Source organism: Arachis hypogaea, chromosome 17, assembly GCF_003086295.3.
Source record: "Arachis hypogaea cultivar Tifrunner chromosome 17, arahy.Tifrunner.gnm2.J5K5, whole genome shotgun sequence".
Taxonomy (NCBI): Eukaryota; Viridiplantae; Streptophyta; class Magnoliopsida; order Fabales; family Fabaceae; genus Arachis; species Arachis hypogaea.
This window is the reverse complement of record NC_092052.1, coordinates 28,839,225-28,911,313: the sequence shown is the minus strand read 5'-3', so window position 1 is coordinate 28,911,313 and position 72,089 is coordinate 28,839,225. Positions and strand designations below refer to the sequence as shown.

The 72,089-nt window shown below is 35.3% G+C and overlaps 3 protein-coding genes across 5 annotated transcripts; 2 read left to right on the top strand and 1 right to left on the bottom strand.

Moving 5' to 3' along the window:
* Nucleotides 1-23,601: 23,601 nt before the first annotated feature.
* Nucleotides 23,602-25,293, top strand: LOC140181127 (ABC transporter A family member 8-like). The gene is made up of 4 exons (XM_072223841.1): nt 23,602-23,711; nt 23,882-24,016; nt 24,091-24,203; nt 24,953-25,293. The coding sequence occupies exons 1-4, from the start codon at nt 23,702-23,704 to the stop codon at nt 24,971-24,973; spliced, it is 279 nt and encodes a 92-aa protein (XP_072079942.1). The 5' UTR covers nt 23,602-23,701; the 3' UTR covers nt 24,974-25,293.
* A 16,831-nt stretch (nt 25,294-42,124) lies between these two features.
* On the bottom strand, nt 42,125-44,745 carry LOC112767023 (uncharacterized). Of its 2 annotated transcripts, XR_011875100.1 has the most exons (4): nt 44,338-44,744; nt 43,734-43,832; nt 42,205-42,751; nt 42,125-42,152 (listed from the first exon to the last, which is right to left on the bottom strand). XR_011875100.1 is itself a non-coding variant. In XM_025812907.2 (3 exons), the coding sequence occupies exons 1-3, from the start codon at nt 44,599-44,601 to the stop codon at nt 42,648-42,650; spliced, it is 537 nt and encodes a 178-aa protein (XP_025668692.1). In that variant the 5' UTR covers nt 44,602-44,745; the 3' UTR covers nt 42,400-42,647. The 2 variants fall into 2 exon arrangements, 1 of the variants encoding a protein (XP_025668692.1); XM_025812907.2 differs by lacking the exon at nt 42,125-42,152 and having other exon boundaries at nt 42,400-42,751; nt 43,734-43,902; nt 44,338-44,745.
* Nucleotides 44,746-57,759: 13,014 nt separating this feature from the next.
* LOC112765482 (probable NAD(P)H dehydrogenase (quinone) FQR1-like 3) lies at nt 57,760-60,191 on the top strand. Of its 2 annotated transcripts, none has more exons than XM_025811380.3 (5): nt 57,760-58,015; nt 58,771-58,867; nt 59,010-59,103; nt 59,225-59,490; nt 59,764-60,191. In XM_025811380.3, the coding sequence occupies exons 2-5, from the start codon at nt 58,842-58,844 to the stop codon at nt 59,987-59,989; spliced, it is 612 nt and encodes a 203-aa protein (XP_025667165.1). In that variant the 5' UTR covers nt 57,760-58,015; nt 58,771-58,841; the 3' UTR covers nt 59,990-60,191. The 2 variants fall into 2 exon arrangements, with proteins under 2 accessions (XP_025667165.1, XP_025667166.1); XM_025811381.3 differs by lacking the exon at nt 57,760-58,015 and adding an exon at nt 58,072-58,221.
* The last annotated feature ends 11,898 nt before the right edge of the window (nt 60,192-72,089 follow it).

Here is a 72,089-nt window from a genome sequence, read left to right as displayed (position 1 = left end):
ATTCATGGACAAACTTTATTTGTTATAATGTTTAATGGTTTAAATTTTTTTGAGTGGAGTGAACAAGTGAAGTTCCATTTAAGTCTTTCAAATCTTAATCACTTTTGAAAAAAAATTTATTGTCACTAATGACAATGATGATGAGAATCACAAGCATGTACTTAAAATATTGGAACGTTCTAATAGATTAAGCTTTATATTTATGCAAATAATTATTGCAAGTAATATTATGAATTTTCTTCTACAAATAAAAAATGCTAAAAAATATCTTGTGTTTATGAAATGTCTCTTTTAATATGTTGATACTACTTGTTAGTACACTAATGCCATAACTCACAACCATAAAATTTGGTAGGTCTAAAAGCATGCTAGAACGTACTATTATTTAGCCTCAAAACAATGTCAACGAGTGACTTAACTATTGGATGATGATGATTTGTCAAGAACGGTTACGTGGTAGTTATGCTCAATTAGAGAAGGAGAAAGGGAGGAACTAAGAAGAGAAAATGAAAAAAGTTAAGGTTGCAATAGATGGTGGTAGTGTGGAGGTAGAAAAGGATGGTGGCGGTAGCAAAAGTGGCAAGTAAGGAAATGAGGTAGATAATTGAGAAAAAATAGAGAATGAGAAGGTTATATGAGAGGTGTTAGTCTACTACTAGTTATAAGTTGTAACTTACATGAAAATTATATATGTATACCAAGTTGCAATAGTTCTATTGATAAAATAAGATTTATTTCGCGCATTGAGTAAAACTAAAATAAATTGAATTTTATATATGAGAAGTTTTTTATTAAAAAACCTTTAAATTAATATTTTATATATATATATATATATATATATATATATATATATATATATATATATATATATTCGTCAAGTTATTTGAAAAAATTATATGTAACTAGATTTATTTGTATATATATATTAACTAATTGCTTACTATTTCGAGTAGTTATTTTCATATAGTATAATTATTGTTATAATTATATTTTATTATTGTAAAATATGAGTAATTTTTAAAATATCTAATTTATAATTTACATAATAACATATAATATAAAATTCTATTTTTTAGATTTTATATTTTAAAAAAATGAGTAATTTTTTTTAACAATACAATCGAAATGTCTCTTTATAGATATATATATTTCAAAAATTTATTTTTCATACAATTAAAAGCAAACTCTTATTATTCATAGTTGAGCAAATTCTTTCAATTAATGCAGTTGCTATGAAAAAAATTAAAGCAATTAAAAAAAGATAAATAATACTCTTTTGAGTGAATTTTAAAAAAAAAAAATACCAATTTCATTTAAATTAATAATTGATCATTCTAATAAACATCTAATATAAAAATTTTTAAATTGACTATTAAGTATTAAAAGTTGAGTAAAAATTATTGTGGTATTAAATTCAATAATTTAATGAAACAAATAAATATTATTATCGTATTCTACCAAAAAAAATTCAAATTATAGTGGAAGTTCTGTTGATGGCAAAGTTTTATATTTAAAATTAAAAGATACAGTGGTAATTTTTATCCAAAGAATATATTAAGCCATTGTAGAGAACTCTCTTGTTTAAAATTTTTAGCATCATAATTGTGCTAAATTGTTGTTCTCTTGTTTGAGTCTTTTCTCTTATGTTTTTTTGACAATATTCAATTTAAATTTTTAAAATAGTTATAATTCTTAAAAAGGAATAAATCAGCACATTGAAATATGAAATAGTTATAATCTCTTGTGATTTTTTAAAATCTGTTTTAAATAAAAATTATACTTTGTGTATACTAAAAATTAGTTATTAAATTTATTATTTATATAAAATATGTATTAAATATAAAATATATGTTGAAAAAATATTAAACAACACATGTAAATGTATATATGAATATATAACAATTGATTTGGTGGTTCATTTTTTATGTATTTAACATTTTTGTTTGAATAATTATCTTTTAAATTAATTTTAATAAATATTATCAATGTTAATTTTTTTCATAACCTATCATCCTTAAATGATTTAAAAGAGTAAATGGTGAAGAAAAAAAGAATATTAGTATTACTATGTAGATAAACGAATACTATGCCACTTAAAAAAATTACTATGTGACAAAATAGAATAATATTAAATATGTAAATTACTTTGAAATTATTTTGATTTTTTCATATATTATAAATTAAAAATATTATTCGTAAACTAAAATCAGTCATCAATATATTTGTGTATAAATACATATGTAGTTTAATTTATTTTTAATATATATTTATATTTTAACATGTATTTTATACTAGTGATTGACTTTAATAATTTAGTAGCTGATTATAAATATAGATGGGATAAAATATTACTTCTATAATATTATTATACATATGTAGAAGATTAGACTAACAGAAATTACTATAAACAAGTGTATTGTATGGGATACTCTATTATACAGATTGAAATTGTATAGAGAGAATTAAATTCTTTTTATAGTTATTTTTTATTATTTTATTAATGTTTAAAATATAGATCTTAGTATTTTCAATTTCTCTTTCATCACATAAAAAAAATCTGTAAATTTATATCTTTACTGTATAATTCACCGTATTATATATGTAACTTTGCATAACTCATGACCTTAAGAAAGGAACAAGTGACGATAATTTCCGCTGGAAGATGTGCAGAAGGTTTAAATCATTGTACTAACCCTAAACCTATCGTATAGAGGAACATAGAGTAAAAAATTAATCCTAAATTCTGAGAAAATTTCTTGAGGAAGTGAGTTGATTTTAGATTAGAAGAATAAAAGATTAGGCTCGGCCATAAAATATCAAAATTAATGAAAGAAAAAAATATTCATTTTGGTCCTTGAAGTAACTCTCAACCTTAATTTAGTTGTTGAAGTTTTAATTGTCTCTAATTAGTCTCTACACTTTTTAATTGACTCTACGACGAAAATTATCGCAGACACTAACATGATTAAAATTTAAAAGGTTTAGAGACTAAATAAAGACAATTAAAACTTCAAAAGACTAAATTGAGACTCAAGTATAACTTTAGGACCAAATTGAGTATTTTCTCTTAAAGAAAAAAAAAAAAGCCATTAAATTCCCTACAAATATTCTTGCAATTTAGAAGTTCTAAGGTAAAAGAGCAACCACATGTGTAATTTGTTCACAATAACAAATCAACAAGACCAGAAACACTAGCATAAGCAAACTTAATCTAGTAGCAAATTTTAATTACTTTTTTAGAAGCTGCAATAATCTTGTCCAAAGGTACAACCTTTGAACTGGTTATGAGAAGAAGAAACAAACTCCATAAAATCTGGCAACTTCTGTCTCTTCACTTCTAAACAATTCGTCTTGTTAAGGCTTTGATTCCCATAGTCACATAATCCAAGTGTTGATGATGAAGAAGAACTAGTTGTTGCTGCTACATTGGAATAATAATCATCCTCTCTTGAAAGGAAAAGACTATCATCCAGTTGCATGATATTGTTCTTATTATTGTCATTGAGAACCTGTTCCATGAAGAGTAGCTCATTGAAAACAGAATCATTAGAAGGTTCTTCAGATAACACAATAGTATCACTATCAGCAGAAGAGTTTGTTTTGCTTCTTATGTAATCTTCAAGTATAGAAGATCAGTGTGTAGTATTTTGCTTCTTTTTATTCTTTCTCAAAGAATTTTTGTCTCGTTTTTGTGGCATTCCAATGATTCTTTATAGCATTTTCAGTTCTTCCAGGAATAAACTTTGCTATCTCAGCCCATCGGTTTCCAATTTTTGCATGTGTTTCTACTAATATTCTCTCTTCCTCTTCACTCCAATTAGTCTTCTGCTAAAATTAAAATAAGTTTCCAAGAAAAGTGACGGTTAAATGTTATTGCATGGAGTTTATATTAAAACTATATACTAATATATTAATGAAACCATGCATATAAATATGAAAAGTAGCTATTTAGAATAAACATGCAAGTTAATACACACTTTTTTCATATATACTCATGTTATTATAAAATGTACAACGACAAGTTACCCGTCATTTTATGTATGAAATGTGTGGCATTTGAATTAGTTTTAAATTATATAGAGCTAACATAACGTAGGACACATGGTAGAATATAATAACATTTTTTATCTATATATTTAAATTTATCTAATGAGATAAGATTTTATTATTATTATTATTTTAGCATAACATATTTTACATCTAATTAAAAAAAAAACAAAAAAAAGTTGTTAAGGTTTTTTTTTTTCCAAAGATAATAGGTTATATTTCATTAATTATTAAAAAATGAAATACAAAGATGTCCAAAAGTAGGACAACATAATAAAAGGTGGGGATTTTCCAAAAACACTACACTGAAGGTATTCATCCAACGGTGCGTGGTCGAAAAACGAAGAAAAATCTTAAAGAAGAAATAATGATAAATCAAATTGAATGCAACTAAGAGCTTGTCTCATGGAGATGACGACCTAAACTGGGAGTTCTTTGTATTTCACGGAGCAACTTGACAGAGCTTGCTAGAATGGCAGACGGCATAGAAGTAGAACCTTCAAAAATCAACTGGTTGCGAGCTTTCCAACAGTTCCAGCAAATGATAGCAAGCAATTGAGGATTACGGTCAGCATTCTTCAACGGGTTAAGTATCTCTGTTGATGCAGTCCACCATGTCCAAAAGTCGTTAGAACTCTGAGGGGGAAGACAGTCACGAAGATAACTCTGAGACCAAACGTCTTTAATTCTAGAGCAATCGATCAAACAATGAGTGACTGTTTCCGTTGCTTCATGACAGCAAGGGCATATTGGTGATATAGATGGGATGCGGTGATGAATCTGATCAAGCACTGGAAGTCGGCCATGGAGAGCTTTCCAGATAAATAGCTTAATTTTGTGAGGCAAGTTTAACTTCCATAGATCAATCCACGGCTTTTTCTGCTGCATATAATTAGGGCAAAGCTCCAGAGGCGGATGGTAAAATAAATAGCCAATTCTGTAACCTGAAGCTGTATCATATTGCTTGGATTTGTTCAAATCCCATTGCAATTTGTCCCTACTCTGCTGAATTTTAACTGACAAAATCCTGTTTGCAACGTCTTGGGGAAATAATTCTTGAATGAGATTCTGATTCCAATTTCTATCTTCAGTAATTAGATCTTTAACTCTTGGAACTAACTCAGAAATAGCCTGTCTATTTGGCATGTCAGAAATCATTAAAGGATACGGAGGAGGCAGCCAAGGATCCTCAAAGGTTCGGATATTCTCACCAGTACCCACAGCCTAATTAAGACCCTTTTCAACAATCTTTCGGCCTTCCAGTATGCTCCTCCATCCCCAAGAAGGTAAGACTCCAATTTCTGCCGTTATAGCATTACCATTGCTAAAGTATTTACCTCTTAAGATTTTGGATAATAAGGAAGTAGGCTGTGTTACAAGTCGCCAAAACTGTTTGCCTAAAAGTGCCAGATTTTGGATTATGAGATCTTTAAATCCAAGGCCTCCTTCTTTTCGTGGGCGAGTCATAGTGTCCCAACTAATCCAAGCCATCCTCCTTTCAGAACCTTTTTGTCCCCACCAGAACTGAGAAAGTAGAGAGTGAATTTCCGAAATTAAACCATCAGGCAACTTGAAGCAAGACAATGTATAAATAGGAATAGCTTCTCCCACTGCCTTAAGCAATACGTGTCTACCACCTGACAAAAGAAGATTGCGCTTCCACCCTTGGATTCTTTTCCGAACCTTTTCTTTGATCATACTAAAAGAAGTCTTTTTCGATTTAGAGACTGTAGAAGGCAAACCAAGGTATTTATCCTGAGCCCCAATATGATTAATATTCATAGAGTTAGCCAGTAGTGTACGAGTAGTGGACGGAGTGTTGTGGCTAAAGAATACAGCAGATTTATTAAGATTTACCCTCTGGCCACTGATGCTTTCATAAGAATTCAATAAATACAGGATATTTGAACATGCTTCAGGATTAGCCTTACAGAATAAAATGGAATCATCAGCAAACAGGAGGTGGTTGACCTTGGGACATCGCCTATGTATCTGAAGACCCTGAATTAGTCTGTTTTGTTCTGCCTTGTGTAGCAAGAAGGAGAGACCTTCTGCACAAAAAAGAAAAAGATAGGGGGATAGAAGATCTCCTTGTCGAATACCTCTATTTGGTTTGAAGAAACCATAAGGTTTTCCTTCCACAATAACAGAATAAGAAACATTTGTCACTAATTCTCGAATCCACATGATCCATCGGGAGTCAAAACCAAACTTCTCCAATATAAACCAAAGAAAGTGCCATTCCACCCTATCATATGCCTTACTCATATCTAATTTTAGCGCCATTTCATTTTCGAGACCCCTTTTTTTGTTCTTCAAGTAATGCATACACTCGTGAGCAATTAGGATATTATCAGAGATTAATCTGCCTTTAATAAAAGCACTCTGCGTAGGGCTAATTAGTCTATTCATCATACCCTGAAGCCTATGTACAAATACTTTGGAGATAATCTTGTAAAAGACTGAAGATAGGCTTATTGGTCTTACCTGAGTCATATCTTTAGCATCAGAAATCTTGGGAATAAGACAGATCTGAGTGTGGTTAAAACCCTTCAAGATTCTGCCCCCAGAAAAGAAGCTCTTAACTGCTCGAAACACATCGCCACTAAGTATGTTCCAGAAGCTTTGAAAAAATTTTGTTGTCATACCATCATCTCCTGGAGCACTTTGAGGATGAATGCTAAATGTTGCGCGTTTCACTTCCTCCATAGTCACTGGTCTTTGAAGCCTACGGTTCATGTGAGCTGTAACCTTAGGTTCAAAATCAGTAAACAGAGGTTCAGGGTTCTCATGACAAGTGGAGGAAAAGATGTCCTTGAAATAAGATTCAGCCACAGAAGCAATACCAGCATTTGAAGTAGCCACTTCACCATCACTTCCAGTTAGTTGTCAAATTCTATTCCTTCGGGTTCGATTTCTAAATTTCTGATGGAAGAAAGCTGTATTCTGATCACCAGATTTGAGCCATTTGACTCTAGACTTATCTTTTCAATAAGATTCCTCATTTTGCAATGCTTTTTCAAGTTTGTCCTCTATTTCTGAAATGATGTCGCCTCCATGAATTCCTGCTAAACGAAGTTCCTCTAATTCCGACTGTAGTAAATCAATCTCCACCTTCGAATTAGATCTGTGTTCTTGCTGCCATATGACAATCTTATGCCGACAACGCTTTATTTTTTGAGCTAAGATATACATGGCTGAACCATCAATCTGTTCATGCCAAACCTCTCTAACAATCTGCCTTATTTCATCATTGGAACACCATCTTTCTTGGAATTTGAATCGGCATTTAGATCTCTCAGTTCTCGGATTAGAGTCTAGGAGAAGGGGGCATGATCCGAGCCTGATTCTGACAGTCTAAGAACCGTTGCATTGGGATAGAGTTGCTGCCAATCAACTCCTACCAGGAATCGGTCCAGTCTTTCCTGTATCAACTCATCATCCCTCCGTCTATTTGACCAAGTGAATGGTCTTCCGACCATACCAATATCAATCAGGGAATGATCATCAATAAAACTATTAAAGGTTTCAATAGAAGAAGGAGATTTAGCACCCCCACCTTCTTTCTCCAATTGATTAGAAATGGCATTAAAATCCCCCATTAACACAACCTTACCATCGAACTGTTGGGTGACTGAAGTTAATTCATTAAATTGAGCCATTCTATGTTGATTATTTGAACTGAGATAAACACCTAGAATACCATAGGGATCATTAGAACCAGTTGTCAGAACTGATGCCGCAATGAAAAATCTACCATGCTGTAAAATCTGAACAGTGCAACCATCCCTCCATGCCATTGCCAAACCCCCTGATAATCCATCCGGATCTACAATAAACCATTCCTTGAAACCACAAGATCTTAGTTTTTCTTCAACTTGTCGAGATTGATTTTTTGTTTCACAGATAAAACCAACCTCGGGGGAGTAGGATTTGCAAATCCCTTTAAGATTGTGGATTGTCAGGGGTCTCCCCAAGCCCCGACAGTTCCACGAGAGCAGTTTCATATTTCTTTGGGTGCCACTTAAAGGCTGGCACCCTCTACCGTCATAGCAATTATATGAGGGTTATGAGTCTCTGATTTGTTGCTCATGGTGTAGAGAAAAGCAGAATTGGTATTCAATGATTCCAAAGAGACATAAGATATATGGAATGAGTGAATTAGAAAACGGAATGAATTAAAAGAGGAATGAATTGGGAGAGAAAACGAAAATTAAGGAGCTAAGTGGAAAAGAAATTAAGAAAAGAAAGTATAAGAAGATGAAAAAGAGTTTGACGAAGAAAAGACAAAGAAAGGTGTAACCATGGAGGCGGCGCAGTGAAACCCTAGCAGAGCGTCGGGCGCTAGATGAGGAGTACGTACTCCCACGATAGTTTCCAATTGGATCAAATTTGTTAAAAAAGTTGTTAAGGTTGTTCAAAAATATTATAGACCTTTAATTATCTAATAAAAAAAATTTCTATTTTACTTTTTTTTATTTGTAACTAATTATTATTTTATGTTTTCATATTTAAAAAAAAGTTAAAAAAATTAAAAAATTAATTATAACATAAGTCAATTTAAATTAATTTTTTTATTTTTAATTTTAAAATTTAAAAAATTAAAATAATGAAAGATTTTTTTATAACAGATTTATTTTTTAATTAATTAATTTTAATTATTTACATTTCTAATTGATTTTCTAGTGGAACCGAACAAAATTCTTTAGTAGACGGTAGCTCACCGGCCTTCGCTCAACATCCTATCTTTTACCTATTTAATACTCTATTGTTGCGTATATGTCCTTCTTTCAAACCCTAAACAAAAACATTCATATATATTCAAAGAACAAATTAAATAAATGAACGAGCACTTTCTAACATATTCAAACTAAAGAAATTAAAATAACTGATAATCCTTTCTTTGGCATCATCTTCCTCGACTCTTCCATAAAAGACCTTATTCCCATATCATAATTACTCTCTTCCGAATTCCACGAATTTTTAAAAATCTTAATTTCTGAATTGAAATATTTAAAAACATTTTACTATTGATCCCGACATCCAAAGCAACACCACAATCAATCATTTCTCTCCATAAGCAAATAGTCATGTTCATACCCTAACCCAACGCTAAGGCCCAGGTCTAGACGAAAGGCCCAATCCAAAGGATTGAGCCTCACCCTACACCGACCTTCATCCTACGAAGTCGGTTCTTACCATGGCTTGCTCTAAAGAAGTCGGGAACGACGATTAGCTGGCAGATAAACGCTCATTCAAATGGGTAACTGCCCCTAAAATCTCTCAACCCACTTCCAGGAGCCATATCTCAACTTCCCTAAGATAAAGGGATGATTATCCACCTTAAAAGGTGGAACTACTTCAGCGGTGGTTATTGGTTCACCACTATAAATACACTGACACCCCTCAGGTATCTCTAAGTCCCAATACTCCCTAGACCTGCTCACACCCTTGCTGACTTAGGCATCGGAGTGTCTTTGCAGGTACTACCCCCATTCGTTCATACTCACAAGTCGGACGGAGGCCCCCAAGGCGCAAACCCGCTCGAAGGCTTCCTTCCTCAGACGATTCGGCTAACCGAGCGAGTCCAGCCCAATAATCTCCGGTTACCCAACGTAACATTGGCGCCGTTGTCGGGGACCCAATAGATCAACCAGTGATGACGGACGGATCACCAGAAGATGGCCACACGGCGTCTGATTCCGAACAGGAAAACCTGGATACCGGAAACAATGACGTGAACCCAACTCACCACCAGGAAGCTAGTGATCAACATCGGGAAGGCACCTCCGGGCTTAAAAATTCGAAGGTGAACTCCTCGGATGGACGTGAATCGGAAAAGGATGGACCACCCCATGCGACTGAATTAATGAGACTAGTCCATGGCCACCAAGGTCGCTTGGAACAGCTAGAACAGGAGCTGGAGCGACAAAGGGAGACGGAGCGAAATCTCAGGGAAGAGATAGAGGGACGAAAAGAGTTGGAAGAAAAACTCTTAAAGCTAGAATCCTCCCTCAGAAATCGGAACTCCCGTGGCGACCGAGAAGAGTCGCCCTTAGGAGGGGAAGATCCATTCAGTGAGGACATTATGAGGGCAAAAGTTCCAAGAAACTTCAAAAGCCCTGATATGAACCTCTATGACGGAACCACAGATCCGAAGCATCATTTAAGCAATTTCAAAAGTCGGATGTATCTGGCTGATGCTTCCGATGCGACTCGCTGCAAAGCTTTTCCGACCACCTTATCAAAAGCAGCTATGAAGTGGTTCGACAGCCTCCCACCAAGATCGGTCACCAGCTTTGAGGACCTCTCGAGAAAGATTTTGATGAGGTTCTCCATTCAGAAGGATAAAGTAAAACACACACCGAGCCTCCTGGGAATAAAGCAGGAGGTCGGAGAACCTTTGCGGGACTATATGGAAAGGTTCAATAAAGCGTGTTTGGAAATTCAAGACCTACCCACCGAGGCAGTCATCATGGGATTAGTAAACGGACTCAGAGAAGGTCCCTTCTCACAGTCCATATCAAAAAGGCACCCCACCTCCCTGAGCGATGTACAAGAAAGAGCAGAGAAGTACATCAACATGGAGGAGAATGCCAGACTACGAGAGCCGAGTTGGCGGTCCGGGCACGCCCACTCGACAAAAGAGAAAGAGAGAGAGCCCAAGAAGAAAGAAGAACTCAGTCTCGACAGACTGAGGAAATATCACTCTTATACTCCTCTAAAGGTTTCCATGGTGGATGTATACAGAGAAATCTGCAACACTGAAAGGCTGCCGCCTCCCAGGCCCATTAAAAATAAGGGAGGAAGCCGCAGCGATTACTGCGAGTACCATAAGATCTATGGTCATTCAACAAATGACTGCTACGACCTTAAAAATGTGATAGAAAAGCTGGCCAGAGAAGGTCGGCTTGATAGATATCTTATGAAAAGGTCGGACAACCATGGGAAGAGAAAGCGAGAGGATGGCGACAGAAGAGACCCACCGCCACAAACCTCTGAGAGACACATACATATGATCTCGGGAGGATTCACGGGTGGGGTACTCACCAAGTCCTCTCGCAAGAGACACCTCAAGCGAGTTTACCAGGTCGGGAGCGAATCGCCCGACCTTCCCACAATCTCATTCACAAAGGAGGATGGGCAAGGAGTAATTCCTGGACATGACGATCCAGTTGTGATAACCATGATCCTAGCCAATGCCCACCTCCACAAAACCCTAGTAGACCAAGGGAGTTCGGCAGATATCCTTTTTAAGCCCGCGTTCGACAAACTAGGGTTGGATGAAAAGGAGTTAAGAGCCTACTCCGACACCTTGTATGGGCTAGGCGACGCGCCAATAAGACCACTGGGATTTCTACCCCTCCACACGACCTTTGGGAAAGGGGAAAAATCCAAAACTCTGAGCATAGACTTCATAGTCATCGACGTGGGGTCAGCATATAATTCCTTGATCGGCAGAGCTACCCTGAATCGACTCGGAGCGGTGGTGTCCACCCCTCATCTGTGCATGAAATTTCTGACACTTGCGGGGATAGCAACGGTACGGGGAGATCAGAAATTGGCATGAAAATGCTACAATGAAAGCCTGAACCTAAGGGAAAAAGGCAAAGAAGTCCACACCATAGAGCTCGGCGGTGCAAGGGCCAAAGAAAAGCTACGACCGCAGCCAGGAGGAAAGACTGAGGAAATACAGGTCGGCAAAGAGGAAGGAAAAAATACCAACATAGGTGCCAACCTAGAGGAAGCCTTAAAACAAAGGTTGACCCAACTCTTAAGGGACAACTCTGACCTCTTTGCCTGGAAAGCCTCCGACATGCCAGGGATAGACCCCGAGCTTATGTCCCACAAGCTCTCGGTATATCCAGGATCTCGACCTGTACAACAAAGAAGGCACAAGCTCAACCCGAAGCGAGCCCTAGCGGTGGAGGAGCAGGTACAGGCACTCCTAGAAGCCGGCTTCATCAGAGAAGTTAAATATCCAACATGGCTAGCGAATGTAGTGCTAGTCAAGAAGCAAAACGGCAAGTGGAGAATGTGTGTCGACTACACCGACTTAAATAAGGCATGTCCCAAAGACCCTTATCCACTCCCAAGTATTGATACCCTAGTAGACTCTAGCTCGGGATATCAATACTTGTCATTCATGGATGCCTACTCGGGATATAACCAAATCCCGATGTATAAGTCGGATCAGGAGAAAACATCGTTCATCACGCCCAGAGCGAATTTCTGCTACGTGGTCATGCCATTTGGACTAAAAAATGCAGGGGCCACATATCAAAGACTGATGAACAAGGTCTTTGCTCCATACCTCGGGAATCTAATGGAAGTCTATGTAGACGACATGCTAATGAAAACCAAGGAGGAAGCCGACCTCCTCACGGACCTCTCGCAAGTCTTCAACACTATAAGGTTACACGGGATGAGGCTAAATCCCGTAAAATGTACCTTCGCAGTGGAGGCTGGAAAATTCCTAGCGTTTATGCTGACACAAAGAGGGATCGAGGCAAATCCCGATAAGTGTAAAGCTATACTGGAAATGAAAAGCCCGACTTGCTTAAGAGAGGTTCAACAACTGAACGGCCGACTTACAGCCCTCTCCAGGTTCTTGGCAGGATCAGCATTAAAATCCCTTCCACTGTTCTCTTTATTAAAAAAGGGATGCCAATTCGAATGGACTCCGGAATGCGAAGGAGCATTCCAGGAGTTCAAAAGATTCTTGAGCCAAACTCCAATCCTAACCCGACCTCTAGTTGGGGAAGACCTCGTCCTATATTTGTCCGTAGCAGACAAAGCTGTCGCATCAGCCCTGATAAGGGAGGACGAGGTCGGACAACATCCAGTTTACTTTATCAGCAAAGTTCTACAGGGCCCCGAGATAAGATACCACAAACTAGAGAAGTTTGCTTACTCCTTAATAATAGCCTCACGGAGGCTAAGACCTTACTTTCAAGCCCATACAATAAGAGTCCGAACCAACCAACCCATGAAGCAAATCCTCCAGAAGACGGATGTTGCAGGGAGAATGGTTCAATGGGAAATAGAGCTCTCCGAGTTCGACTTGAAGTATGAAACTCGGACAGCAATCAAAGCCCAATGCCTCACCGACTTCATAGCAGAGTACGCGGGAGACCAAGAGAAAAAGCCAACTACGTGGGAACTTTATGTAGATAGATCCTCAAATAAGACAGGAAGCGGTGCAGGCATAATCCTGGCCAATGAGGGGGGAACACAGATAGAGGTTTTCCTCAAATTTGAATTTCAAGCTTCTAACAATCAGGCAGAATATGAAGCCCTGATTGTAGGATTAAAGCTAGCAGAAGAGGTCGGCGCAACCAAAGTGCTGATATTCAGCGATTCCCAAGTGGTGACCTCCCAAATAAATGGAGAGTATTAAGCTAAAGACCCAAATATGAAAAGATACTTGGAAAAAACTCTGGAGCATCTCGGGCGCTTTGCAGAAACCGAGATCAGACACATAACTCGGGATCTTAATAGCAGAGCAGACGCCCTCTCCAAGTTAGCAAGTACCAAACCAGGGGGGAATAATAGAAGCCTGATCCAGGAAAATCTCCAAGAGCCCTCCGTGGTGAAAGCAGAGGGCAAAGAAGATTTCCTTGAGGTAACCGGGTTAAACCTCGGATGGATGGATCCCTTGGTCGAATACCTAAAATTCGACATCCTTCCCAAAGAGGAAAAAGAGGCCAAGAAAATCCGGAGGGAAGCACAACATTACACGCTGGTGAAGAATATCCTCTACAAAAGAGGAATATCAATGCCATTGCTGAAATGCGTACCGACCTCAAGGACCACTGAAGTACTAGAAGATGTTCATAATGGGATCTGCGGGAACCATCTCGGAGCCAGGTCGCTAGCCAGAAAAGTAATCTGAGCTGGATTCTACTGGCCGACCTTGCAGAAAGATGCCACAGAATTTGTGAAAAATGCCAACCATGCCAGATGCACGCCAATTTCCACGTGGCTCCCCCCGAGGAGCTCATTAGTATAACTTCTCCATGGCCCTTCGCAAAATGGGGGTTGGATCTATTAGGACCTTTTCCCCAGGCCCCAGGACAAGTCAAATACTTAATTGTGGGAATAGACTACTTTACAAAGTGGATAGAAGCAGAGCCATTAGCCACCATCACAGCCCAAAAAAGTCGGAGGTTCCTCTACAAAAATATCATCACAAGGTATTGGATACCTTATTCCATTACTACAGATAATGGAACCCAGTTCACCGACTCTACTTTTAGAAGCTTAGTGGCCAGTATGAAGATCAAACACCAGTTCACCTCGGTGGAATATCAACAAGCAAATGGACAAGCCGAGGCGGCCAACAAAGTCATACTGGTAGGGCTAAAGAAAAGACTACAAGATGCAAAAGAAGCCTGGACAGAAGAGCTCCCACAAGTGTTATGGGCCTACCGAACGACGCCACAATCTGCCACTGGCGAAACACCTTTCCGTCTTGTCTACGGCGTAGAAGCCATGATACCAGTAGAGATCAGCGAACAAAGTCCAAGGGTGATCCTCCATGATGAGGTCGGAAATATACAGGGGCACAAAGAGGAGCTTGAATTGCTCCCCGAAGTCCGAGAACAAGCCCATATAAGAGAAGCAGCATTGAAACAAAGGATGACTACCAGGTACAACAGAAAAGTCATTCGAAGGAGTTTCACCCCAGACGACTTGGTCTTGATCAGAAACAACATAGGAGTCAACAAGTCTGGGGAAGGAAAGCTCGCTGCCAATTGGAAGGGACCATACAAAATTAGTGAGGTCTTAGGAAAAGGTTATTATAAGGTGACCGACCTAAGCGGCACTGAGTTACCAAGGTCGTGGCATGCTTGTAACATGAAAAGGTACTATAGTTAAATGCGAACTCTACTCCCTGATGTACTCTTTTCCCAACTTCACGATTTTTTTCCCAAAAATCAAAGGGTTTTTTTTCTGAAGAAGGGTTTTTAATGAGGCATCACAGTAGGGACTAAGGGAGAATAGATTATCAAAAACCCTAGTAGCAGCGAAAGTACCTTCCCAAATAAATAAAGATCTTTTACAATATCTCTTATAAATTCCTTCTCGTTTGTCTTTCTTTCTACGAAACACGCCGATTTAAACTCGACAAAACGTGAAAATCCCATGAACCGACCTAGATGGTCGTCAGGATAAAACGACGAGGTACAAGTCGGTGTAAAGAGGTTATAAAAGTTGGTCGTGAAAAACTCGGAGACATTCTGACTCATAAGTCGAAGTGAAAAGCCGAGTAGCAAAGAAAACGCATCGCAAAAATAACCTAAGTCATAGGAACTCAATGAATCAAAAAATTGAGTATAAGGAATACCAAAAAGAGATCAAAAACCTATAAAAATGCCAAGCTAAAGAACTGTCCTAAGTCCTTAAAGCGAAAAGGCTCAAAAGGGACAGGCAGCCAAGAAAAAGGTTTTCAAAAGATCAAAGGGATTTTTCAAAAAACCAACATCAGAAAAGCATGCATGCAAAAATGTAACTTAGACCATTATCCAAAAAAGGGTATTTTTTGTTAACTTAAACCCTTATCCAAAAAAGGGTATTTCTAAATATTTTGTTTACGGCCTTAAAAGGCCAAGGAAAATGTCAACAAGTTACCACAACAACATAAAAAGAGTTTAAAAAAAAGGGGACCCACAGGCCGGGCCCCCATATAGCCAATATCATCTTTTCTCAAAGAACATCACCACCAGAGTCAAAGGGAGTAGTCAGATCACCACCAGAGTCAGGAAGAGTAGTCAGAGCGCCATCAGGCCCAGGGAGAGAAGTATCCATAGGAGACGGAGAGGAGGTTCTGTGAGCCTTCGAGGAACTCGGAGCATCCTTGGAACGAGGAGGGGACTCAATTATCCTCTGCCCCCGAGTCTTTAAATCTGAATCGGTGACATACTTGGGAGAGGGAGGAGAGACTATAGCCCCATCAACGACGACCTTATCAGGATCCAAAAGGGAGAGATCCAGGTCGGGAGCAAGGACTCCGACCTGCTCCTTAAAAATCCTCCAGGCTTCCTCAGCCCCGTCAGCAATGGAATCTTCCAACTCGGCATAAGCATTCCGAGCATTCAGCAAATCTTTCCTCGCCTCCACAAGGTCCTCGAATAAGCTTGAATAACTCTTCTGTGCCTTCAACCTTAGGCCCTCCTCCATGTTGCACTGAGCCTGTAACTTCCTTTTCCTCTCCTGAAGGCTATCACTCTCTTCCTTCAATTTGGCGACCTCTTCCCTCAGCAACTTCTCCTGCCCTTGATATAAGAGGAGCCTCCCCTCCAACTCTTCAACCCTCAAGGTTGAACCCAGAGAGCTAAGAGGAGTCTTCTCAAATATATCAAGGAACTTTGTGCAAACCCCCGCCGCCCTGATACTCTCCTGGGCCAGAATAGTGAGGTGGTTCCGAATAGAAACATCATCCATACCTATATGGGTATGAGGATAGATGTATTTCCAGACAAATTGAGGTGCATCCACCTTAGCCTCACCTTCAAAAGAAGAGTTAGACTCTAAAGTCTTATGCTTCTTCTTCTCTGGCTCAGGGGAAGATCGGGGAGGAGGGGACGGTTGAGAAGAAGCCGAGGAGGAAATAACAATAAGTCGAGAAGGGGTCCCCAAATTTTGGGAAGAAGAGGGAGGAGGAGGAAGAAAGGAGCTAGTTACCCTGGCGCCGCCAGTCCTGGCACGAGACCTTGCCTTGGCCTCCTGAACTCTCTGGTACGACTCCTTGGAATTCTTCTTCGCCATCTCTGTAAAAAACAATTGATAGCCAAAGTCAGCAAAATAAGTCAGAAGAAATGAATTCAGAAAATATAAACAAACCAAAAGCTACTTAATTGTGTCTGGACGAAGGTCGGAGCCCCCTGGAGAAACTTTTTGGTATCCAGATAGGGGGCCCTCCCCCACACTTCTCGGAGGAACCCCACAATAGCCGCCTCCATTTCATCCATATCATCCAAACCATATTTCTCACAGGGGGAGGCCTCTAACCAGTACAGAGGAAAACGAGGAGAAGAACTCTCATCCAAGAAAAAAGGGGTGGTGACCCTCTACTGCTTGAACTTTGAAAAAATAATTCTTGAAGTCATGAAAAGATTCATCAAAAAGGGTGAAGACTCTCCGACCTTGTATAGCTCGGAAAGACACCCATTGTTGCTTGTTATTTTGCCCACTGAAGGGCTTAGTCATATGAAAGAGGAAAAAGAAAACCCTCAAGGACGTCGGAAAATCTAAAGCATGGCTGATAAACTGGTAGATTTTCAGAAAATCCCAAGAGTTTGGGTGAAGTTGGGTCGGAGCGACTCGGCAGTGACGTAAAACAGTCATTTCGAAATCAGAAAAGAGAAGAAAAATACCCAAACGGGTAATCATGCTCTCATACATGTAGAAGAAATGAGGGGCTGCCTCAGTAGCCCTCCCGAAACAAACCCGGTCTTCAGGACCCGGGACAACCAACTCATACTTCGGCTCCTCCTCATCAGAAGTACAAATTCTGTGATAAGTACAGAGGTTGGTGATAAAATCGGTATCAACCATAGGTTCCTCCCCCAGAACGATAACATCCACCCATTGAGCAAGGACCTCTACGGAAGACATTCTTTCCTAAAAAGGTATGACGAAACCTACAAAGGAAAAAGAAAAAGATCAAGAACAGGGTCTCTAAGGGGCACAGACTCAAACAGAAGCCTACAAACCAACTCCTCTCTCTAAGAAAGTAAAAGCATGCAAACAGAAGCACTTCATAAAAGAGAAGAGGAGAAAAAACTAACCTTTGCCTGAAAAAAAAGGTAGAGGAAGATGAAAGCCTTCAAACGAAAATTCCCCACGAACAGATGAGAAGGAAATTTGAAAAATCGCAGAAACGAAATAATGAAAGAGAGGGAAAGTATTTATAGACACGTTAGGGGCATAATGGTAAAAACGGAAAGCGGTCATTAATGGGTGCACCGTTACCAAGGTAATTAATCCCTACGCGAACATCTAACGGACGCGGCGTTTGATTAGACGCGACTGTGAAAATCAAAAGTCACGAAAAGTCACGTCGGTTCCGAATAATCACGTCGATTCCCTCACAAGTCGGCTACGACCCCGAGTAGAATACTCGAACCCAAGTCTTGGAAAGAAATTGGGCTCGACTAGGGGCACTGTTCATACCCTGGCCCCACGCTAAAGCCCAGGTCTAGACGAAAGGCCCAATCCAAAGGATTGAGCCTCACCCTACCCCGACCTTCATCCTACGAAGTCGGTTCTTACTACGGCTTGCTCTAAAGAAGTCGGAAACGACGATTAGCTGGCAGATAAACACTCATTCAAATGGGTAACTGCCCCTAAAATCTCTCAACCCACTTCCAGGAGCCATATCTCAACTTCCCTAAGATAAAGGGACGGTTATCCACCTTAAAAGGTGGAACTACTTCAGCGGTGGTTATTGGTTTACCACTATAAGTACACTGACACCCCTCAGGTATCTCTAAGTCCCAATACTCCCTAAACCTGCTCACACCCTTGCTGACTTAGGCATCAGAGTGTCTTTGCAGGTACCACCCCCATTCGTTCATACTCACAAGTCGGACGGAGGCCCCCAAGGCGCAAACCTGCTCGAAGGCTTCCTTCCTCAGACGATTGGGCTAACCCATCGAGTCCAATCCAATAATCTCCGGTTACCCAACGTAACAAGTCACATTCTAAATTCTCAAATTTTAAACATACTGATATAACCGAAAAAAAAATAAATAAATAATGAACAATACTTCTTCCATGAAAATATGTTACTCATGTTTTTAGTAGTCCTCTATCAAGGCATCAACTACAAGATAACAAATATTTTCAATGTTCTTATTGACTTAGCTTATATGGGAATTTGTTGATTAGGATCTCATAGTTGAAACTATTAATATTGTTGCCGCACTAGGACATGTCCATGGTAAAGAGTAGTTGATATATTGTGGTGGTTGGACAACGAAGGAACAAGAGAGATCAAATATATAATGGAGAATTTTGTGCAATTATTTATTAAATATTTAAAATATAAAATACTTTGTTATAAAATTATTTTTTCACATAATGAAAACTTTATATATAAGCCATTCTTTTCAAATTTTGCCTTTTTTTTTATATTTGTTTTATTATATTTTGTAATAATCCAACATAAATTCAGGCTTAACAAATTTTAAATAAAAAATTAATAATAAAATAAACATAATAACAACTTCTCATATTTTTTTAGGGACTTCCACAAAATCTCAAGGTCATTGAATTAAAAATTCTCTCCCTAATTTTGTCTCTTAAATCCAAACTCATAAACAAGAAAATAACATTAAAAATCATATCAACTTTCTTGATTTTCTTTACATTAAAATAGAGTATTAATTGTCAATGAGTTATAGTTCAAGTGGCAAACATAGTCTCTACATCCTCACCTAAAAATTTTGAGTTCGAGTTTTATTGTTAATTAAAAAAAAAGAATATTAATTTTAATTAAATATCAATAATATTAAATTCTAAATATGATTTTAAGATGGCTAACGAATTATAACTCAAATGGTATAAACTTTTTATTCTTATCTAGAGGTCTTAGAATCTCACTCCAACTTAAAAAAAAAAACATGATTTTAGGATTCTAATAAGAAAATAGGAAGATAGATCTATGATACTCTCAATCTAAATGTAGATACTCTATATAATTGAAGTAAAAAAAAAAAAAAAACCCTATAATTGAGAAAATATTCAACATAAACATCAAGATAATTTTTCAAAAACTTTGTCAAACTCAAATTAGTTAATTAAAACATGCTACATGCATAGACATATGAGAAATAAAAGCATAGGGTAAACTGAAGAATATGAAAAATAAATAATATCGAATAGGTCTAACATGATAAAGAAAGAAAGAATATCATCATAGTACAGCAAATTGACCAAGAATATAAGAAAATATTTTATTAATAATAGTAAAAAATACCTTGATATCAGGACGCAAATGATTGTCTTTCTCTACATTGTTTGCCTACTCTTCCATCCAATTTCCCTGCTATTTGAGCCCATTTTCTTTCACCATATTGTTTCACCAACTTAATCAATTTTCCGCAAATTTTACCAAATAAAATTCCAAGTATAAGATTACTCCAATTGCGTAAATATATCAATCAAATTACGGTTTCGCTACGTTACCAACAACATATCTGCCAACTTCTGCCAACTCTTATTTATAATTGTGTTTCATGGAAGTGTGTTCGTGAATGTGTCTAATAAAAATGTCTGTGTTTAATAGAAGTGTCTTTATAGATATATTTTCTGGATGTGTCTCTTTATATATGTATTTAAAATATATTAATTATTAGACACATCCACGAGCATACTTCTATAAAACACAATTATAAATAAAAATTGATAAAAGTTGGCAGATAATATGTTGGTACCCTATACTTTTTCATCATATTATTTATATTTAAATAAGAACATAAGCGAGTACGTGAAAGAAGAGTAAACTAAAAAACTTGAACTCTAAATAATTTTTTTTCAATTTTAATTAAAAAAAAGCGGTTTTTTCATTTTAAATTTGTGAAAATGATTAATTAAAAACTGATTTTTTAATAGAAATTATTTGTTTTAGCTAGAAGGAAAAAAATTGAAGGCAAATATTTTAAGAGGTTTTTATTATTGTTTTTTAAAATTGTTCTAAATTTGTAAAACATAATTTTTAAATTTAAAAATAAATTTATTATAAAAATAAGAAAAAATTCCACTCCCCTCCCCTGCGAGATGCTAAAATGACACCCTTCTCCCCTCTATTTTATAAATGTACATTTTCCTCCTTTCTAATTTTTAAAAAGCATCATCTTTAATCCATTTAAACTTTTTGTATTAACTAATGTTAACTTTATCCATTTTTTAAGAAAATTAAATTATTTTTTTAAAAAATACCCATTAACAAAAATTTTATTTTTTATCATTAAATTTTTCTTACCAAAATATTCTTTAATAAATTATTCTTTTATTGATTAAATTGTATTTTTTAAAAAAATTAATAATTATATTATTTTTTTCTAAAATACCTTTCAATAATTTTTAAATTATTAAATTATAATTTTACCAAAATTTTCGTTAATAATTTTTTTATATTTTACTATTAATTTTTTGACATCTATATATATTATTTTAACATTAAATAAAAATTTTTAGTAAGATTATTTTTCAATATCAATATATATTAATTGTTATACATATTAACAGTGGTAAGGTTTTTTTATTTAATGTTAAAATAATATATTGATATTCAACAATTAATAGTAAAATATAAAAATAATTATTAACAAAAATTTTGGTAAAATCACATTTTAATATTTAAAAAATTATTGAAGAATAGTATCTTAAGAAAAAAATAATTTAATTATTAATTTTTTTAAAAGTATTTTGGTAAAAATATAATTTAATCAATAAAAGAATAATTTATTAAAAGATATTTTAATAAGTAAAATTTAATGATAAAAAAGTAAATTTTTGCTAATGGGTATTTTTTTAAAAAATAATTTATTTTTTCTTAAAAAATGGATAAAGTTAACATTAGTTAACACAAAAAATTTAAAATGGATTAAAGAGGAAGTTTTTTAAAAGTTAGAAGAGAGAGAAATGTACATTTATAAAATAGAGAGAAGGGAGGTGTCATTTTAATATCTTATAGGGGAAGAGAGTAAAATTTTTTCTAAAAATAATTTAAAATAAACACATCTACAAATTAAATGAAAAAATAAACACATCTACTCAACCTGTCTTCATCTTCGGTCCATTGTCCTTTGATCCACCCAAGACAAGACACTCTTTCATACTCTTTGATCCTTTAGCATTCTTATTCAAAATTTGCATATTTTCTTTCATGCTCAATGTAGGGTTTTGGTGCATGCTTCTCCACTTGAAAGTTTGGATGATGTCTGATTAATGTGCCTTTGAATGTATGTTTTTAGCTTACAAGTTTGGTTTGAATGTTTTAGATTAAAAATTTGGCGAATTTTTCTTAGTTTTAACGTGTATTCTTTGATGTATTATTACTTTTTCAGTGTTGTTAAGTGTTTGGTTAGCCAATGAGTAATAGCTCAAATGACATAATCTTCCCATATTCAATTAAGAGGTTGCGGGTTCGAATCTCGTATCTTTGGTAAAAAAAAAAAGTGTTTGGTTAAGTTATTGTTCTTAATTCTTTATTTTTAAGTATGAATATTGTTAATTTAGAACTTATACTGTTTGGATGTAGTGCTTAATTTATATAGTCTAATTATGTTTGGGGAAGTTGAGGGTATTGAGGTGAGCCACCAGAAGGGATAAGCAACCAATTTATGGTGCTATCCTTCTCTAAGATCCCTGTTTTTGTCTTTTGGACCAGGATCTGAAGGTGAGGTATCCTTTCTGCTGTTCTGCTTAATTTTAATAATTTTGAAAGACCAAAAATTCAGCTATCTAACATGCTATGTATGATGTTAAAGGGGGTGAATAGTTGGATTGTTAAAAAATTAGCAAGCTAACTGTCTTGGGTACTCTTTGGTAAGGGGAGTTATTTTTATTTTTTAAAATATAACATTTAATTTTTACTATGAGTACTTTGCACAAATAATCAATTTATAAGGAGAATGTCCAAATCTTTTTTGGTGAGGTATTGATGCATCTTGTCTCAAGGCAATAAATCAATAAACGCCTTATGGAACTCTTTACCTTTGACTCTTCAGCTTTCTTTTAGTATGAATTATGTCACTTTATTATTCTTTGACAAAGTGCCAAGTTATGGTACTTAAATAATTATAAATAAAAATAATTGATTTTTCTGTAAGATAAATAGAATTGATAGTGAAAAATACATTAGTGTAGCATTTTAATGTTTGGATTAAGCCATGAGTGGCCTAACCAATTGATATCGCTAATTGAATCATTACCTCAACTAAATATTTGATTTAACTCTGTCAAATCACCAATTTATCTAAGTAGCTTGTGTATTAGTTGTAATGTAAGTAGACTATTAGGTAATGTGTTTAACGGGAGTCTTGTTGATTTCATCTTATTTAAATATCCATGGCAATTTCGTAAATCTGAAGTAGTAAATGAACTCCAAAGACATAATGCCATACTTAGGGACTGAAATCATCTAGAGCTAGTCTTTATAGAACAGATAATTTTTATTGTTGCTTTTCTTTTTAGAAGTGCTGTAATCTGTAATATATCATTTTAATTTGGTTTCGTTCCAGAAATTCAGGCTGGGTCAACTCCAAAACCAGACTCAGGTTTAAAATTTATGCAATCATAAAGTAGTTATATAGTATCTATTGTACAATCATTAATCTGAAAATTAGTAAGTGGCCATTAATGTATTGATCAGCAAGAGAAAATAACAAAAAGAGAAATATATAAGTGAATTATTTAATTTGGAGATGAGATAAGCTCATAATGTGGTTTCCTAGTTGCTTTCAAGAGAGTCACTAGTCAGATATTGCTTGCTGCATTCAACCAAACCAAGTGATTATTAAGAATATTTTAAAAAAAAAATTAATAAAATATTTTTTTACAAAGTTACTGAACTATAGAACAACAAGATCAATGTAAGGTGAACTCTAGTTTCTCCTTTAACTTCAACGAGGGAGACTCCAAAATGATCCCAGGTACTGAACTATAGAACATGACATGTTTCTTATAATATTTCTCTTACTATTATTTGAGCATGTTGCATTGAAAACCTTGATAAACACTCTTTTCTTACTCTGTTAAATATCCATGGCTTGAATCAGATGCCTTGAGCTTTTATCACTAATTAAAAGTTTAATTTTTTTAGATGTTAAGGTGAATTGTACTCAGGCTTTTACCTTATGGCGCAATAGTTTTTCTGATATATGGGATGAGCTACAACTTGAAGATCGTGATGATGATACAACAGATTACAAGTTACACAAGAATCCTATCAGTGGAGGTACTTAATATACCATTATGTTTAAATTTATTTAATCTATGGAAAACAATACTAATTTAATGTTGTTTTTGCAGCTTTTGACTTTCTAAATTCGAATAAAAATATTTTTAATGTTAGCTTTTTAATTTACAAACGTGACAATAGAGATCAGATCAACATGAGCCGCACTCCTCGTTCTGTAAATATGGTATGTGTCTAAATCTTGTTATTGCTTATCTCTAATTGTTTTCTTTGGACATCATATCCCGTTTTCTAATAATAATGTATATAACATAATTAAGCAGAAAAATCTTTCCAACATTTTGTTTTATCACGCAAAGTAAACTTTAGAGTCCAAACACGTACTTCATTTATTGGTACTCTAGTAGATTTGAACAGCAGAAACTTGCTTTAGTCATTACCATTTAAAAACTAACTGCATCAGTAAATTTTACGAAGTTGGTATAGAAATAGCAATTCCTCTTTAACCACACTTAATATTCCTAGTTTTTGCTGAGTCTTGAACCATTTTCTTATTTAATCATGTCTTAACTTGCTTGATTTAATTATTTGTAGATTGAAAAAAGAAATGAAAAAAAATTCCCAACTTAATTAAAAAGAAAAACCAGCTATTGTACCTATAGCTTATACCAAAGTTGAGCAGTCACAATTCAAATTTTTGTCAATTTTAAGGTCAGTGATAATTAACTAACTTTTCTATTTACCTATGTTAGAAATTGGTTATCTTCTTTCCTAATTTTTTATGTCCGATGCTGATATATTTTTAATTTATCCATTTTAATTATCTTATATATTTTAATTTATCTATGTTAGAGATTGGTTACCTTATATATTTTCTTGAAAGATTATAGTTTCATCTATTATTGTTTGTTGAATCCAGCACTAAATGATAAATATTTTTATATCTTATATTAATAGGTTTTTGTTCATTTTCAGGAGAATCAAGTAAGCAAGTAAAAGTTTGATAAAGAAATTTAGGAGATGAATTTCAATCAACAAAGTATTTTAACAAGTATAGTTTGTGTGGCTACTAATGTTTTTTTTATGTTCGGATGACATCGCATAATACACAGACATATTTGAGTTTGTCTCTATCTGCTACACACATTTGATTCAGATGGATAAATATAGAAAGAACAACAGTAGTATTTCATTTTCTGTACTGAATGGATGTACTTTGCCGAAGTGGCATGCATTTCAGGATATTGCATTTTCTGTACTGACTGCTCACCTATAAATATGATAATGTGTTTCCGGATCAAGTTTTCTTAACCCTACATCCTATAACTCTCTGCTACTTCCATAGGATACCTCTCAAAGATTCTTATATTACATTTTCATTGCCAAAACACAATTAAGCTAAATGAATGTAATTTAATAGTGCAAGAGCGGAGCAGATAAGTATTACTTAAAAAGAATAAATACATTTCAAACGTAATATTTGTTTTTTTATTAATAAGATTTATAATAATAATAATAATAAAGTTATGTAGAAATATAATAATAAAGTGAGTATAACTAAAAAAACGTCTTTTAAGATTTTAGCGGCAATAATAGTGGCAGTTAAAAGTAAATAATATTACAATTTAAGAATTTTTTAATGGCCATATAAATTGCCGATAAAATGAATTTTAGTAGCAATAGTAATGGCAACTAAAAGTGAATAACATTGCAATCTTAGAATTGCTTTTAGTGGCCATATAAATTGCCATGAAAATGGCCGTTAAAAGTTATATAGTTTATGCAGCCATTAAAATAGTCTTTACTGGCAAATGTTATAATGGCCACTAAAACCTTTTAGCGACGAAGTATAAGACGGCTAATGTCTAATTACCGATAAATGTATTAGCGGCTATTTTTATTACCGCTAAAAACAAAATAAATAACTGCTAAAAGTGATTATTTTTGTAATGCCATGAGATTAGTATTTGGTGAGGTAACCTGTTGATGAGGAAAACAATGGATAAGAATGTATCATCCCAGTATTAAAGATGAAGAAGCAGTTGCTAACATGCATTGCTAAATTGGTTTCAGTAATATGATATTTTCACTCAATCCTTCGATTTTGTTGATGAGTTAGGGGTAAGAGAAAGGATGAGCAATGCTTTGTTCATCAAGATATTAAGTAAAGGTATGAGAGAAAATTTTCTTACCATGACCTATTTGAAAGGCTTTTATTTTTGAATTTCACGGGAGATAATGAAGAATCTTGACAATGTGTACAATAGGTTTTAAATTTGACCCAATATAAGAAAAAAAAATCAAACAGTTATTTCAAAAAATTAACCATTTTAACTCTAATATATCAAAGGAATTTACCCAAACACCCTCCCCAAACCGTCTACTATCCCACCCTCATCAATCATCCCACCTCTCCGGCGTTAGAAGCTCCTTCACCGGCCATAATCATCTGACTACGTAGTGAAATGACTATCTAATATTTGTTAATTGTATATATTTAAAATGGATCAAACATAATAACCATCCAATTAAGAATTAAAATAACCATCTACATATAAGGATGGCAGCAGTACCCGTACCCGCGGGTACCCGCCCCGCCCCTACCAACTCGGGGCGGGTTTAAACCCGACCCGGTGCGGGGCGGGTCTGAACCGTGGCGGGTTTGATGAGCGGGGCGGGGCGGGGTCGGGTTCAGGGTAAACCCGCCCCTACCCGCCCAGGAGTACATATATATATATATATATATAACTTTTTAACAATTAGGGTTAGTAGGTTAAGGTTCTCACTTCTGATTCTCACCCACCGTCACTGAACTCCCACTCTCCCAGTCCCAACCCTCGTTGTCTCTTCCGCGTCTCCTTCAAGGTTCAAGCCGCCTGTCGCTCCTCCTCCGCGCCGCCTCTTAGTCCCATATCCTCTGCGCTCTCTCCGGCCTCCACGTCGCGCACTAGACGAGCCACCCCCGTGCCTCCTCTGCATTGGAATAGAGCCTCGTCCGCGCCTCTTCTGGTCCCCAAATGCGTGACCTCCACCAGATTCTCCCCCCATCGAGCATCGGTACTGTTCTTGCCCCTATCCCAGCCTTTCTTTTTTTTTTTTGAATGATTTGATATGTTTAATCTCTGGCTAATTTTGGATGTATGATGAGAATAGACAAGAAGAAGCTCTTTTGTTTTTTGGGTGATAACAGGAACAGTATGTTTGTTGGTTCAATTTCTCAGACTTAGTTGGAATAAAGCTTGAAAAATTGAAGTTGTTTTAGCTTCTTTGTTGATTGGTTATATGTAGAAGTTGTTTTGGCTCATAGTGTTCTGTTTTTTTTGTTAAGAAAATATGCTCATGGTGTTCTGTTTTAATTTTGATTTTATTCTGACTTTGATGTGTGGCCAAAGTTGGTGTTCTGAGTTGGGGTTGTTGGTGATGTGATTCTGAATTTTGCGTCTAATATCAATTTAGGGTTTTTAATTTTTATTCTTTTGTCGTAATTCAGGATAAGTGGAGAAACCTTAGCAATGGCGCTCAAGGGTCCACAAGTGGAAAGCCCTCTGAACTAGAGGCACACGAGTAAGTTTTTTCTTTCTTTTTTTTCACCTGCTAATGCAGTTCTTCGTGATGGCACTGGAATTCAACTTGTACTCTGATTCCTAACATGTCGTAAAATATTATTGTGAAAATCGGAAATACTTTTGATTTGGAGCATTATGCTGTTACGTGCTTTTTCAGGCTTCACAGAGTGAAGCTCTAAATGAGAAAGAAAAATTAGCAAATGAACTAAAATGCCTTCGTGAGGAGTTAAAACAAATCAGAGATGACCGTGCTTGTCAACAGAAGCAAGTAAAGGATTTAATAGCAGAAGTAGCAAAGTACAAAGAATTGACTGTGGAATCAGATAAAGAATTGAATTCCTTGAGAGAAGAAAGAAATGCCCTTAAGGTTTGTACAGATTTTCAACATTGTAATTTTTTATCCTTTTATCAATTATGCACTCCTGTAATATAGTAATTTTTTATCCTTTAGAGTAAATATTTTTACATAGTTATATAGTAATTTTTAATTTGCATCATCATTAGAGTTATTTTGTTGGTTGACCATGGAAACTATACCTATGCAAATTGTTCAATTCTGAAATAAGTGTTGGCTGCTTCTATTTTTGTTACCTTTACTTTGGAATTTTAATTTGGTGTTGTTTTCTTCTCAATGGTATTGCTTTTATTTCTGAAAAATTATTTCAACTTTTTTTTTTAAAACATGGTACCAAGTTATTTGGTAAAACTTTGTGTTTACTGTTTACTAATCATAATGCTTAACTTAACTAGTTTATATGTTGTGTTTTTAATGTAGGTTTGTTAAATGGTGGAAGAACAAGAATAATGATTGAAGACTCTTTTGATGCAATTTCTTTATTATGCTGTTAAATTTGTAGTGATTAAACATTAATCTTTTTTTAATTTCAAGTTATTTGACATTGTATGAATCTTATGTTTGTATTTTAATTTAGTTATGAATTTTAAGTTTTTATCTTAATTTATATATGAATATGTAAAAATTAGAATGTTATTTAATTTTTATAGGGGCGGGGCGGGTTAGGGTAGAGCAGCCTACTACCCGCGGGTAGGGGTGGGGCGGGTAGTAGTGGAGTGCAAGGACGGCGGGGCGGGGTCGGGTAGGGCAAAAACCCGCCCCTACCCGCCCCACTGCCACCCCTATCTACATACCTAGTGAATTAAACATCCAATTACGGAGTTCGTTGATTTAATTTCACTGTAATAATTATACCTTAATCTTTCCGAGCAGCCACTTCATCAGCTTCGTCTTCTCGCAAGCTAACTCTGTCATTGCTGGCTTCACTTCGATCAGATTCTATCATTGCGAGCGTCGCGTAAACTGTAGCAAAGTCGTCAGGATCAGAATTGTTAAGTCGGTGGAGAATCTGCACCAGGAGCTCGAGAACACTGTTCTCTATCAAAGCATCAACTAAAACTTTAGCCGGTTCATCGTTGTTGTCGAGGACATCCTCGTCAGTGAGGTCCTGGAGGAGCTGAACGACGTCAATGGCGATGTTAGTGTTGTCGTGGTTGAGGAGGTCGACGATGGAGGGGATGACGTTGAGTGCAACAAGGTCAGGGTAGAGTTCAGGGGCTCCGGTGAGGATCTTCAATTTCTAGAGTTCTTCGTGGAGGTCCAATTCCGAATCAACGTATGCATAAAATAGAGGAATTCGTAACTTTCTCATAACCAAATCCTTATTTATTTAAAATTTAAAATTTAAAATGATTAGAAATTAATTATTAACTAATTATAATTTCAATTTTATCCCTATTGTACACATTGTATACTAAATTTATTGTCTCTCCATACTTTCTCTTTATTTTTAAAACCGTATTTATGCTTCTCAATTTCATTTTTGAATTGCTCCAATGCTTGAAAAGTTTGGGATGTTATATGCTATAAGTATATTATGCATATATATAAAAGAGATATAATAACGAAACCATGAAATTATGTAATCGGGGTAGACCTCCATAAATCAGAATATATCATGTCTAGTGGAGCATTGAAATTAAAATAATTCAATTTGAAAGTGTTAAGTTTGAAGAAAAACAATAATAATTTGATAATGACAAATATTAGTAGTTTGGGTTGAAAGTCTAAAAATTGTATAATGTGTGTATTTATTATTCAGAAAAATAAAATGTTTAAAACAAGCTTAAAACTTTTTTGGCAGCACTTATATATTCTCTTCTCTGATCCATAACTAAAGTGTTCAACTCTTTAACTAAGTAATCACTTTTTTCTTCTGACTATAACTCATGTGACTAACCTTAAATCAAAGATGAAAAGAAGTTTCACAAGCAAAAAGATTTGTTTAGATTGGATTCAAACAAAGTAAAAAAAGTGGATCAACAAATTCATGCACTAAAAAGGAAAAAGAGAAAAAAGTCAAAGATTGGAGCCAAAAGAGAAAAATCAAATCAGATTTAGTTCAGAGGTAAATCAAAGAAAAAAGTTGCCATATTTGTGCAACCATTATAGCCTGTTGAAGCTACCATCTTCCAACTGCATGCACATTTTCGGATAAGAAAAAAAATGGAGGTTGTTTTACTCTGCTGTAAATCAAAGGTTACAATTGAAACTTGGGGCCAAAAAATAGATCAATGATTCAGATCTTTAAAGTCAAAGAAAAAAGGAAGAAAGAGAAGCAGCTAGGTTAGGATCCAAGCCAACTCTACTGTCTATGAAAATACTTCTGCTGTCCCATCTCTTCTCTACATCTTTGATCTAATTTATGGGGAAGAAGAACAAAGTCAAATGTGTTCAACCAAACTCAAATTTTGGAAATTTCACTCCTGCATAAAAGGGTAAATGGCCAAAAATTGAAGCAAGGAGAGTGAGCCCACTATTGGGTCTTCATAGCTTTCGAGCTAAACCTTCTTCTCCTTCATAGTTTCACATTAAATTTTCTATTCTTCAGTTTTATCTTTTTTTTATTTAAATAAATGAAAAAAAGGAAAAATATGAGGTATTAGTAAAAGTCATTAAGAGAAAAGGTAAAGAGAGTAATCTTGAAAAAAGCCAAAAATTATGTCAAACTCTTTTGTAAATTGTTTCTATTTTGTATTCATGAATTTGAGAGATTTTTCTTACTCAGTTGGGTGAGCACTTAGTCTCGAGAGTCTAGGAAGTGAACTTAACCTAATCAAGTTTGGGTAGAAATTTGGTTAGTTCCTGATATGATTGGGTAGAATCCTTGGGAATTGGAGTTTGTAATCTTTGAGAAAGATAGTGGAAATTCCACCACAGTTGGGGTGGAGACTAGATGTAGGTCACATTGCACATGGTGGTTGAACCAGGATTCATAGTTGTGTCATTTACTCTTCTCTACTTTGTTTCTGTTTTCATTCGATATGAGACAAAATAAAATTGTCTCCTACATAATCAATCTTGTAGACGTCACAGCAACTCAGTGTATTCAAACATAACTTGTTTGCTCTGTTACTGATCAATCATTAAGAGATAAAATAAAATTGTCTCCTGCATAATCAATATTACAGACTCAACAACAACTCTGTTTTAAATCTAGTTGGAAGTGAAAGTGTATAAGTTAAAAGAGGCCATAGATTCAACTCCCATTTTCTAGTCCATAGAGAACCTTTTGAAAGGTAACAAGATCATTTTAGCTTGGCAACATTATTCATAAAATACCAATATTTATTATTCTTGAAGGAGCAACAACTTTACAATTGTTCAAAACAATCATTATAGTTTTAGATGCACAATACCTAAATGTCTATGCCACAAAGAGTAAGTGTTGTATGAGTTAAGTCAGATTGAAGCACAATAGCACTATCAAAGTGCATACTCCATTCCTAAAAGTTTTTTGGAGTAGTATATCATTAGTGATCAGAATTTCACTAACAAACATCAAAATAAAATTTAAAAAATAGATAATATCCGAAGCAAATTTATGGACATTTACCATAATTCTTGTAATATCAAGAAGTAACAACAATTTATTAAGAAGGAATTTTTTGTGTGTATCAAAATCCAAAAGATAAGAGAAACCACATTTAGAAATCATATTCCTTATGTTGTTATCTAAAAATAGTTGATCATGCCTTGATATTCTGAATAGTGCTAGAAGATTATTTAGGTTTGAGGTTATATGGTGACGACACCTATGTTTGGCATCAGGATGAATCAAAATGAGTGGATGGAGTAGCCAAACAGACCCTTGGATTATGATAAGAAAATGAATGTGGGATTTGTGGAGAGAAAATGAATTTTGAGTTGTGGCTGTAGGGTGTTGAAATTGTTGATCAAAGATGTGAAAACCTGAAAAAGTAGTATGTCTTATCCTACCACACACTTGACCTTAAGGCCATGATGAGTTAGATGAATTGAATTTGCCTCCTCTAAAAGAACATCCTCCTCTGCCTCTTTTACCAGAAAAAGTATATTAAAGGAAGGAAAAATCATTCGGGAATATGTTTAAGCATAATTATCCTGAATTTATCTTAATTCAATCTTGTGAAAATATTCATACCACTATAAAAAAAGGTTTATGGTCACGGTAAAAAACTGTGACCATAGCTAGTGAAAAGGGTGACCATAAGTTTATGGTCATAATTTTTTACCTATGGTCATAATTTTTTACCTATTCTGTCATGGCCAAAGACCTTTAGTCCACATTTTTTTACCGTGACTATAGGTTAATCTATGGTCACGCATAAAAACCGTGACCATAGGTTGCTCTATGGTTACCCCTTTATTAAAACTGTGACCATAGCCTAATCTATCCATGACCATGGCTTCTATGGTCACCCTACTTAAAACCGTGACCATAGCCTCTATGGTCACCCCACCTTAAAACCATGATAATAGCCTTATCTATGGTCACGGTAGCCTCTCTGGTTACTCCACCTTAAAACCATGACCATAGCCTTATCTAAATCGTGACCATAGCCTCTATGGTCACCCCTCCTTAAAACCGTGACCATAGCCTTATCTATGGTCACGGTTTTTACTGTGACCATAGCTTATCTATGGTCACCCCACCTTAAAACTGTGACCATAGCTTATTTTGTTTTATGAGATTTAATTTTTTTTAAAGCATAATTATATCCCAAAATGATGATAATCACAAAACAAATCTAAAAATGAGAAATTCAAGACATCTAAATAATAAAAGTTACATTATAAGCTAGATATATTTTTAGTCCAAACAACACAAATCAAAATAGAGTGTAATTTATCCATTACATGTAATATCGGGTAAAGTCTCTTTTTAAAAATTACAGAACACATCAAAAGATTACATTTAGATAACTAAAGTCGTTATAAGACCCATCCCATATTTGTATCACTACAATATTTTTGGCCTAAGGTAACCCTTATTCGAAGAAACATTTAACAAAAGTTGCCTTAGATAGAAAAAGACAACATTTTTGACGAGTTGCTTTTGAATAAGGCTAAGATAACAAAATTTTTGGCGACCCACAAAAATTATTGCCTTTGATATCTAAAACAACACTAAAAAAATGTTACAATATAAAATATTTAAGGCAACATTTTTAAATAAAAATACAACATTTTATAAAGGTTATAAAAAAATTGAATAAATAATATTTATAAAAAGTTGCCTAAAATTATTCACAGTTACAAATTTTAGAAGAAAACTTTTCATATTCCCACCAATTATTTTTCAATCAAATAACTTAGAAAAAAAAGAAAGAAAAGACATAATTGCTTCATTAGTTTATCACTTGCTTCATCACTTAGCTTCATCACTTCATCACTATACCGTAACCCTAACATTTGAAACGAACCAGACGGCCACACACCCTCCACCGATCGCGGCTCTCCTCCACAACGACCGCAGCTCTCAATCGCAGTGCTGTCCACCCCAAATGGTGACAGCGCGGTGCTCCCTTCCACGGTCATCGGCACGTTGCTCTCCTCCACGGGCTTCTCTACGCGTTGCTCTCCTCCACGGGCATCGGCGCGATGCTTTCCTCCACGGGCGGCGGTGCTATGCTCTCCTCCACGCACGCTGTGTAACAACCTCCCTTCACTCCTTCTAAGAACAAAATTAAATTCGAAATTTGAAAATCAGTTAGGAGATGGGCATAGAATTTTGAAATATGGATAGGAATCTAGTAACCACCGTCCATTTGAATTTAAAATTATCCCAACCACCCTATCACCAAATGTATATAAATAGGGGTGCACATATAGGTAGAAAATCACTTCTCTCAAATACTAATCCTCTCCCTTTTCTCTCTACAAAAATATATTCTGTGTGCAAACACAAGAGGCAAGCTCATAGGCAATAAAGAATCGTTAGAAAAAGAGTAGGGAATTATGCTTTTCTTAAATTTATGTTGTCATGTAGTATGTTCTATTTTATTTCCTTCCATCCATGCATGTTTCATGTATCTTATGACATTAATTATCCTTCACTCATCTTTCATCCACATTAATCATGATTATCTACTATGTCAATCATGCCCTCTTGATCCATTAATATATATCCCATATTTTTCTATGTGCATTTACATGACCTTTTAATTATTATTCCTTTAATGTTGAGAGTACATGCCCTTTTATAACGTTTTATTTAATTATTTAACATGCCCTAATTTTACTATGTGCCCTTACATGACCTTTGATACCATTACATTATTATTATCTCTTTAATGTTGAGAATATATGCTCCTTTTTGTGTCTTGTTCAATGTACCATGTTTTATTATGTGCAACTAAATGACCTCTTATATCATTATATCATTATTACTCTTTTAATTTAAGGTCAAGGGTACATACTTCTTATAATATCTTATTCAAGTATTTCAAATACCCCCTTTCTTACTATATGCACTTAGATTATATTTTATACATTATATTATTAATATCTTCTTAGGGTCAAGAGTACATGTTTCTTATAAATTATTTTATTCAACCAATTAATATTCCCTATTTTATTACGTGAAATTATATTGACTTTTATACCATTGGATTAATAATATTTCTTTGAGTTAAGAGTACATGCCCTCTTATAAATATTTTATTCAACTATTTAAAATATCCTATTTTTTTTAGAATGTACATTTATATGATATTTAATACATTATATTATTAATATCCCTCTAGGGTCGAGAGTACGTACTTTCTTATAACATCTTATTCAACATGTTCATTTTATCATGGTATATGTTTTCTCCCTCTTGCATGATCTATTCTTGCATAAATCTCTTCTTGTGCATGCCTAAACAACCCTAATTATAAATTGAACTGAGGAAATTATTCTTCTGTAAGGGAAGGTGACCCCCAAAGACAAGATATCGGGATGATCCCTCGGTAAGGGAGGGTGATCGATCGAGATGATCCTTCGATAAGGGAAGGTGATCGCCAAGACATTCGAGATAAGAACCTTGAAGGGGACTCTCATCTTATACCGGTTTGAGCTCAATACCTTCCATGAAAGTTATAAGTTAAGAAAGGAGAAAGTATAAATGAAAGTTTGATTTTTATTATGTTTTAGATTTATATATGATTATGTTGAGGTTACATAAGATGTTATTCTTCTATTTTTTTCTATGTTCTTTCCTTTTTACCTATATGTTTTACGCTTTATAAGAGGTTCATATTACATGCCATATCGTACTACCCTTTTTAAAATCCCGCACGTGGGTTGGAGATAGATATGGAGGTGTCGCATAGCACTCCTACTGAGACTTTAGGTTCTCATCCCTTTTCTTTTCCCATACTATCTCCAGAGGAACATGGCACAGCGGATAGAGACGACGTAGTGCCCCCCGAAGGTAACTTCTGAGTATGACCCCTTGAAGCACGCGTGGGTAGTTACGACCACTACTACCGTGCTCCAAACTATCTACTTAGGTCGAAAGTTCGTGGAAAGAGAACCCCAGCTGCCCGTCGTAACCTTCCTAGATAAAAATGCTTCAGCATTCAAGAAACAGCCATCTGAGGTGATGCATCTCGAATGAGATTCCGAGACGGAGGAAGAAAAGTCCAACAACCCTGGCCAGGAGGAAGATACCATGGAGGAGAATCCAGAGGAGGAGTTGAACCCTTGCGGAAGTCCGAGGGTGAAATACGTACGCCATTCCCCCACTTCGGCACTCCGTCAAGTCTTAGTTCATCCCACACAATGGAATCGGATCTTCACTGCGCGAAAAGGTGTTGGAGGAAAATCACTGGTACCTCGATTTGTGAATAACTGAAGGGTCCTGATCAAGGATAGGATAGGACACAAGTATGGGAGCCTCTTCGACGAAATTAGTTATGACGTATTAGTTTCTTTTTCTTTGTTTAATTTTCTCTAAGCATTTTATTTTGAACCGTACTCATGGATAAGTTATTATTTCATATTTCTTATCGTTTTAGTACTACTTGTTTTCCTTTTCACGCGCACTTCCTCATTCCTTACATAAAGATTAAGTTCATTCTCTTTCTCTATCGAGTGTGGCACCTTATTTAAAGACCTTCAAAGATATGATATAACTTAGGGTGTTACATTATTGGTATTAGAGCAAAGTCGATCCTAGGGATCCTATCTTAGGAGGTACGACTAATAAAACTTCTCCCTATGGTTATCCTTGAACAGGAAACCTATGGCAAGCCGTGGACGCCCACGTGGCTCGGGCTCGAGCTCCTCAAATCTAGCAAAGCACATGAAGGAGATGGCCAAGGAAATGAAGGAACAGGCCCAAGCCACCACTCTGATGGCCCAACAACTGTCCACTGGGGACAGGGATTCTAATCTTCTCAGGCTGGACATGGAGCAGACTCGTACAACTTTTGCTGACTTCAAAAAGATTGGTCCGCCTGAGTTCCGTAGAGCCCTCGACCCTGATACAGCAGAAGAATGGCTGGCAGAAATGGAAAAGGTATTCACAATCTTTCCATGCACTAAGGAGCAGCAAGTGAGCTACGCTACCTTCATGCTCAAAGCTAATGTCGAGTTTTGGTGGGATGGAGCAAGACGATTGTTGGAGGATGCTGGAACAGATATCAGTTGGGCCACCTTCAAAGAAGCTTTCTACAAGAAGTACTTTCCCTTTTCAGTTCGAGAGTCCAAGGAGATGGAGTTTCTTCAGCTGAGGCAAGATAGGATGAGTATTGCAGAGTACACAGAGAAGTTTGAGAGACTCTGCAAATTTTCCGTCATGTATAAGGCTAATCCAGATGAAAAGTGGAAGTGTATGAAGCACCAAGGAGGGCTCAGGGCAGAAGTCCTAACTGCAATAGCCCCACTGGAAATCCGAGAGTTCTCCTCCCTCGTTAGCAAGTGCCAGGTGATCGAGGAGTGCACCAAAAAACTAGCGTCGGAAAGAAGCGAGGCTTTCAAGAAAAGGCAACTGAATCAAGAATCATCTCAGCAGCCACCGTAGAAGAAGGCCTTTCTTGAAAAACCTACAGGAAGGCAACCTCAACAGGGCACGGATCGCCAGGAAACTCCCACTCATGCCTCACCAAAGACCACCGAACTCAAGGAGTGTGCTTCATGTGGGAAGCAACATAGGGGTAGGTGCCTTGCCGGACAAAATGTTTGCTTCCAGTGTTTTCAGCCGAGGCATATCGCCAGGGAATGCCCAGTAGTCCCCCCACCCCTGCCAATCCACCATAGCGTCAGGGGCGAGTCTTTGCCCTCAGCAGCGAGAAAGCCCACGAGTCAGAAGATCGAATCGAGGGTAAATGCACAATTAATGGAGTTCCTTTAACTATTCTAGATGATACTGGTGCTTCTCATTCGTTCATATCTCTCTCCGCTACTAGTAAGATTAGCTTACCCATGTCCAAATCACCATGCATCTTACTAATGACCTTTATTGAATAATTTAGGATGTAGAATTTGGGGACAAATTCTTTTTTTATGGGGGTGGTAATGTAACAACCTCCCTTCACCCCTTCTAGAAATAAAATTAAATTCAAAATTTGAAAATCAGTTAGGAGATGTGCTTAGAATTTTGAAATATGGATAGGAATCTAGTAACCGCCCTCCGTTTGAATTTAAAATTATCCCAACCACCCTATCACCAAATATATATAAAAAAGGGTGCACCTATAGGTAGAAAATCACTTCTCTCAAATACTAATCCTCTCCCTTCTCTCTCTACAAAATATATTCTGTGTGCAAACACAAGAGGCAAGCTCATAGGTAATAAAGAAGCGTTAGAAAAAGAGTAGAGAATTATGCTTTTCTTAAATTTATGTTGGTATGTAGTATGCTCTATTTTATTTCCTTCCAACCATGCATGTTTCATGTATCTTATGACATTAATTATCCTTCACTCATCTTTCATCCACATTAATCATGATTATCTACTATGTCAATCATGCCCTCTTGATCCATTAATATATATATCCCATATTTTTCTATGTGCATTTACATGACCTTTTAATTATTATTCCTTTAATATTGAGAGTACATGCCCTTTTATAACGTTTTATTTAATTATTTAACATACCCTAATTTTACTATGTGCCATTACATGACCTTTGATACCATTACATTATTATTATCCATTTAATGTTGAGAATACATGCTCCTTTTTGTGTCTTGTTCAATGTACCATGTTCTATTATGTGCAACTAAATGACCTCTTATATCATTATATCATTATTACTCTTTTAATTTAAGGTCAAGGGTACATGCTTCTTATAACATCTTATTCAAGTATTTCAAATACCCCCTTTCTTACTATATGCACTTAGATTATATTTTATACATTATATCATTAATATCTTCTTAGGGTCAAGAGTACATGTTTCCTTATAAATTATTTTATTCAACTAATTAATATCTCCTATTTTATTACGTGAAATTATATTGACTTTTATACCATTGGATTAATAATATTTCTTTGAGTTAAGAGTATATGCCCTCTTATAAATATTTTATTCAACTATTTAAAATATCCTATTTTTTTTTGAATGTACATTTATATGATATTTAATATATTATATTATTAATATCCCTCTAGGGTCGAGAGTACGCATTTTCTTATAACATCTTATTCAACATGCTCATTTTATCATGGTATATGTTTTCCCCCTCTTGCATTATCTATTCTTCCATGATCTATTCTTGCATAAATCTCTTCTTGTGCATGCCTAAACAATCCTAATTGTAAATTAAACTGAGGAAATGATCCTTCGGTAAGGGAAGGTGACCCCCAAAGACAAGAAATCGGGATGATCCCTCGGTAAGGGAGGGTGATCGATCGAGATGATCCTTCGATAAAGGAAGGTGATCGCCAAGACATTCGAGATAAGAACCTTCGGTAAGGGAAGGGGACTCTCATTTTATACCGGTTTGAGCTCAATACCTTCCATGAAAGTTATAAGTTAAGAAAGGAGAAAGTATAAATGAAAGTTTGATTTTTATTATGTTTTAGATTTATGTATGATTATGTTGAGGTTACAAAAGATGTTATTCTTCTATTTTTTTCTATGTTCTTTCCTTTTTACCTATATGTTTTACGCTTTATAAGAGGTTCATATTACATGCCATATCGTACGACCCTTTTTAAAATCCCGCACGTAGGCTGGAGATAGATATGGAGGTGTTGCATAGCACTCCTACTGAGACTTTAGGTTCTCATCCCTTTTCTTTTCCCATACTGTCTCCAGAGGAACATGGCACAGCGGATAGAGACGACGCAGTGTCCCCGAAGGTAACTTCTGAGTATGACCCCTTGAAGCACGCGTGGGTAGTTACGACCACTACTACCGTGCTCCAAACTATCTACTTAGGTCGAAAGTTCGTGGTAAGAGAACCCCTGCTTCCCGTCATAACCTTCCTAGATAAGAACGCTTCAGCATTCAAGAAACGGTCATCTGAGGTGATGCATCTCGAATGAGATTCCGAGACGGAGGAAGAGGAGTCCAACAACCCTGGCCAGGAGGAAGACACCATGGAGGAGAATCCAGAGGAGGAGTTGAACCCTTGCGGAAGTCCGAGGGTGAAATACGTACCCCATTCTCCCACTTCGGTACTCCGTCGAGTCTTAGTTCATCCCATACAACGGAACCGGATCTTCACTGCGCGAAAAGGTGTTGGAGAAAAACCACTGGTACCTCGATTCGTGAATAACTGAAGGGTCCTGATCAAGGATATGATATGACACAAGTATGGGAGCCTCTTCGACGAAATTAGTTAGGACGTATTAGTTTCTTTTTCTTTGTTTAATTTCCTCTAAGCATTTTAGTTTGAACCATACTCATGGATAAGTTATTATTTCATATTTATTATCGTTTTAGTACTACTCATTTTCCTTTTCACGCGCACTTCCTCCTTCCTTGCATAATGATTAAGTTCATTCTCTTTCTCTATCGAGTGTGGCACCTTATTTAAAGACCTTCAAAGATATGATATAACTTAGGGTGTTACACACTGCTCCACGGGCTCCTCCTCTTCCTGTCTCTGCTCTAGGTACACTGTCTTCTTCGAGAAACCCCTCTCCTTCTCCTGCTTCCTCTTCTTCCCCTGTCTCACCTTCTCCTCTTTGCAAGCTCTCACAACACTACACGCAGCTATAACCCCCCTCCTCCTCCTCTACTTATTAGTAAGAAAGCTTCTAAATTTTACTATGGAATAAAATTTCTGAATGCATTGATTGTGAATGAAGATTGGGAATGTTCTGAATTTTAGTATGAAAATAGAATTTTTGAATGCATTGAATCTTAATTTTTGGGGATTCTTAATAATTCTGATTTTAGGGGTTTTATTTCAATTTTTCTGAAGTTTTCATGGTTCTGATTGTTGCTTCTTAGGGTTTTCTAAATTTTTCTGCATTTTGATTATGAATTTCTGAATGCATTGACTCTTAATTTTTGGGGTTTCTTAATAATTCTGATTTTAGGGGTTTTATTTCCATTTTTCTGAAGTTTTCATGGTTCTGATTGTTGCTTCTTCGGGTTTTCTGAATTTTTCTGCATTTTGATTATGAGTTTCTGAATGCATTGAATCTTAATTTTTGGGACTTCTTAATAATTCTGATTTTAGGGATTTTATTTCAATTTTTCTGAAGTTTTCATAGTACTAATTGTTGCTTCTTAGGGTTTTCTGAATTTTTCTGCATTTTGATTATGAGTTTCTGAATGCATTGAATCTTAATTTTTAGGGCTTCTTAATAATTTTGATTTTAGAGGTTTTATTTCAATTTTTCTGAAGTTTTCATGGTTCTGATTGTTGCTTCTTAGGATTTTCTGAATTTTTCTGAATTTTGATTATGATTATGTGTGGGACATATTTTTCTGCATTTTTCTGCCTTTTATATTGTTAATGAATTGGATGTATACATTAGTTATGCAAAGCTAATTCCTTTATCATGTTAAATATAGTAGTCTGGTGTATTTAGTGTGTTTTATGTCTTGATCTTAAGAGATTGTTTTGAGGTCTTCCATGTGGATTTCTTCCATGATATGATTATTTGTTTGCCTTTACCTTGGGGTTTGGGGATTGAATATCTGAATTTTTAGCTTCCGAGTTTGAGTTTAAAGAGATCTGAAACTAATAATTTATGAATTTTTTGCTTTATTAGGTTAATAGCATGCTGCTAGGTTAGTAGCATTAAATTTGGTTATGTAAATAAATATTGTGAAAATCTAGAAAAGATATATTGAAATTGATATCACCTTGTAATATGTGATGGTGAAAGTATATGAGAGAATTAATAAATAAGTAGTAAATATTGCAAAACTGATTTATGATGAATGGACCTTTTCTTTTCTTATGATTAGTTTGGATTTGCCATATAACCTACCTTAGAATCCTCCAACAAATACTAGTGCATGAGCAAAATTTATATTATATAAAGTTTAAAATTTTGGTATGAAAAATTGGTTAATTATGTGGTGCTAATTGGTGATACATACTAGTGTTGATTGGTTATACATACTACTGATTGTGTGGTTAATTGTCACTCAAACCTAACTAAGCTACCAATGTGTTGTGGTAGGTTTCCAAAGAAAAAATGAAATGCTGATCCACGTCAGAACTCTTAACTTTAGAAACTTGATGAAATTTTTATCTTCCATGTAGCAACCAAATTCACCTATTATATATCCTAAGCCCAAAGAGAGATCAAATTTTATAGTATGCTTAGTTTGATTATTAATAAAAAAATTTCTTCTCTTTGGGTCATCCATACAGAAAAAAAGATCCAAATTTAGTTCCTCGAAATTTTTCTCCATCGACTCATATACCAAATCATGATTAGGTATGTGTACTAAATTGTTGTAACACTTGAGTATACATGTTATTGTATAGCTGATGTTTTGACTATAATTTTTTTGTTCATTTAAATTTGACTGCAGCTTTCTTATTGTTGGATGAAATTTTCTGAAGACATAAAGGCAATTCTTGGCACAATGCTGAAGCACAAAGTCTTTTTGGTTTCAAGTGGACAACTTAGTTTCTTTTTTGTTTAAGTTTATCATAAAAAAAATATGTATTTTGCTTACTTATGTTTATTATTTATTTGACTTGGTAACTTAGCAAGTATGTTAATTGGCACTTGAAAGACCTTTCTATATATATGCAATATATATTATTATCTTATTCAAATATGGATGTTATATATCCTTCAAATATCATATAAATATAACAAAGATAAAAATATTTTATTTTAGATATTAAAAAAGAGAACCTAATAAGAAAAACTCAATAAGGTGTTGCTTTAGATATTAAAAAAAGACAACTGCAAATAAACTTACATAAGTGTTGCATTAGGTCTATAAAAAAAAGCAACTTAAAAAAATCTGGACAAGTGTTGCTTTAGGTATATGAAAAAGGCAACTTAAAAAAATCTGGCCAAGGGTTGCCTTAGGTATATGAAAAAACAACTAGAAAAAATTTGCACAAGTGTTGCTTTAGGTATATGAAAAGGAAACTTAAAAAACTCAGTGTTGCTTTAAGTATTAGAAAATACAACTCGTAAAAAGTGTTGCCATAACGTCTCATCTAAAGCATTGGATTTGGGTGCTCTAAGGCAACTCTTTCGCGGAGTTGCTTTATTTGCAAAAAGACAACGTTTTTTTAAGGTTGCCATAAAAAATGGTTCCCTTTAATACAGTAATGGACGTATAGCCAACCCCCCCCCCCCCAAAAAGCGTTACTTTTTGTCAGAAAGTGTTGCCTTTTATCAAAGACAACACTTTTCCTTATTATAGGAAATGTTTTTAAAGGGTTGTCTCAGCCCGAATTTGTTGTAGTGTATGGAACATATTTTCTTCACATCATGTCCTCCTGCTAGCAAAAGAAATAAACATATTAGAACAAAGCAAAAATACTTTTGATGATGCAGTACAGTTGAGTAATGAATATGCAACACAAGTTTAATAAGTCAATCAACGTTAAAGTTTCAACCACTAAACAGCAATGAGCATTTGCTAGGATTTTGAGCCACATAAAAAGAAAACCTTAGCCAAAACCTATACATACATATAGTCTAGTATATGCTAAGTACAATAAGAACAAGCAACCTTCTGCTAACAAGCTAGATTCTATAGCAGATTTGCTTAAGGCCAATAAATCAACAGTAAAGTTAGAGTCAACAACAATCAGCCACTATTAATTTAACTACTAATTTTGAACAGTACTTACTTCGATATCTTTTAATACATGGTTCGATCCAAGTGAAGGAGGAATGCTTCGCCATGTATATTTTTCAGAATTAGAATATACCTAACATGAAATTACTACCCGAGTATATTTTTTCATAATTAGTATACATGCCTTAAACTCAATGTTTGGCTGAGTTGAATCTGATCCCCTTAATAAATTATTCTCTTCAATTTCAATTTTGATTAAGTCATAGTTTTTGTATGATAATAAAGTATACAATCCAAAGAAGGGTTTAACTATGAGTATGTATAGATTAAAAGTTGTATCTAAAGCAAAAATTGGTTGCATTATTTTGAGAAAAATCAATTACCAATCGCCAAAGTATATAGATTTAGATTTTCTCATTTAAAGCTCTAAACGACTCCACCATTTAACAAACATCACTGACAAGAATAAATTCAGAAACAGATTATTTTGCCAAACATATGACTGGATGAAAATATGTATGCTCGCCATCTATCAATTGTGTTCTACATGTGTATATAGAACTAGTTACTGTCTCATATATAATCACAACCAACAAGGTTATAGTAGTTAGTATATCAGATAAAGTAAATCTAAAAATTATATTTTACTAAGTTGTGTCAAATATGCGATACATTACCTGACAGCAGCTGGCTACTACATCTCCTCAGCACATTTTGCAGTGCATCAAATAGCTTATAAGAACCTATTACATTTTCCAGGCCATCAACTGATAAAGCTGCTAGAACAATTGTCATATCTTTATCATCAAACTGTCTCAATATGGCATCTTCAATGTTTACAAGACTCTATTCAACAGGACATGAATAGGGAGTGAAAAACGGATATAAGCCTTAAAGATTTAAAGTACATTATGAAAATCATTTACTTTAGCAAACCATTCATAAAATTTTGCTCAACTCTGATGCAGCTCAACTCAGCGATGTTATCCAACAACAAAATTTAACTCAATATTCAATAAAGTTATCCAGCAACAAAAAACGAAAGCTCAGTGATATGTTCAGCAACAATTCAACATACGACAACAAATTCATCTCAAATCATAATTTGCAACAATAAATTCAACTATGATAATTTTTAAATCCCTAGTATTCAGCAAAACAAAATTAGCTAAATCAAAATTTCAACAACAAACTTAACTTTCAACAACAAATTCAAGATGTACTAATGATTTATAGGGATGAAATTGAAAGAAGAATAACAGGACCGAAGCCGAAACTCACTTGCTCAGAGACCAACTCACAGCGAAGGAGGCGTTGATGGCTGAAGTAGGAAGACGAGCTTGCGACGGTGATAGAGCGTAACAAACCTTGCGACTGTGACAAAGGGAGACGAGCTTGCGACGATGACAAAGCGCGAGGAGCTTGAGGCGGTGACGAAAATGGCGACAATGATGAGGCGGGTTGGACGGCGGCAGCAGTGCGACTCCTCCCTTTCTCATGCGCATCTTTCACCCTCAAGCTCGATGGCTCTCTCGCATGCGACATGGATGGCGACGGCAGCAAGATGCGGCGGCGACGAAGCAGCAGGATGCGGCGTGGTCTTTTCTCTTCTTCGTTCCCGAGCTATCTCCCTTCTCCCCTTTCTTTCTTTCTTTTTGCTGCTGCTGGGTTGTATTTGGAGAGGGGGCTAGGTTTAGTTGGGGGTGTGTGTTAAAAAGTGAAATTAGGGTTAGGATTAGTGTTTTAATTTAGGAATTTTTAGATTAATTAGGATAGTGTAATTTAAATAAAATTAGGGTTAGAGTTTGGAAATTAGGATTAGGATTTGGATTAAGATAGTATAAGAATTTAAATAAAATTAGAAGGTAGAATAGTATTAATCATCATTTATTTAAATTATTTTAAAAATATAATATTTATTTGTCAACTTATTAATTAGTTTTAAATTTTAATAATTTTTTAATTTAAAATTAAAAGTATTTTATTTAATTTTTTATTTATAAAATTAAATTTAAATTTTAATATTTATATTAAATCATATAAATTTTCATTAGTTTTCAATTATTAAAATTTTTAAATTTTAAATATATGAAATACTCAAAATTATACAAAATATACAAAAACTTTAATTAATTTAAATTCAAATGATCAAAACTTAATTTAGTTACAAAAATATACTTGAATAGTAATTAGGGTTAGGGTTAAGGTTAGGATTAGAGCAGTATAAAAATTTTAATAAAATTAGAAAGTAGAATAGTAATTGAAATCAATTATAATTTATTTAAATTATTTTAAAAATATAATATTTATTTATTAACTTATTAATTAGTTTTAGGTTTTAAATGTTTTTTAATTTAATATTAATAGTATTTTACTTAATTTTTTACGATATTTAAAGTAAATCATATAAAATTCTCATTAGTTTTCAATTATTAAAATTTTTAAATTTTAAATATATGAAATATTTAAAACCGTGGTTATAGACCCCTTTAAGCCACTCACTAAAACCGTGACTATAGACCCTTTTAGGTCACCCTTTCGTAAAACTGTGATCATAGACTCTTTTAGGTCATTCCCCAAAACCATGACCATAGATACCTTTAGGTTACCCCACAAAACTATGACCATAGATCCTTTTAGGTCATCTTCCAAAATCGTGACCATTGACCCCTTTAAGTCACCCTCAAAACTGCGATCATAGACCTTTTTAGATCATTCATTCGAAAAACCGTGACCATAGACCCTTTAAGGTCACTCTCTAAAATCGTGACCATAGATACCTTTAGGTCACTCCCCAAAACCGTGATCATAGACTTTTTAGGTCACTCCCAAAACCATGACCATAAACCCCCTTTAGATCACCCTCCAAACACGTTACCATAGACCTTTTTAGGTCACCCTTTCAAAAAACCGTGACTATAGACTCTTTTAGGCCATCCCCAAAATCGTGACCATAGATACTTTTAGGTCATCCCCCAAAACCGTGATTATAGACCCTTTAGGTCACCCCCAAAATCGTGACCATAAACTCTTTTAGGTCACCCCCAAAATCGTGACCATAGACCCTTTTACGTCACCCCTAAAACCGTGACCATAGACCCATTTTAGGTCACCCCCAAAACCGTGACCATAGACTCTTTTAGATCACCTCCCAAAACCGTGACCATAGAACCTTTTAGGTTACCTTTTTTTAAAAAATTGTGACCATAGACCCTTTTAGGTCACCCTCCAAAAGCATGACTATAGACATGTTTAGGTCACCCGCAAAATCGTGACCATAGACCCTTTTAGATCATCCTTTTCTGAAAAACTGTGACCATAGATTTTTTTGGTTATCCCTAAAAACTGTTATCATAGATCCTTTTATGTCATTCTCTAAAACTGTGATCATAGGCTCTTTTAAACCACTCTTTTTTTTTAAAAAACCGTGACCATAGGTACTCTATGATCACCTTTTTTTTAAAAACTGTGACTATAACTTTTTTTGTCACAATAAAAAACCGTGATTATAAATCTTCTATGATCACGGTTTTTTATCGAGACAAAAAAAATTGTGATCATAGACCTAAAATGTTGTAGTGTACATATCCTCATGAGTAAGAAGAAGAGTCTCAACCTCTGTCAAAGATAACGAATTGGACTCAGCCATGACAGATGGAGATGAACATGGCGTATTCTTTAGTGAAACTATCAGTAATGGCCGAAATATGATTGTCAAGGGATAAAACATGTCTAATAGATGCAGAAGGAATCAAGCATTCAAGTTTTGAAAGAAGCCACCATGTCATGAGCGAATGATTCTTCAATCTCCAATCTTTGTATATTACAACTGAATATTAAGTTTATGTTATAATAGACTTTAACATAACCTGCAATATATGGATGAGTACCTAACTATTACTAATACATTGCTTACACTCTAAGTTACTGAAAATTTACACGAGTATTCTAGTTGTTCTGCATGATTAGTATAAACCTTTCATTAGCTTTCCATCCAAGAACATAGTTGCAATGGTGGTTCCTAATTCCTACAAGTTTTCCCATGACTACCTTTGGCCTTTCTAAAATCATTTTATTATTAAATTTGCAAGGTCTAATTGGGTGGAACTAAGCTATGTATTATGGATCAACTTTCGAAATAAGCAAAATGAAAGTGTCATCAGCAGTAGTGACAACAACTTCAATATTAGAAAAAAAACATTTATAACCACCATTCAATTAAGGTGGCCAAGTCTTAATCTGATTCCAGTTATATATTACTCTTATAGAGCATATATAGCCGGTAATTCATTGGAGTCTCGAACTTTCTTGCTCCTCGCATTCTAAACATAGTTGTTGTATTATCTTTCCAATAATAGCCTCCGTTCAACCAGCCTCCAAGAGTCTAGTTGAGTGTAAACATGCATCAAAAATGCTAGGCGTCCAAACATATTTTGAATTAAATTTTAGAAAAATATAAGTAGACAATGAAAAGAGTAAATAATGTGAACAATAGAATAAAAAAAATTAAAATTATAAATTAAATTATTAATTAATTATTTTTAATTTTAAATTTTAAAATTTAATAAATAAGAATTAGCAGTTACACTCAATTTAAATTTAACTTCCTTCCTCCATTTATCATTTTCGGTCTGCAGAGGCACCCCAAGAACCGCTTCACTTCCCCTCTCTCCGATTTGACGCCGCCACCCAACTTCCAGCTGATGCCCCCATCCGCCTGTTGACGTCACCCAAACATCTCCGCGAATGTCCAATGGCTCCGTGCATCATCTTTCGCGCTGCCCATCTGCGAGCCAACCGTGCAACCCTGCAGCCCACTTTTACTATTGACAATAACGACAACTACCTCGACGCCAACGCATTGTTCAAAGCCATGCAGAATCTCCACTCCGTTCTCACCTCCCATGACTTCAATTGCAAGATTTCATAGCGGTTCTCACTTCTTCTTTCCCTTCTTTCTCTGCCATCTTCACTATTGTTGGGAATAATACACCATTCCCCCTTGAGAAAATACCTTTCACAGAGAAATAAAATAGACACAATCACAACACAAGAATTTAACGTGAAAAACCCCAATTACTGGAGAAAAAAAACCACGGCCGTTGTCAAATGACAACCAAAGAATATCACTATGTGAAAATTATTACAACACATAGACTTCTTTCTCTCTAACACCGGCACCCCAGTACACCCACACTCTCAAAGCAAATATTTAACTACACCTCACAACACTCTCTAATCAAAGAGTATAAAGGAAAAGAAAAGTCAGATACAAGCTTTTAAGTGTTTCCGACTGGTGCAAAAAATATGGAGAACTTAGCCTCATATTTATAGTCTAGGCCACCCACTCCATTTGCTATCCTAAGCAATGTGGGACTAATTCAACCAAATCCTAACAATCTTTACCTTGATTGAAATAGTCACACATCTTCAGCTTCCATAGTCAACACGACAATTCTTTGCTGCCATTGTCTATACCGACAATCATAGTTCAGAGAACTATCATACTCCACCATGAAAGTATACTCACTTGAAATTAGACTACTCCAAACATTTCGCCTTGGTACAGATCAAAACCTTGCTGAAAATTCATGGTGCAACTTCCGAATTGGCTTTTCCTGGAAGTTCTTCAGCCATCGGCATAACTCCGCCACACACCTTGCATCTCAACGCCAACCAATGCCCGTGTGTAATTGTGGACCCGATTGCCACAACTTATCCTTATCCATGGCAGTGTGGTAATACCATGAGGATACTTCTTATCTTCTAGAGAACATCATCTTCTCTCATAGAGAGAGCAATATTGCAAGTATCAGATTGAGAGTCTTTTTCTGAAACCGCATTACCTGGATAATTTCTCTTTACATGCCCAGGCTTTCCACATTTCAAGCATGTTACACTCCTTCCATGATTTCTTTTTCCATAATTGTCACTTCTAGCTACAAGCGCCAAATCTGATGAAGTGCTACTGATGAGCGGATAATTTATACGCTTTTTGGCATTATTTTTACATAGTTTTCAGTATGATTTAGTTAGTTTTTAGTATATTTTTATTAGTTTTTAATTAAAAATCACATTTCTAGACTTAACTATAAGTTTGTGTATTTTTCTGTGATTTCAGGTATTTTCTGGCTGAAATTGAGGGACCTGAGCAAAAATCAGATTCAGAGGTTGAAGAAGGACTGCAGATGCTGTTGGATTCTGACCTCCCTGCACTCAAAGTGGATTTTCTGGAGCTACAGAACTTCAAATGGCGCGCTTTCAATTGCGTTGGAAAGTAGACATCCAGGGCTTTCCATTAATATATAATAGTCCATACTTTTTCCAAGTTTAGATGACGCAAACTGGCGTTGAACGCCAGTTCCATGTTGCAGTCTGGCGTTCAGCGCCAGAAACAAGTTGCAAAGTGGAGTTCAACGCCAGAAACACGTTACAAACTGGCGTTCAACTCCAAAATTGACCTCTCCACGTGAAAGCTTCATGTTCAGCCCAAGCACACACCAAGTGGGCCCCGAAAGTGGATTTCTGCATCAATTACTTACTTCTGTAAACCCTAGTAGCTACTCTAGTATAAATAGGACTTTTTACTATTGTATTTCAGATCTTCGGATCATCTTTGATTAGTTTTATGCTATCTTAGACTTTCATGGGGGCTGGCCATTCGGCCATGCCTGGACCATTATCACTTATGTATTTTCAATAGTAGAGTTTCTACACACCATAGATTAAGGTGTGGAGCTCTGCTGTTCCTCAAAGATTAATGCAAAGTACTACTGTTTTTCTATTCAATTCAACTTATTTCGCTTCTAAGATATTCATTCGCACTTCAATATGATGGATGTGATGATCGTGACAGTCATCATCATTCTCAACTTATGAACGCGTGCCTGACAACCACTTCTGTTCTACCTTAGATTGAATGGATATCTCTTGGATATCTAATACAGGGGACCGAGTCCGAGTTATTAGTGTCTCCGTGGTATAAGTTAGAACTTATGGATGGCCATTCCTGAGATCCGGAAAGTCTAAACCTTGTCTGTGATATTCTGAGTAGGATCTGGGAAGGGATGGCTGTGACGAGCTTAAAACTCGCGAGTGCTGGGCGTAGTGACAGACGCAAAAGGATCAATGGATCCTATTCCAGTATGATCGAGAACCGACAGATGAATAGCCGTGCCGTGACAGAGCATATTGGACCATTTTCACTGAGAGGACGGGAAGTAGCCATTGACAACGGTGATGCCCAACATACAGCTTGCCATGGAAAGGAGTAGGATTGATTGGATGAAGACAGCAGAAAAGCAGAGATCAGAGGAAGGAAAGCATCTCTATACGCTTATCTAAAATTCTCACCAATGAATTACATAAGTACCACTATCCTATTTTATATTTTATTTATTTTCATCCACTATAATTTCTTAATACAATTTAATCCGCCTGACTGAGATTTACAAGGTGACCATAGCTTGCTTCAAGCCGACAATCTCCGTGGGATCGACCCTTACTCACGTAAGGTTTATTACTTGGACGACCCAGTGCACTTGCTGGTTAGTTGTACGAAGTTGTGAAACAGATATAAGATCATGAACGTGCGTATTAAGTTTTTAGCGCCGTTACCAAGGAATGGAATGATCACGATTTCGCACACCAGCTACCCTCATTTTTCATTCTTCTTTCTTCAGCAATGAGCTTACTGGCAACTTCTTCAAAGTTCAGAGTTTTCTTCCCATACATTAAAACAGGTTTGATATACTCATAGGGAGAAGGAAGAGACAATATGAGCCTTAGTGCCTTATCTTCATCATCAATTTTCACTCCAATTGCCTCTAATTCAGAGACAATACCATTGATAGCACTAAAATGGTCGGAGATTTTCACATTGTGATCCATGCGTAGATTATGGAACTGCTCCTTCAATAACAACCGATTTGAGATGCCCTTTGCCTGATACAACCCTTCGAATTTATCCCAAAGTTCCTTGGCTGTTTTCATTCCTTGCACATTTGCAAGAACATTCTTAGCCAAACACATGCGAATAGCACTTGCAGCTCTCAAATCTAGCTCCTCCCATTCTTCATCCTTCATGCCAGAGATCTTCTCCTTCAACGCCTTGTGCAAACCTGATTGTATCAACACATCCTTGACTTGTATTTGCCACAAGCCAAAATTGATTCTTCCATCAAATTTCTCTATTTCAAGCTTCACAGCACTTGAATATCCTGACATTGTTGCAACCGTATACTGAAATAGTATAACTCAACTGTAGACCGTGCACTAGGAAGGGTCCCCAGGAAAGAGAGGTGGGTCACAATGGACACACTTACATACCAAGTCTTTCCTTAGCCAGAACCTTTCCAAACTGCACTCTCAGAGTGTCACACTGCCTTCCAACAACAACAACAGCAACCAAAGGTCAACCTCAAGCCACAAGACAAAATTCTTTTCTGATGTGGAAGGTCAGACTAGGCTGCAACCACAGAGCATAATAAGAATAAATCCCACCGAACCGAAGCTCTGATACCACATGTTGGGAATAATACACCATTCCCCCTTGAGAAAATACCTTTCACAGAGAAATAAAATAGACACAATCACAACACAAGAATTTAACGTGGAAAACTCCAATTACTGGAGAAAAAAACCACGGCCGTTGTCAAATGACAACCAAAGAATATCACTATGTGAAAATTGTTACAACACATAGAATTCTTTCTCTCTAACACCGGCACCCCAGTACACCCACACTCTCAAAGCAAATATTTAACTACACCTCACAACACTCTCTAATCAAAGAGTATAGAGGAAAAGAAAAGTCAGATACAAGCTTTAAGTGTTTCCGACTGGTGCAAAAAATATGGAGAACTTAGCCTCATATTTATAGCCTAGGCCACCCACTCCATTTGCTATCTTAAGCAATGTGGGACTAATTCAACCAAATCCTAACAGCTATGAACCTCACAACGCCGCACAGTATGAATCTAAAAGGCTACATCTACAACAACATACTGGACGTGCAATGAGAAGGTATGTAGCAGAAATTTTATATACGCATGTGGATGTTTATTTTTCATGCAAATGAGATGTTTATTCGTAATGTAAATGGGATGTTTGTTCTTGATATAAATGAGATGTTTGTTTTTAATGTAAATTGGATGTTTATTCTTCATGTAAATGGGATGTTTGTTCTTAATACAACACTTGAGGTTGGTGACGGCGGGAGATGGCGATAGTGGGGAGGGGTTTGGATTAGAAAGAAGTATGATTAGAGTTAAAAGAGATAGGGATAGCTAAAATTTTCAATGGTAGAGTTAAAAGGATTTTTTTAAAACTTGATTTGGGGTGATTTTTTCTTTTAATCCTTAGCGGGCTAAAAAATCAGCCCATTGTTCACGTTGTTTAAATTTCTCATTGTCTACCTAGCGGAACCTTTAAGTTTTTAATTAAGTTTTCGCGTGTTCTTCTCTTTCGGACATAGGTGGACACACTCTTCTTCTTATTCTTCCTTCGTTATTGTTATCGTCGTTATCATTATTTTCGTCTTCTTTTACGTGTTTCTTTGTTCAACGTTATTGACTTCGTCGTTGTTGTCATTTGTTATCGTTATCGTCATCGTCATCGTCGTTATCTTCTTCTTCTTTTGTGTTTCTTTGTTCAGTATTATTGTCATCGTTGTTGTTGTCACTGCTGTCGCTATCATCGCTGCCTCCTCCTCCTCTTTCTTCTTCTACTTCTTCTTCTTCTTGATATTGTTGTTTTAAATTTCTTCTTCTCTTTTTTTTCTTCATCCTCTTTTATTATCATCATCATCGTACTCGTCTTTTTCATCTTCTTCTTCTCCTAACTAATGAAATACGCATTGCACCCAAATAACAAAATACATTTGTAACAAAAATTTATGTATTATATACAAAAGTTTGTGTATTATATACAAAAGTTTATATATTGTACCAACGAAATACGCACAACACATAAATTCTGGTATACAATACAAAATTATTGGTGCATAGCACATAAATTTTGCTGTGCAGTACAAAATTTTTTAGAAAACTACATACCTAAAATATTGACTCACCCAAAAAACAAAATATACTGACAGCAAAAATTTGTGTGCTATGTATAACAATTTGTGTGATATGTGTAAAATTTATTTACTATATCAATAAATTTGTGTTATATATAAATTTTTTTTGCTATATTTCAAAAATTTATGTGTTATATTAATAAATTTCTGTGCTCTTCAACAAAAATTTGCGTGGTGCAGAAAGTACACAAAAGAAGGAGTAATGACATATACTACTCTAAGTATTTTATTTTTGCGTGCCGACAAAAGAACGCTCTTACCATGATTATGCATGTTATGTATATCTTCAGATGGCGCTATCATTTATTTATGTGGCATATCCTCTCGTGCATTGGGCAAGTACACTAGAAGACAAATAAATAAATAAATAAATAAGAAGTTGAATGGAGTCATGGAGATCATATATTTGGCATGAAAAAGAGATCATGATTCTCTTTAGTCTTGTATGCTTCTAGCCGAGGCAACTTCTAATTGCATAAGTGGCTTACTTTTTTATCTGGCTTCCACGAAGCCGGAAGAAGTGGACAACAACCAACTTGAATAATTGAGTTAAATTTTTGTTTCTCTAATTTGTTTTTATTTCCTCAGCCTTAGCGGTATTAGCTGTTGCTTATATCCCTTATATTTTCTTATATCGACTCTGAAAATTGAGATTTAAATGTCTCACCATTGATTTGCATTTTTCTCCTGGTGAGTGCGTATACTTGATTTAGTAAAATTTTTATTTTTTAAAATAATTAATTTTTAAATGTATAATATTTATAGTTGGTAATTCAAATTAAAAATAATTTTTAATAAATATAAATAATAATAATTATATTTAATAAAATAATTTTTAAAATTTAAAATATAATATTAGATACAAATATAAAAATAAATTTAAATATTTTTTAATATATGAGATTATAATATAGTTTTTAATTTTGATAAGTAAGTAAATTTTCAAATGTTCTTCTTTAAATATTTTTAAAAGTATCTCAAATTTTTAAAATCTATAAACACAATAATCTATTTAATATATTAAAATATAAAAGAGGTGTTTGTACTCTTAAAAAAAAGTACAAATATTTCTTCAAAATATTTTACTAAATCTAACCTAATTTTTTACAACCATGACTAAAAATTAGTTACTAACACTACAAGAAACGTGTCGAGTACCGTCGGATTTAGCGTCTCGAGTTATCGTCGAATTTACTGACGAATTTATGGAGGATTTTGTGATAGAATTCATTGTCAAATAACTGGCAGATTAACTTTTCGACGATAAATTCGTGGGTAATACTTGGCGAAAAATAGGAGAAAATAGGCACGAACTTTAACGTCGGATTTATCGTCGATAAAATCCGACGATAAGCTATTTTAACTAAATGTTGCGTTTTGGAGACACGCAAGGAGTGACCGTCGGATTTATCCGACACTAAATCTGACGATAATCAAACTTAAAATTGAGAGTGCGAACGCTCTCCCAGTGACGGATCCAAAAAGTTTTGATAGTGGGGGCAAAATATATATAACATAATAATAATAATTTAAGTTTAACTAATATGTGTCTTAAAGATACATGACAAACTTATTATTAGTAGAATATTTTAAATTTTTTTATTTGATAACTGTAAAATAAATACATTAAAAACTTAAATTTTTTGTATTTCCAACAAAAATATTCTCAATTTGTAATCTTATAGTATGTGCCTTTAGGACACAAGATAAATAAACTCTAATAATTTTTATAATAAAAATACTATATTGCATAAAAATCAGCTATAAAATTATTCATTAACCATTATGTATTTGTGTATAAATACATTTATTGTTTAATTCATTTTCAATATATATTTTGTATTTCAATATGTATTCTGTACAGATAGTTACTTTTTATGTACATATAGTATAATTATTGTTATAATTATATTTTATTATTATAAAATATTATTAGTCTTCAAAATATATAATTTATAAATTAAAATATTAAAATAATAATTTAAATAATAATATATATTTTATAATTCTATTTTTTAGGTTTCATATTTTTAAAAAAACTGAATAATTTTTTTTAACAATACAATCGAAATACCTCTTTTATCAACTCTCACTGATATCTATAGTTGGAAAATTTTTTTCATCAATTAATGTAGTTGCTATAGAAAAAAAACTAAAATTAATTTAAAAAAAATCTTTTGAGTTCATTTTTAAGAAAGAACACCAATCTTATTTAAATTGAGAATTAATTATTCTAATAAACATCTAATATGAAATTCTTAAACTGACTATTAAATACCAAAAGTTGAGTAAAAAATTATTGTAGGGTCAAATTCAATAATTTAATGGGGCAAATAAATATTATTATCATATACTACTCAAAAAATTTTCAAATTGTAGTGGGGTACTTGCCCCCACTACACAATATATAGATCCGTCCCTGTCTCTCCCCCTTCGTTTTGAAAAGCCTCTCTCTCTCTCTCTGCTACTCCAGTCCTAGTCTCTCACCGCCACCCCTCCCTCTTACGAAAACCAGCCAATCTTCATCACCGCACTGCGCCGTCATCATCATTGTCTAGCAACGCACCGCCGCCGTTGCAGTCTAACACTACCGCCGCTGCATTTCTCTCCATCACCGTCAGACTCCATGCATATCCCTTTTATATAAATTATAATTTAAAATTTATTTATATGTAATTTAGGGATTAGTTATATGTTAATTTAGGAATTTAGAATTTGATTATTATATGCAAATTTAGGATTTAAGGTTAACTTAATGTAGAATTTGCGTTTTGGTTATCATATGGTAATTTAGATTTAATTCGTATTTGTTATTAGTTATTATAAAATAGGATTTGTGTCGATTATATTAGAATTGTGTTTATTATTCTAGTTATTAAAATTGGTTTGATGATGAAGAAATTAAAATAAATTATATAATTTAGTGTTTGTTTATTTTACAAAGTTAGATTGCTTTGAATATCTAATAAATGTACTGTGCATTTGAGTTGATTAGTAAAAATGATTGAAGCCTCTCAGTCGGTGGATTAGGATTTCAACTCTTGTATGTTGGTTTGAATGGATATTTTGTTTGGATGGAACTCTTGAGGAGTGGAGAAATCTAAATTTTAGGGGAGCCTCTGTCAAAATTCTTATAAGATTTTGAGTGAAATTGAATTAAAATTATGTTTTTGAAAGTTTTAAAATTATGTTTAGGGTTGATAGATATTTCTGTTTTGGGTTACTTGTTATAATTATTTGTTATTCATACATTTGTTCATATTTGTTATAATTATTTGTTATTTCTTGAGTTTTTTCTTATGTTATTATTTATTAATGCCTGTTATGTTATTAATATGTTTACTGTATTGAGTGTTTTCATATGTTTAGAGTTAGTAAATTTAATTGTGTTTTGATTAGAGTTAGTAATATATTCGTTGTGCAGACATGACGGCAGGTAGTAGAGGTAGGTGGAGTGAGTCACGTGGTCATGGACTCATGGTAGAGAGCAGAAGTATCGAGAGATTCTTGCACGTATTGCCGTTAGCTCTGACCTAACGGAGAAGCTGGAGCAGCTCGATCGATTGCGATAGCAGATAGATGAGTATAACTAGCAGATGTGTGTTGGAGGCAGCGGCGCTGCTGGTTCCAGCGGCGATGCTGCTGGTGGAGCACCGACGGCAGCACCTCCTCTACTGCTGCAGCAGGGTGACCACAACGCTGCCGTCGACGACGAAGATTACTGGAATCTATAGGATTTAAGGTTGTACACATTTTTGTTTGTCTACTTCATTGTATTCTACATTTGTGACATTTTATTTCTTTTAGACCATTTATTTTTTTAATAAAATAATTTTTTGATTTCTAGCAACGTTAAATTTAGGGTTTATAAAATTAACATTTATTCTATTTGTGGCTTAACTGTACCGAAAAATTTTAGGGTTTATAAAATTAACATTATTATTGAATTTATTGGCCTCTAAATACGTGAAACGGCGCTAAAGTTACTGTCGGATAAATCCGACGGTAACCATCAATACAATCTCGCCAAATCTATTGAAAAGACCGATAAAAAATTTGCCGGTAATTAATGTCGGACAAAATAAATCTGACGGTAAGCAGTTTCTGACAATGTTTATAATATCAACACAAGGACAACAATAAATCCAATCATAAATCCAATAATACTCAACATTTTTTTGTAATGTAAATTACTAATCACATAAAATATATATTAAAATATAAAATACGAAATAAATTAAATAATATATATTTATACATAAATATATAATAATTAATTTAATAATTAATTTTTTATGTATAAATAATATTTTAAAATTTTATATTATCAAATCTATAAACTACACAACGGATATGCAAAATGTGATGCTTAATTTTGAACTCAAATTTTAATTTCAAAAATCGTCAAAGAGCCTATTTAATTTGTATTTGTATTTTTTATTTTTATTTTTAACATTTATATTTTTAAGTTTTGTGGAAAACAACAAAAAGATATATTGTTTTCAATTTTTTTCCAAAATTGTAAAAGTAGAAAATAGAAACTATTAAAAATAAAAGTAAAATAAAAAATCTTGAAGAAAGAAGACTTTTCATTTTGATTCCCAGGCCCCAGCCCTACCCTCAATCATGTCATTTTCCTTTTATAATCTATAATTTATGACACGTCAACAAGCTACTATCAGGCTCTACCTTACACGTAAAGTTCAATTCTTTATCCAATTTTAACTCACCTCAACATATACCGAAAATCTATATTTTTCTTAATTTATTAAAAATTAATATATTTAGTCAAGATCGGTATAAATATTAATTAATTCAAAAGAATATATATCCCGAGCCCTGTGTGCTGCCCTTTCCGAGAATAACCAGACAGCAAAGGTTTGTTTTTCTCTCCCAGTTCTAACTTCGTTTTGTTTTATGATGATGATCCTCATGCTAATGCCCCCCTCTTTTTCTTTTTTCTTTTTTCTTTTTTTTTTTATGATTTCTTTTTTCATTATTTGTTTGTGATGCTTATATGTGTGTGGTGTGTGTGTGTGTGTGTGAAACATCATCTCACTATTGCATGCTCTGAAGTTTGATTGGTTGGGTTTCTATTTTCTTTTGCTTTTCCCAACGAATGATCACTTCTTAACTAAACTTTGTGGTTTATACCATAATTTTCTTGGATGGAAATAGCTTGATCATGCTTTTCTTGTGTTCAACGCACTCTTTGTTCTGTTATATATATATATATATATATATATATATATATATTGTTCTGGTGTTTTAGATGACACTTGTTAATTTATTGTTTAAATTAATTTATTTGCAAATTTCAGAGACAAATAGTTATCGAGTTCTTGTTCAATTGACATTAAATAGATAACACATATTAGTTCATTTTTAAATGAATTCAATTTAGTTTGTAAAATTCAGAAACCAAAATTTATCAGCTACATTCTTCTTTGTATAAGTTCTTGTTTCAATTATTAGTCAATTAACATTTCAAATGGGCCATGTTCCTTGCTATGTTTGGATTTTCCATTTGCTAACTTTATGTACAGCAATTCTAAAATTTTAATAATCCAAAAAATATTCCGTATTTTGGGGTCTTTTTAATCCCTTCAAATTCATGTCTTTTGGCAATTCAGGGCTAGTTCTATTAAGCAGCTGAGGCAAAAGTGGTTGGTTAGTTTTTTCAATTTGAGCCAACACTTTGAAGATGGCTGTTACCAAGGTCTTTGTTGTGTAAGCATATCTTCAACTGGTTCAATCCAAGCATTCACAAAACAAGATGATGACATTGCAGATTTGAATGTTTTAATTCCCCCCGTCCCCTTTTTTCTTTTGTTGATTTTATTACTCTCAAGTATCACATCAATTTTTACAGGTATTACTCCATGTATGGACATGTAGATACTATGGCCAGAGAAGTTCTCAAAGGTGCCGCGGCAGTTGAAGGTGTTGAGGCAACACTATGGCGGGTGATTAATTTTTCTCAATACATTTGTTGTATGATGATAGCAAAAAGTGATGTCATTTGATCCGTGTATAACAAGTAATTAGATCCCTTTGTTATGATCCTTTTGAGTTTGCTAAAATCAGGTACCCGAGACCCTCTCCGATCCAATATTGGAAAAGCTGAAGGCCCCTCCTAGGCCGGAAGATGTAACGGACATCAAACCGGAACAACTTCTGGAAGCTGATGGTTTTATATTTGGTTTTCCTTCTCGATTCGGCATGATGCCAAGCCAACTGAAGGCATTTTTTGATGCCACTAGTGAGCTATGGGCCTCCCAAGCACTGGCTGGCAAGCCTGCTGGAATCTTTTGGAGTACTGGCTTTCACGGTGGAGGCCAGGAACTTTCAGCGTGAGTAAAATGAACCCTAAATGCTTCCTACTGTTGTTATCATTTCAATTTAGAACATAACAAACTTGTTCAGTTGTTCTATCAGAATTGTTTTGATCAAACAGATAATTCTCATAATGTTGCATGTCATGACTCTGTACAATTGTATCTTCACTTTTCCAATAGTGACCAAGACTATGAACTATATTCACTAGTGACTAATGATTCTTGTGCTATGAGATTATGAATTTATTGAAGTTAGTTTTCAATTTCCCTCTAAATCTTTAATTGCAGATTGACAGCCATAACTCAATTAGCTCATCATGGCATGCTTTTTGTGCCCCTTGGATACACATTTGGAAGTGGCATGTTTGAGATGGATGAGGTGAAAGGAGGCTCAGCATATGGTGCTGGAACCTTCGCCGGAGATGGAACTCGGCAACCTACCGAGCTAGAACTGCAGCAGGCCTTTTACCAGGGTAAATATATGGCTGAAATTGCAAAAAAGCTAAAAATCTAACCTTCTGCATAACAAATTTATTCAAGAATGTCCTGTAGAGCATATTGACAAACCATTAGTTTGTGTCAAACCTTGCAAGACATATTAGCAACGTGTATATATATATGTTCTCATTTCGAAGTAGTTTGTGCTTCAAGTTGGTGAAACATGAGTTAGACGAAGTTCTATGTTCAGATATGAAGAAACAAGTTCATTAAAACAACTTGGTCATGTTCATTTTTAATAGACCGTACCAATAGCAACAATTTCAATGATGAACTTATTATTTACTTGTTTTACATTGATTCAGAGGAAAGAACAACTCCAAGAAATACGACCCCAAAAAAGTGTAGTTATCAATTGTTACCCACCATATCACCAATAAGTTCTCTAACAGCATTGAAAGATGATCCACCATTAATAACAGTTTTCCTAGCTATCTCTTTCATCTCTTGCACCTTCTTGTGCACAATATTATTATCTCTATCCATCAATTGTTTCAACCCTTTCTATATCTCATTCGCCTTTACAACAAGACGTTTGAACTGATTTGGCTTGTTTGGGATGGACCAAAGCTTCCTTTGCTCCCAAAACACAGAAAAACAATAGAAGAAGTTTCTTGGTCATCAAGAAATCTCAGTAGTTTCTCATGCTGTAATTGGTCTAGATTTGACTGATGGTGACCTTTGAACTTTGAAAGAGCTGAATCGTCGGCTTAGAATTTTTTTCTCGATTAGAGGAAATAACTTCATTGCAAGTATAGTTTCAAACCGACAAGTAATGCTCAATCAAAGTTTAATTTTTTGTTGTCACAAGTCCAACCCAATAAAGATAACCGAGAGTATTAGTTCCGGGTCATTCTCCTTAGTTATCACAATCGAGTACTCAACTATTGGTTATGAGTTTTGCCGGTTGGATTGAAAAGGGCAAGAAGATAAATGACAAGAAATTAAAGAAAACAACTAAAAATAACAAATACTAAAGAGAGACATTCAAGGCAAGGATTGAGAATCCATGTTTTCTATCCTAGTAATTAATTATCATACAATAGTTAACAAGAGCTAATCCTATTTAGTCATTTTCAACATAGAAAGAAGGTATAATGTTATTTTCACATTGAGAGAAAGTCAAATAAGACTAGTTAATCTCAATCCAAAAGTCATAATCAACTCACTAATTGAATTAGCAAGAGATTAGAGTCAATGAAAATAATATTAACTAACAACTCTAGATCACCAATCTAAATTGGGTATTGATGACTCAAGATTGCCTAATTTCTCTTTCCAAACCAAGAATGCTCAAAAAGTTACTCTAACATCCAATCAAACATTTTATCAAACACTTGAAAGGCATAAAAGAAAAGTATCATAAATTGTAAGAAATAATAAAATCTACTACTACCCAATGCAAGAAATCAACAATAGCAACTCAATTAAACATCAAAGAAACATAAAACATAAATTGCATTAAAAGGAAATCCAAATCCAACTAGAGTTTATCGACATAAAAAGAGGCATAAAGGGGAAATTAACAATATAAACTAAGAGAACAAAGATGTAGGAACAAGAAATTGTAAAGAAAACAAGATGAAAACAAGAATTAAAACCTAAATCTAAGAAGAAATTAAACTAAGAACCCTAATTTCTAGGGAGAAGAGGGAACTTCTCTTTCTAAAACCAACCTAAGGCATGCTTCCTACACTAACTAATTGCTCCCCCTTGCCCAATCTTGAATTCTGCATCAAATAACTTCAAAAATGAGTTGGATTTGGGCCTGGTTGGCTCAGAAATCGCCCCCAGCGTCTTCATTTTAATGAGGTCACGTGACCAACGTCACGCGTGCGCGTGGGTGACGCGTGCGCATCGCTGGCAAATTCCCTCCTTACGCGTACGCGTGAGTGACGCATGCGCGATCCTCCAATTGCTCATTTCTTCATAAATTCTCCACTTTGCATGCTTTTCTCTTCACTTCTTCCATCCAATACTTGCCTTATGAACCTGAAATCACTTAAAAACATATCAAGGTATCGAATGGAATTAAAATAAATTAAAATTTAGCTATTTTAGCTAAAAAGCATGTTTTCACTCTTAAGCACAAATTAGGGAGAATTACCAAAACCATGCTATTTCATTGAATAAATGTGAGATAAGTTGATAGAATTCCCTCAATTCAACACAAGATAAACCATAAAATTGTGGTTTATCAAACCTTCTCACACTTAAACTAAGTATGTCCTCATGCTAAACTTATGAAAGAAACAAAGGGTATCGCAATCTACCTATATGCAATCTATCTAAATGAATATAACTACTTGGTCAAAATAAATCAATTCCCAAGAAAGCTTGTATGAACATGAGTGCTAAATGACTAAATGTATTAACAACCAAATCAAATCCACAATTGAATTGAGTTATTGAAAAGATTTTAACAACTTACAAGAAAGGAGATGATCATAGGTGAAAACATGTAATTGAGCAATCAAACCCTCACCGGATGTGTATCCGCTCTAGTCACTCAAGTGTATAGGGTTGATTCACTCAATTCTTCCCTAATCATGCTTTCTAAGATTTGTTTTTCATCTAACAATCAACAATTATTTCATGCATGCATACAAATATCATGAGGACTTATCCATGGGTTGTAACGGGGCTAGGGTTAAGGTAGGATTGTATTTGGTTAAGTGAGCTTGAAATTTGAATCTTTGATTAAGTTAAACTTCCACCTAACCTATAACAACCTATTCAATTCTAATACAAACCTAACTATCCATTCTTCACTTTTTCACACACTCATGCATTCTCTTTTTTATCACAACTCATATGCATTGATTATTATTGAACTTCACTTTGGGGCATTTTGTCCTCTTTTTATTATTTTTCTTTTTCTCTCTTTTTTTTTATTTTATTTTATTTTCTTCTTTTTATTTTTCCACATTTTTTTCTTTTCTTTTTCTCTTTTTTTCTTTTGATGAATTATATTAAAGGTACCAATGCATATGGTTTAAACATAATTAATACATGAATATGTACTCAATTTCCAAAATTTTGACAAAAATATAAAAATACCCTTTTATCCCAACCAATGTTCTCAAATTTTTCACAATTGAATGATAAACACTCTCACTAACCTAAGCTAATCAAAGATCAAAATAAGGGACATTTATTATTTTTTACTTAGGCTTGTAATGTGCTAAAATTAAAAACAAAATGGGTTTAGCATAGCTCAAAGTTCGCTACAATGAAAGATAAAAGGTAGGCTATTTAGGTAAGTGAGCTCAATGAAATGAAAGCTTCAATCATATAAGTGCATGTATACACAAAATAATGGATATAAAGAATTAAACAAATCAAAGATTGTAATCATAGGAAGAGAATAATACACACAAGCATGTAAATAGTGGTTATATGATGTAACCACACAATTAAGCTCAAAACTCACATGCTTATGTGTTCTTAGCTCAAAACATGTTCCACAATATATATAATTCAAGCAGGTTCTAAAAAAATTTTTTTTTTTACTCAAATAAATTGGGGTGCCCTATAGATAAAATCTTTAGAAAATTTTATTATTTTGGCTAAACTTATTATATATATGTAAACTAAGAGAATGCAACTAAAATTCTAAAAGACCTAAAATGAAATGCGAAAGTGTTGGGATTAGAAATTTGTCATCAAAAAATGGCCGATCAGTCAGACGACCTCCCCACACTTAAAAATTTGCACCGTCCTCGGTGTATTCAAAGATGAGCAAGGGGGTACGGTAACTTTCCGAATTGCCACCTTCAGCTGGTGGATCAACTGGTTGCTGCGTGTTCTTTCTCCCGCTTCCGTTTTTGCTTATGACAAACCATCCTGAAAGATAGAAAACAGGAAAGTAAGACAAGTAAATGCACAAGTAAGGAAGCGTAGATTGTTGGAATAAGGTAAGAATCACTAAAATGAAGTGAAGTAATAAGTGTGTGACATTGATGAAAACAAGCGTGTGAATTCTAAATTGTATGTGGTTTAGAACGCACACTAGCATAAAGCTCTATGTCACAATTACACAAAAGAAGTAAGCACTTCATTCATTCTAGTATGCTTGAGATACTCTAAAGAAAACTTGTAAGTGAAAACCAACAAACAAGTAATAAAGAGACAAGGAAGCACTCAAGCAATTGTGAAATGGATTTTGAATGGACATTGATTGATGTGCAAGGAAATTTAATGAACAAAGGGACAATGGAAATCACACATCAATCAATGACACACTTTAAGTTTTGGTTCCCATCACCTAGTGGACATAAAATGCGAACATGGTTGCTATGCAACTTATTAAAAGAGAGATATAAATTGAGATTCAACCACATAGCAAGCATGGTCCATAAGGCTTGAGAATTTCAAAAAGATATCCCTATAGGAGCTTACAATCCAATTCACAATTGAAGCATTATGCCACAAACGACTAGTTTCAAGTATGTGTGGAGCACATAGTTAAGCAATTAATGGTTAACATGTCATTAAGGCGTAAGCATAACATATGGATGCATATGATCAAGAAACACAATGCATTAAGATAATGCACAACATCCATCAAGAAATTATCTAGTCAAAGAAAAGGATTCAAATCACATGGTGGCCAAATCATGTAATTTAAAATAATTAGAGTGCTTTGAAGGCAATCCATAAATACTTGGTATTCAAAAGATATTAAGCATGAAGAATTCACAACCAAATAACAAAGTATAACCTCAATTAAGAACTCCCATAATGAATATGAACAATAATGATGCTAACATAGCATCCTATCAGTAATCAGCAGCAATAAACAGTAAAAAAAAATAATAATCCAACAGTTATCATGAAAAATAGAAAATTAAACAGAAATTAAACTAACTAACTAACTAACTAAAAGAGATGGTGATAAATGGTGATTGGTAGTATTGGATGATGGTTGAAGGGTGAAAAGAAAAGAGGAGAAGAGAGAAGAAGGAAATAAATGGAGAGAAGATAAGAAAAGAAGCGAGTGAAACAGGGTAGGGTATCACGCGTACGCGTTAGGTCACGCGTATGCGTGAGTGGCAGAAATTCGGTGCGACGCGTACGCATCGTCGACACGCACGCATGAGAGTGCAGAGAGACAGATGACGCGTACGCGTGGGTCACGCGTACGCGTGTGTCAAAATTGTGCTAGAGGCACAATTTCAGCACACTACGCACACAATTCTTTGGTTTTTGTACTGCGGCTGAAAATTTTGGGGGTCACGCGTATGCGTGGGCGAGGCATACGAGCGGGGGGTTGGAAACTTAGGGGTCACGGGTACGCGTGGGTGACGCGTACACGTGGCTGGGTACTCTGTTTTTCAAAATCTTTCAATTTCTTGCACCAAAGCAAACATTCCAAACTTCCAAACAGCTACCAAAACACTATAGAACCTTATTTAACATACTAGACTACTAACTAAACTCAACAAACCAACATAAACATGAAATTAAACTAATTTTACCAATATTTACAAAAAGAAAAATAAAAAGATGTTACCATAGTGGGGTGTCTCCCACCTACCACTTTTGTTTATTGTCCTTAAGTTGGACTTATGGAGAGCTCTCCTCAAGGTGGCTTGTGCTTGAATTCATCCATGAACTTCCACCAATGCTTGGACTTTCAATAAGCTCCATCATTCAAAATTAATAGCTCCAAGCTTTGATGGAGTTCTTCACAAACCATGAGCTCCCAAAATTGATCCTCTTTTTGTAATCTAAGATCCCACACTTTGTTTTCACACCCGTCTTCAAGTTGATCATCATGATTCCATCCGGGTGGTTTAGTCTTGGAATTCTCATTTAAGCACTCAAACACCTTCATAGATCCATTCAATGTAGCACTACACCAGCCATTGTACTTAGGTTTTGATAACTCAACCATAATGAACCTTGAATTTTGACGCCTACCACTAATCAACTCTTTCTTTCTTTCCATTCTACAAAGAACTCTAAGTTGGCCATCCGTTTCAAGCAAACCATATTCAAGCGGAATTAGAAAGCTTAGAGATAAGAGATTTACCCACTTGAATGGTGTAAAGGATGATGGTAACTTAGGAAGGGGGCCTCCCCACACTTTGACAATGTGAAGTCCACTCTCTTGTGCTCCTCTTTGGTTACTTCCACCTCTTGACAAGAATCTTCCATGTCCACTTCTTAACAATGTTCTTCACATTCAACCACTTCCTCACCAAACTCTGCTAGCTCTTCTCCATTCTTCATGTCACAACTTGGAGGTAATGTGGAACTTATCTCAACATCTACCTCAATTTCAATGGGAGAAGATTTCTCAAACCCAAAAGGATCATGTGATTGGTGTGGGATTATCATCAAGATGCGGATTTGTTGCTTGCTCTACTTCTTCCAATTCTTCATCATTCACAATATGCTTTGGAGGTTGTGCATCCTCCTTGACATTGCTTTCAAGCTCAATGGAAGAAGGCTCAATGGAATCTTCAAGGTGATTTGTTAGTGAAGACAAGAACTCATCAATGATTGAGTCCAATTCTTGATCAACCTCTCCTAATTCTTCAACCGCTCCTTCCGGCTCAATTATCTCAACTTCCTCCTCTTGTTGTAATTCTTGCTTCAACTCCTCTTCTTCACCTTGAAGCTTTAAATTCACTCCCTCACTATGCTCCTTGGTTGATCTTTGGTGTGGAAAATCGTGATTCACACTTTTCACATCTCCGCACAACTAACCAGCAAGTGCACTGGGTCGTCCAAGTAATAAACCTTACGTGAGTAAGGGTCGATCCCATAAAAATTGTCAGCTTGAAGCAAGTTATGGTCATCTTGTAAATCTCAGTCAGGCGGATTCAAATGGTTATGAGGTTTTGATAATTAAAATATAAATAAAACATAAAATAAAATAAAGTTACTTATGTAATTTATTGGTGGGAATTTCAGATAAGCGTCTGGAGATGCTTTGTTGCTTCTGAACCTCTGCTTTCCTACTGCCTTCTTCCAATCATGCGTGCTCCCTTCCATGGCAAGCTATAAGATCCTCTCAGTGAAAATGGTCCTCTAAGGTTTATGCACGGCTAATCAACAGTCGGATTTTTCGTCTCGGATGAAAAATACCAGGCACAGCTACCGCATGGCTAATCATCTGTTGTTCCCGCTAGCGTCGGAATAGAATCCATTGATCCTTTTGCACACTGTCACTGCACCCAACATTCGCAGGTTTGAAGCTCGTCACAGTCATCCCTTCCCGGATCCTACTCGGAATACCACAGACAAGGTTTAGACTTTCTGGATCCCAGGAATGCTGCTAATGATTCTAGCCTATACCACGAAGATACTAATCTCACAGACTCGGTCCGTGTATTAGATATCCAAGAGATACGCACTCAAGCTGTCGCCCAATGACTACGTTGAGCTCAGATAGAACGGAAGTGGTTGTCAAGCACGCGTTCATAGAATTGAGAATAATGATGAGTGTCACGGATCATTTCATTCTCCAGATTGAAGTACGAGTGAGTATCTTAGAATAGAATCAAGCATGATTGAATAGAAACTCAGTAGTAATTGCATTAATTCATGAAGAACAGTAGAGCTCCACACCTTAATCTATGGGGTGTAGAAAATCCACCGTAGAAAATACATAAGTGAAAATAGTCTAGGCATAGCTGTGAGGCCAGCCTCTCAAAATGTGAACAATGGTCAAAAGATGTTCCAAAGATGAAAACTGGATCCGAATACAATAGTAAAAAGTGCTATTTATACTAAACTAGTAACTTAGGTTTACAGAAAATGAGTAACTAAGTGCAGATAGTGGAGAAATCCACTTCTGGGGCCCACTTGGTGTGTTCTTGGGCTGAGCAATGAAGCTTTTTTATGCATAGGCTGTTCTTGGAGTTAAACGCCAGCTTGGGTGCTAGTTTGGGCGTTTAACTCCAATTCTGGTGCCAGTTTGGGCATTTTACGCCAGAAAGTTTTAGGCTGGCTTTGGACGCCAGTTTGGGCCATCAAATCTCGAGCAAAGTATGAACTATTATCTATTGCTGGAAAGCCCAGGATGTCTACTTTTCAACGCAATTGAGAGCGTGCCAATTAAGCTTCTGTAGCTCCAGAAAATTCATTTCGAGTGCAGGAAGGTCAGAATCCAACAGCATCTGTAGTCCTTTTTCAACCTCTGAATCAGATTTTTGCTCAGGTCCCTCAATTTTAACCAGAAAATACATGAAATCACAGAAAAACACAAAAACTCATAGTAAAGTCCATAAATATAATTTTTGCATAAAAACTAATAAAAATATAATAAAAAGTAACTAAAACATACTAAAAACTATGTAAAAATAATGCCAAAAAGGGTGTAAATTATCCACTCATCACAACACCAAACTTAAATTTTTGCTTGTCCCCAACCAACTAAAAAGAAAATAGGATAAAAAGAAGAGAAAATACAATAATCTCAAAAATATCAATGAAGATTAGCTTCAATTAGATGAGCGGGGCTAGTAGCCTTTTTGCTTCTGAACAGTTTTGGCATCTCACTTTATCCTTTGAAGTTCAGAATGATTGGCATCTATAGGAACTCAGAATTCAGATAGTGTTATTGATTCTCTTAGTTCAGTATGTTGATTCTTGAACACAGCTACTTTATGAGTCTTGGCTGTGACCCTAAGCATTTTGTTTTCCAGTATTACCACCGGATACATAAATGCCACAGACACATAACTGGGTAAACCTTTTCAGATTGTGACTTAGCTTTGCTAGAGTCCCTAGTTAGAGGTGCCCAGAGCTCTTAATCACACTCTTTTTGATTTGGACCACAACTTTAACCGCTCAGTCTCAAGCTTTTCACTTGACACCTTCACGCCACAAGCACATGGTTAGGGACAACTTGATTTAGCCGCTTAGGCCAGGATTTTATTCCTGTGGGCCCTCCTATCGATTAATGCTCAAAGCCTTGGATCCTCTTTACCCTTGCCTTTTGGTTTAAAGGGCTATTGACTTTTTCTGCTTACTTTTTCTTTTTCTTTCTTTTTTTTTCGCCCCTTTTTTTCTTTTTTCTTTTTTTTTTTCGCAAGCTTTTTCTATTCACTGCTTTTTCTTGCTTCAAGAATCAATTTTATGATTTTTCAGATTATCAATAATATTTCTCCTTTTTTCATTATTCTTTCAAGAGCCAACAGTTTTAACATTCATAAACAAAAAATTCAAAAATATGCACTGTTCAAGCATTCATTCAGAAAACAAAAAGTATTGCCACCACATCAAAATAATTAAACTAATTTCAAGATAGAATTCAAAATCATGCACTTCTTGTTCTTTTGAAATTAAAAATATTTTTCATTTAAGAAAGGTGATGGATTTATAGGACATTCATAGCTTTAAGACATAGACACTTAAACACTAATGATCATGTAATAAAGATACAAACATAAACAAAACATAAAGTATATAATTCGAAAAATAGAAAAATAAGAACAAAGAAATTAAAGAACGGGTCCACCTTAGTGATGGCGGCTAGTTCTTCCTCTTGAAGATCTTATGGAATGCTTGAGCTCCTCTATGTCTCTTCCTTGCCTTTGTTGCTCCTCCCTCATGGCTCTTTAGTCCTCTCTGATTTCATTGAGGATAATGGAGTGCTCTTGGTGCTCCATCCTTAGTTGCCCCATGTTAGAACTCAATTCTCCTAAGGAGGTGTTGAGTTGCTCCCAATAGTTGTTTGGAAGAAAATGCATCCCTTGAGGCATCTCAGGGATTTCTTGATGAGAAATTTCCTCAGGCTCTTGTTGAGGTCCATGAGTGGGCTCTCTTGTTTGCTCCATCCTCTTTTTAGTGATGGGCTTTTGAGATGAATTTCTCCATCTCCCATTACTCGGAGGTGGAAGAAATTGTCTTCCCTTTCCTCTTTCTAGAGGTTTCTCTGGCCTTAGGTGCCATTGATGGTTATGGAAAAACAAAAAGCAGAGATTTTCCCATACCAAACTTAGAAGTTTTGCTCGTCCTCGAGCAAAAGAAGGAAGAAAGGAGTAGAAGAAGAAGAAATGGAGGAGATGGAGGGGGGTGAGTGGTTTTGCCAAGGGGGTTAAGTGTGTATGAAGTGTGAAATTGAAGGTTGTAAGGAGGGGTATTTATAGGGTAAGAGAGAGAGAGAATTCAGTCATGAAGGGGTGGGTTTGGGAGGGAAATGGTTTGAATTTGAATGATGAGGTAGGTGGGGTTTATGATGGATGGATGTGAATGGTGAAGAGAATATGGGAAGATGGTAGGATTTGATAGGTTAATGGTGTTTGGGGAAGAGGTATTGATGTGATTGGTCAAGGATATTTGGGGAAGAGTGTTATGGAAAGGTGAGAAGATGAGAGAAGAAGATGTGGGGTAGGTGGGGTCCACAGATCCTGAGGAGTCAAGAAATTCTGCTCCCTGCACCATTCTAGCGTTCAAACGCCTTCTGTGTGCCAATTTTGGTGTTAAACGCCAACTCTGCTACCTTTCCTGGCGTTAAACGCCAGTCTGCTGCCCCTTTCTAGCGTTTAACGCCAGCCAGACACCCTTTTCTGGCGTTAAATGCCAGTCTGTCTGCCATTTCTGGTGTTTAACGCCAACCAGACGCCAGACACTCTTTTCTGGCGTTAAATGCCCAGAGTGCTGCCCATTCTGGCATTTAACACCCAGAATGCTACCAGGATGGGCGTTAAACGCCCATTCTGCTATCCTCACTGGCGTTTAAATGCCAGTAAGCCTGTCCTCCAGGGTGTGCTATTTTTTATGCTGTTTTTAATTTTGCTTTAATTCTGCAGTTGTTTTTATGACTTCACATGATCATCAACCTAAAGAAAACATAAAATGATAATGGAATATAAATAAATATAATTAAATAACATTGGGCTGTCTCCCAATAAGCGCTTCTTTAATGTCAATAGCTTGACAATGAGCTCTTAGAGAGCTTCACATAGACTTAGAGCTTGATGGTGGCCTCCCAACACCAAACTTAGAAGTTGAGTGTGGGGGCTCTGTTTGACTCTGTATTGAGAGAAGCCTTTCATGCTTTCTCTCCATGGTTACAGAAGAAGATCTTTGAGCCTTAAACACAAGGTGGTCCTCATTCAATTGAAGGACTAACTCTCCTCTGTCCACATCAATCACAACTCTTGCTGTGGCTAGGGAGGGTCTTCCAAGGATGATGGATTCATCCTCATCCTTCCCAGTGTCTAGGATTATGAAATCAGCAGGGATGTAAAAGCCTTCAACCTTCACTAAGACATCCTCTACAAGTCCATAAGCCTATTTTCTTGAATTGTCTGCCATCTCTAGTGAGATTCTTGCAGCTTGTACCTCAAGGATCCCTAGTTTCTCCATTACGGAGAGTAGCATAAGGTTTATACTTGAACTAAGGTCACACAGAGCCTTCTTAAAGGTCATGGTGCCTATGATGCAAGGTATTAAGAACTTTCCGAGATCCGGTTTCTTCTGAGGTAATTTTTGTTGAACTAAGGTATTCAGTTCATTGATGAGCAATGGAGGTTCATCCTCCCAAGTCCCATTACCAAATAACTTTGCATTCAGCTTCATGATTGCTCCTAGATACTGAGCAACTTGCTCTTCAACAATATCTTCATCTTCTTCAGAGGAAGAATACTCATCAGAGCTCATGAATGGCAACAGTAAGTTCATTGGAATCTCTATGGTCTCTGTATGAGCCTCAGATTCCTTTGGTTCCTCAGGAGGGAACTCCTTAGTGGTCAGTGGACGTCCATTGAGGTCTTCCTCACTGGAAATCACTGCCTTTTGACTCTCTCCAGGTTCGGCCATGTTGGATATATTGATGGCCTTGCACTCTCTTTTTGAATTCTCTTCTGTATTGCTTGGGAGAGTACTAGGAGGAGTTTCAGTCACTCTTTACTCAGTTGACCCACTTGTGCCTCCAAATTTCTGATGGAGGACCTTGTTTCAGTCATGAAACTGAAAGTGGTCTTAGATAGATCAGAGACTATGGTTGCTAAGTCAGAGAGGCTCTGCTTAGAATTCTCTATTTATTGTTCAGAAGATGATGGAGAAGGATTGCTATTGCCAAACCTATTTCTCCCACCATTATTATTATTGAAGCCTTGATTAGCTTCTGCTGATCCTTTCATGAGAGATTAGGA

Bases quoted from the DNA above. Each gene is read 5' to 3' on its own strand.
- LOC140181127 (XM_072223841.1), top strand. The intron at 24,017-24,090 runs GTACTTAATATA...TTGTTTTTGCAG, and splicing joins CAAGAATCCTATCAGTGGAG to CTTTTGACTTTCTAAATTCG. The intron at 24,204-24,952 runs GTATGTGTCTAA...GTTCATTTTCAG, and splicing joins CTCCTCGTTCTGTAAATATG to GAGAATCAAGTAAGCAAGTA.
- LOC112767023 (XM_025812907.2), bottom strand. From the start codon at position 44,601: ATGTCGCATGCGAGAGAGCCATCGAGCTTGAGGGTGAAAGATGCGCAT. The intron at 43,903-44,337 runs GTGAGTTTCGGC...CCTGTTGAATAG, and splicing joins GTGAGTTGGTCTCTGAGCAA to AGTCTTGTAAACATTGAAGA. The intron at 42,752-43,733 runs GTAATGTATCGC...TTTTGCTAGCAG, and splicing joins TAGTAGCCAGCTGCTGTCAG to GAGGACATGATGTGAAGAAA.
- LOC112765482 (XM_025811380.3), top strand. From the start codon at position 58,842: ATGGCTGTTACCAAGGTCTTTGTTGT. The intron at 59,104-59,224 runs GTGATTAATTTT...TGCTAAAATCAG, and splicing joins TTGAGGCAACACTATGGCGG to GTACCCGAGACCCTCTCCGA. The intron at 59,491-59,763 runs GTGAGTAAAATG...CTTTAATTGCAG, and splicing joins GGAGGCCAGGAACTTTCAGC to ATTGACAGCCATAACTCAAT.